A 70,269-nucleotide genomic window follows, 5' to 3' on the forward strand; every position below is an offset into this window, starting at 1 on the left:
TCGGGAAAAACTGTCGTACGCCAGTCATATGACACCGTACGCTAGTTAGCTTTATTACCCAGTGCTTGGCTTTGCATCATCTGGGCTCTGGAACATGACCAGAAGGATCCCAGAGGCCTTCTAAACAGATAAGGAGTAAGCATTAACTATTACAGCTAAGCAGCTCTAAATATACAGAAAGCAGTAGACTGGTTATTAGCATGCTAAGGTGATTGACAGAAATGTAAGCAAGTAAAAGCGATGACCAATGATCCCCACGCCAGTAGTGCACGTACCGCCATGACTGGCGTATGGCTTACTATTACTGGCGTGCGCCATTAATCATCTCGCACGACGATAGTATTTTACCAGTTTAAGGCCAGGACTAGTATTAACTACTAGCCTGGACCTTACTGGTTTCCCTCAGGAGTTGAAAACAGAAAGAACTACAAAGGTGGTATACCTTTGGTTGGGATGAATGGATGACTTGAGCTTTGATTTTGGGAGGTAGAGAGTGACAATATAAGAGATGTATCAGTGGAATGTGTGGCTGAAAGGCCCCTTTGCTTCCTCTTTCAATGGAGGAGAAGAGAGAGAAAAGGGAGAAAAACAAGGCTTTGGCTCTTTATGTGGTTAACCCCTTGCAAATGAATGCAAGGGGGGTATTTATAGGGGAGAGAGAGACTGAGGAAGGAGCTGATCAGTTGGGTTAGGTTAGAAAGGAGCCTCCCATGCATTAAATGCATGAGACTTGGCTTGATGGAAGGTGTAGGAGAGAGGGGGAACGGGCCAGTCGAATGCAATCATCAGGGACTATAGCCCACGTCAGGGTGGCACAAAAGTCTTGTCCATGTGGCTGAATAAAGTTGATTTAACTGGGCTTGACTGGCGTGTGCCACATTTGGACCTGCGTGCGCCAGTGATAATCAGGCCAACGGTCGATGACTGACACGTGAAAGTTTACCAGTGCACGCCAAGACAACACTGGCGTAAACAAGTAGGTTCTGGGGCCATCTGGCTCGAAGGGTTGAAATGGAATTTTGAAAGGGTTTGAATGAGGAATGTCCAAAGCTCAAAGCTCAGGACTTGCCATCGACCTTGGAATGTTCTCGACCTTTAATCATCATTGGGGCAACAAAAGACCGTAAATAGGTTTATCCGGATAGTCCAAAATAGGGTGTCTACAGAAAGAAAATCTATTTTGCTTTGCTTGGTTTGAGAGGGAAAAAAAGGGGAGTAGAAAATAACAAAAATAAAGCTTTCTTTTTTTGGACCATGATTTTCTTACATTTTGTAACAACCCGATATTTTTATTAATAATAATATCATATAATTAGTATTATTGATAATAAAATTAATTATTTCTTTAATAGGATATATATATACAAACATAATTATCCTATTCTAATTATCCTATTTTAATTTCTTTTTAATTGCATGCATGCATAATACGAATTTCCTTCCACCTCTCCCTCTCCTACTCAGACTCTACTTCCTCCCAACCCTATTTTCCGTCCATCTCAAGCCCTAGAGTTTGAATCATTTTTAAACTCAATTTTATCTTCTTTAAAAAAATTTCCTATATATATACCTCATTAATCCGACGGTCATACCAAAAAATTCTCCACGCCCCACCAGTCCAGAAGAGAGAGAGAATAGGAGAAAATCGAAGCTCCAATCTATGAAGTTCTAGAGAGAGAAAGAAAGAAAGAGAAAAGTGGGTTTGCATTCCAAAGCCAATCGAAACCCAATCCGACCATTCCAATATGTTCCTACCACTCCTAGCATCACCAAACGTTGGCCAATTTGATCCCAAGGTTCCCCGATCGAAGAAACCGAAGTCGTCTTCCCCAAAATTCCATGTTTTGTTTTAAAATCAATTCGGCCCGAACCAAGGTATTATAATTCCTTCCAAACACTCCTCTAAGTATATTTATTGTTTTTAAGCTTAACCCTATGCCCCTTATGGTCCCATGCATCGAAAACCGTGAGAAAAACGAAAAAAAACCGAAGCTGTCCCGAACCTTGCGGCCGCAAAAACCAGAGCCAAGGTTGCGGTGAAGGCCCCAGCCGCAAGGTTGACTGGTCCAACCTTACGGTGTGAACTGTTTTGGTTTGAATCGACTTTTCGACATCTCGAACACTGTTTTTGACCCCCGAACTATTTTTTCTAGACTTTTCACATCTCAAAGATCATAACTTGTTAAGATCATATTTTTTTAATTTAATTATCTATTTATTAAATTATTTATTAGTTATCTATTGAAGTTTACAAACGAAAAATCATTGCGACCTTCCAAACAACGTTTTAACACCCAAACTAATTTTTCCTAGACTTCTTGCATCTCAAAGATGATATCTTGTTAAAATAATATATTTTTTATTTAATTTACTATTTATTGTTATTTCTATAACATGTTCAATCAAAAAAATTCTTTACGATCTTATAAACTTTATTATAAATGCCCAAATAATTTTATTTAGACTCTCTACATTCTGAAGATGAAATTTTGTTAGCCGCAACATATTTTAAATTGTAAATTATTTATTATCTATTTACTTCACTTTTGGTCACTTTATTTAATGTCTTTATTTAAATTAATTCCGTGACCCTCCGAACCCAACTTTCGACACTCAACTGGTTGTGTAGGACCTTTAGGACTCTTATTAAGGTCATTATAAATATTCAAGTATTTTTATCTAATAAATGTATCTAATTGGTTTTTAATTAATCTTTTATCTTAGAAATAATTAATGAGAGCCTAAAAAAAAATATTTTTTTAAAATTCTTTTAAAAAGCTCTTACTCTTATTATCATCTTGGCCATACGAGATTAAGGGCAACGGCCCATTCATAAAAGGTTGTGTGATTGTTTGCTTGTAGTCTGTTTTAATTATTATTCGTTCTAATTGTATATTGCACTATTACTTGATTTGAATGCTAGATTGGACCCTAGAGACATGGGGTGGTATGCAAGTAGAATTCACCTAGACGATGCTAGATAATGGATGAATTGGAAAGTTTTATTTTTAGATTGCCTGCAGACGTGATTGTGAGATGTGATGAGTTGGATGTGATGGTTTGAAACTTGCAAAGTAAGCCCAGTGTTGATTGATGAATGATGATTGGCAAAGTAAGCCCAATGATGAATGATGTATTGATACTGGCAAAGTAAGCCCAGTGATGATTGTGAAGTGGTATATAAGATAAGCGAACCTTAGTTATGATTCGGGCATGATAAGCTTTCTTTTGTTGTAATGAGAGGGATACACGCTAGGTACATAACTGAAGTGCAATCCGCGACAACAAAAGAAAGTGAGCTCATGGGACAGGGCATAGCTAGCGGTTGGGGAGGAAAGATCCCGCGGAGGAGATCTTAGATTACACGACAAGTTAATGGATAGTAATAAACTAATTATGTGGAACAAATTCTGTGTTACTTTTTCGCTCTACTATTATCCTGTTGCTTGCTAACTGTAAATTAAGAGGGGTAGTTGGATTGGATTATACTATGGGGTGAACTATTTCACTCAGGTACGGATTGCCTGGCTTCCGTGCCAGATTTTGCAGAAAATCAGGAAGAGACACAGAATCCCGAAAGTGAGCAATTCTATGCAGAGGAGAATCCAGAGGTGGGAGTCGAGCCAGAATATGCTTGGGATCCGTATCAAACCTAGAAGACGGCTCGATTATTTTGTTTAGTTTATTACTACAAAGACTAATTTCAGTATTCCTACTATGGTTTGTAATAGATGAATCTCTAGGATGAATTATCCGTTTTGGATTTTGAATTTAATCTAAAGAATTTTCAAAAATTAATATTTAATACCTTCGATTTTATTTTCAAAAATCGGGGCGTTACACATTTAGATTATGATTTTCATAAATACAATTTGTTGTTACAGTGGAATGGGAATCGTAACGCAAGAAAGACATATTGCCAGTGCCTATGGGCTATAAGGCTCACTCATGCAATGGTTCCATTTTTAGTTCGATCATTGATTTGCTAAAAATAATCAAAATTTATTTCTATACATATCGCAGATATGTATATACATACAGTTGGCTTCCTATAGGGATCCCTTATATAGATTATGTAAGGACTTTTAATATAAGCCGTTGGATCTCATTTAACGGCTGAGAAAAAATAAGCCAACTCGCGGATAAAAACCCCTCACGGGTCGCTGGTCATGGGTCCACACTCCGGTTAAAACCCCTTTTGCTCATTCCTCTTTTCTTTACTCGTTCAAAACACAAACACATAGAAAGATCGAAGAAGAACGCGAAGAACGAAGACGAATGATCTGACTGAGAACAAGAAGAAGATCGAACAAGGTATCTCTCCTTTTGCATTTTACGAGATTTATTCTCTCTCCTTTTGCATGCATAGTGTATGATTTAGCTTTGATTGATCTTTAATATGTTGGTGGTTTTCTATGTGCATGTCATCATTCATTTCTGGGTAGAAGAGGTAACCAGAGCAAAACTCTTGATCCAAACTACATAGCATGGAAGAATAACTGAAATATGACACAAATGTTTCTCTCTTTCAAAAAAAATACGATAAAATTTTCAAAGAAAGTATAATATATTTGGGACTCCTTAATACTGTTTGTAGTATTTATTATTCCAAATAAAAGTAACAAATTTTTTTATTACCCAATTCATTGGAATGTAGTCTTGTAGACACCCCATTCTGGACCATTCAGATAACGCTATTTTACGGTTTTTTATTTCTCCAATGATGATTATGATCAAGAACAGTCTGAGAACGATGGTGTGTTTAAGTTTGAAGCGTTCCGAACTTCACTCAAACCCATTCCGAACCCTTCAAACCAGAACCAAACGTCCCCAGCAAAACCCAAACTGGCTTATGCCAGTACTGTGCTGACGTACGCCAGTTAACTGTCACGTGTCGGTCATCGACCGTTGACTCAGTTATCATTGGCGCACGCAGGTCAAAACATGGCTCACGCCAGTCAAGCCCAGTCAAATCAATTTTATTCAGCCACATGGACGAGACTTTTGTGCCACCCTGACGTGGGCTACAGTCCCCCTGATGATTACACTCGGCAGGGACGTTCCTTCTCTCTCCTACACCTTCCATCAAGCCAAGTCCCATGCATTTAATGCATGGGAGGCTCTCCCCTTAACCAAACCAGCCCTAACCCAACTGGTTAAGGCCCTTTCTCAGTCACTCTCTCCTCTATAAATATCCCCCTTGCATTCATTTGCAAGGGGTTAACCACATTAAAGAGAAAAAGCCTTTTCTTTTCTTCCCTTTCTCTCTCTTCTCCTCCATTGAAAGAGGAAAGAAAGGAGTTTCTCCAGTCACACACTCCACTGATATACCTCCCCACATTGTCATCATCCAATCTCGACCTCCCCAAGCTAAAGCTCAAGTCATCCATCCATCCCAACCAAAGGTATACCACTTTTGTGGTTCTTTCTGTTCTCGTCTCCTGAGGAGAACCAGTAAGGTCCAGGCTAGTAGTCAATACTAGTCCTGACCTTAAACTGGTAAAATATAACAATCGTGTGAGATGAACAATGGCGCACGCCAGTACCATCATGCCGTACGCCGGTCACGGCGGTACGTGCACTACTGGCATGGGGATCATTGATCGTCGCTTTTACTTACTTACATTTCTGTCATCACCTTAGCATGCTAATAACCAGCTATATAGCTTTCTGTATCCTAGAATTGTTTAGATGTAGTGTTCAATATTTGCTTTTATCTACTTTGGGAGGCTCCTGGGATCTCTCTAGTCATGTTCCAGAACCCAGATGATGCAAAGCCAAGCACTGGGTAACAAGGATAACTGGCGTACGGTCATATTTGACTGGCGTACGGCAGTTATGCCAAGATCTAGTGGCTGGCCCTTGCATTTTAGCTTAGTCTTGGCCTCTTTTATGTCCCCACACTGTTTTTGGGGTACTCTGTTGTCCTTCGTGGCTTGAAGCCATTCTTTCTGTCTGTAACTGTATATATTTTACTCTATAAACTGCGTGGTTTGTCCTGGGTGTGCGCTGGTCCCTTTCCAGAGCCCAAAGGGTTGCAAACAAAGACTGTGAGACCAAATAAGTGGAGTACGCCAGTTCTGTGGTGGCGTGCGCAAGTTGCGCTGGTATGCAGCGGCCTGGCCGGTGCATACTGGTGCGATGCCTGCTCACGTCCCTTCAGTGCAGCGTACTCCAACTTGTTTAGGCTGCTCTCAGTGCTTGTTCTCAATCTATGTTCATCATTGAAAAGCAAATCATCATCCATAAACATTTTATCACATAAACTGCAACTTGTTACAGTTTTAATCCCCATTAACTGTTCCCCCTCCCTAACTGGCTAAAAATGATTAATGAGAGAAAAATGCAAACATTTTATAAAAATGCCCGAGTAGAGACCGATCTCCGGATTGGGCGAGAGGGGTGCCATAAAACCCTTCCCCTCTTGTAACATGGCTCCCGAACCTCAGATATCAAAGGTGACGACGAACCAGTCTACGCCTTTTTCAAAATCAAACAAACGTAGCAAACATTTTCGAGTTCGATTCCTTGGGTGTTTCACCGCTAAAACCCGAGTGGCGACTCTGAATCGAAGCGTTTCGCCGCGCTCTTCCAAAGAGGGCTGCACCCGACCTTAAAACGGAATCGAGGATTTTCGGGGCGCATGCCCACAAGTCTCTGTTTAGTTTATAATGCTCTTTCTCTCTATTTTTCTAAAGAAGGAAATTTTGGAAGTATGTACAACACATTCTTGATTTCATTAGCAATCACCATTTCTACTTTCATATAGTAGTACTATGGTAAGCCTCATGCTTTAGGTTAAGGATGTTTTTCCAACACTTCTAATTATGTTACAGTGTGGTTATTCTCAAATAAAACTTATGCAATTTTGATTTGTTTGACAACATATTAAAGCATGTTTTCAATGTTTTTCTTTTTAATATACTCCCTCCGTCCCTAATTAAATGTCCGACCCGCAAACCTAGGCCTTTAAATAGATGCATTCTTTTTGTTCAAAAAATTAGAAAAAAATACCTTCGGAAGGCTCCGAACCATGAGGGCCGCATTTAAGAACCTCATTTAAGGTCTTTATTAGAAGGAGACTGATATACATACACACACATATGTGTGTGTGTACTCCTATATATATATATATATATATTTTGTTTATTAAATTTTGGGTTAGCCCAGAGCAGTTTAGAATTTTGGTTCCACCCTTAACTACAAATCATTGGAAGAACAACTTGGGTAAAAATGAACCACTAATACTTGGGACAAGGTGTACTGATCGATACTTGAAAAGCCAGGACTCCTCAGACTTGAAGTGTGAAAACATGATAGGCTATGATTTTTGAGGAGTATGATACCTGCTAAGTACCTTGTTCCTCAAGAGAAAATGGGTCATTGATGGAAAGCTCAATAGAATAATTTTAAAGGGTATGATGTTGAATCAAGAATTCTACTTCATCATCTTTGGCAACCTTCTCCAATATTTTCTAGTGTCACAACGGTGATATATATTTGGTGGGCAATTCAACATCCATAACATACTGCTAAACATACAAGAAAGTATGTATTTGTGTGTGAGTGTTGTTGTAGCAAAACTCATACTAATATTCCACTTGCATGCAATCGTCACAGACAGGAGCGGATCGAGTGAGGGGCACGCCACTCATTTTCACCGACTTTTTTGGACATATGAAACTCTTGCATTCACCTTAGGTCTCACGAAAATGATCGCAATCGTTGATTTTTTAGAATGATGTTTAAGTATAGTCCGAAAAATATTAGCTGAATTGGATACAACCAAGTGCTTGATCAATTTGTTTAACTTTCAATTCAGAATTTAGGAGCCTATTTGTTCGGTCAATCACCAAAGGCGGGGGGAACCACTATGGACGAGAACCTGTTACGAAAACAAACGATCGAACCAGAACACAAACACACACACAAACACAGAGACAAAGATTTATGTGGTTCCCTATGAATTAGGTACGTCCACGAGGGCAGCCGAATTATATTTAGGAGGAGGAGGATTACAAATCACTTTACTCACATTCTCACAGACTTATACAAACAGAATACAAAACTCTTGCTCTTAGATTTCCTCTCTGATTTTTCCACACCAAATACAAGTGCAGAGGGCTCAATTTATAGGCAAAAGATAGAGCCCTGTTCAAAAGCCATGCTTATGGCATTAATTGCAAACCATGCGTGAGATCTTCCCAGTTTGAGATCTTCCCACGCCTGGGATTTCCAAACCAATTGCATTCAATGCAACCCACGCCAAATCTTTTGCAAATGTGCAGATCTTTCCATTGTCAAGAAAGACTGCTAATCTTTGACAAATGAGAACGAAGCCAAATCTCAACAATCTCCATCTTGGCGACAATTCTCCAAGGTCCGCTGCTGCCTCCAATGCACCCTTAGGCGCTCTGAACTGGAGAGATGTTGATCAAGTCCAAACAATGATTAAACTTGATCCCAGTAACAACCTTCGTCAACATATCAGCTGGGTTGTCTGCAATGGCAATCTTCTCAAGCAATATGTCCCTTTCTTCTAGAATTTCCCGAATGAAGTGAAAACGGACATCTATATGCTTTGTCTTGGCATGGTGCACCTAATTCTTTGCTAAATGAATGGCACTCTGATTGTCGCTGTAGACGTTGACGTGCTCCTGTTTGGCACCCAAATCACCAATCAAACCCTGCAACCAAATGGCTTCTTTTATGGCCTCAGTCACAGCCATATATTCAGCCTCCATAGTAGATAGTGCAACCGTGGACTGTAAAGTTGAACGCCGACTAACTGGTCCTCCGCCATAGTGAAAACATAACCAGTAGTTGACCGCCTCTTATCCAGATCACCAGCGTAATCTGAATTTACATAACCAGCTGCAAGCTGATCACCAATACTCTGATCTCTCCCAAATTTTAGGCCAACATTAATTGTGCCCTGAATGTATCTGAGAATCCATTTCACGGCTTGCCAGTGACCCTTTCCTGGATCATGCATATATCTACTAACCATATTGATAGCATGTGAGATATCAGGTCTGGTACATACCATCGCATACACGAAGGATCCCACAGCGTTAGCATAAGGAACTTGGGCCATCTGCTTTCGTTCCATATCAGTACGAGGTGACATTAAAGCGCTAAGCTTGAAGGGCGGGGCTAACGGTGTACTTACAGGTTTAGCTTTGCCATCTATGCCAAACCGTTGAAGTACAGTCTCCAGATACTGAGTTTGCGATAGGCAAACTGTGCCTTGCTTCTTGTTGCGTTGAATTTCCATCCCAATGACCTTTCTTGCCTCTCCAAGGTCTTTCATTTCAAATTATAAACTCAATTGTGCCTTCAACCGAGAAATCTCCACCTTGCTCTTAGATGCAATTACCATATCATCAATATATAAGAGCAAATAAATAAAGAAACCATCTCGAAGTTTACAAAAGTACACACAATGGTCAAAACTGCTGCGAATATACCTCTGCATAGCAATAAACTGATCAAATCTCTTGTACCATTGTCGTGGCGACTGCTTTAGGCCATATAGTGACTTGTGGAGACGGCAAGCCCAATTTTCCTTTCTGGAGACCTTAAAACCATCTGGTTGTGACATATAGATCTCCTCGTCCAAGTCGCCATGCAAAAATGCAGTCTTGACATCGAGCTGTTGTAACTCAAGGTCGTACTGCGCAACCAAAGATAATAGAATGCGGATCGATGCATGCTTCACCACCGGAGAGAAAACCTCATTATAGTCAATCCCTTTGCACTGAGCATAGCCTTTTGCCACCAATCTGGCCTTATGTCTGACACCACCCTTGACTGAATTGTCTTCCTAGTTGGCGTAGACCCATTTACATCCTATAGCTTCCTTCCCTTTAGAAAGCGGTACCAGCTCCCAAATCTGATTCTTATGAAGAGAACTCATCTCCTCGTCCATGGCCTATTTCCACTGAGAGTTGTCTGATCTTAAAACTGCTTCTTTGTACGTATTCAGAACACCTGTGATAATTGGAAGGGCATATGTGACCATACCATCATATCGGGTAGGTTTTTGAATCTCCCTCCTAGGACGGCTAGTAGCGATTGACTGAGTTGGCGCTACAACCTTGGGAACTGAAACATCATCAGACTCGAAACTCGAATCTGAAACGTCATTATGTTGCTTCTGTGGTGGCGAAATGGTAGGAATTGAAACTACAGGAACCTCTAGCTCCACCTATTCCATCTGCTTTGACTGCTCCACCTGATCTAAACACCCTGGAATGGTGTTACCCTTTCGAGAGTCGGTTGGAAGCATGGCCGACTCATTGAAAGTTACATCTCGACTGGTAATAATCTTCTTAGACTTCGAGAACCAGAGTCTGTAGGCCTTTACACCTGGAGTAAAGCCAACAAATATAGCCTTCTTGGCTCGAGGATCCAACTTAGATTCTGTAACATGAAAATAAGCAGGACAACTAAATACATGCAGCTGATCATAATCAGTCAAAGATTGACCAAAATATACCTCCATGGGAGTCCGTCCACTAAGTGCCTCTGACGGTTGCCTGTTGATCAACTGATAGGCATAGGCAACTGCCTCTCCCCAAAATGCTTTGCTCAAACCGGCATTGGACAACATACACCGCACCTTAGTCACCAAAGTGCGATTCATCCTTTCTGCAACTCCATTTTGCTGTGGAGTCTTCACGGTGGTGAAATATCAGACTATCCCTTCCTCCTGACAGATTTTGAGAAAGGGGTTTAAAGTATACTCACCACCGTTGTCTGACCGAAGTACTTTGATTTTTCTGCCAGTCTGAGTCTCCACCCTCTGCTTCCATCGAAGGAAGGTGTCAAGGACCTCGTCCTTGCGTCGCATGGGATAAACCCATACTCTCCGTGAAAAACCATCAATAAACGTGACAAACCACCGTTTGCCACCAAAGGTATCTGTCTTTGTGGGCCCAAACATCTGAACGAACATAATCCAGAATACCCTTCGTACGATGAATTGTGGTGCCAAATTTGACCTTGGTCTACTTGCCCAGAACACAGTGCTCACAGAATCCAAACTTCCCTGTCTTGGCCCCTTTGAGGAGACCTTTCTTCACCAATCCTTATAAAGCTTTCTCCTCGGCATGACCGAGGCGCATGTGCCAAAGTTGGGAAATGTCATCTATAGCGTCGTCTGAGCTGCTGCTGGAAATGGATGTTCCTCCTGTAACTGTGCTCCCGTTGAGGAAGTATAAGTTTCCCCTCTGAGTGCCTTTCAGGACCACTAATGCACCATGGGTTACTTTTATGGCTCCACCTTCTAAAGTAATCTTGTAACCTTTCACATCCAAGGTTCCAAGAGAAATAAGATTTTTCTTCAAATCCGGGACATACCGGACATCTGTCAAAAGCTTGGTTGTACCGTTGCGTAATTTGAGTCAGATTGTACCTATTCCTTGAGTTTTACAGGCATTGTTGTTGCCCATCAAAACTACGCCACCGTCAATCTCCTGAAATTTTGAGAACTAGTCCCGATAGGGACACATATGGTAGGTACATCTCGAGTCCAGAATCCATTCGTTTGAATTTGTGTCTGATGAAACAATCAAGGCTGACGCCACGTCGTCAACCTCTCATCTAGCAACGTTTGCTCGTTGTTGTTATTGCTCCTTGATTTTGGGGCAATCGTTCTTCTAGTGCCCCATTTCGTGGCAGTAGGCACACTCGTCTTTTGCAATCTGCTTCCTGTCACCGGATTTTTGATTCCTGTCAGCTGATTTGCCTCTTGACTTAGACCTAGATTGTCTCCTCTTGGACTGCCTGTTCCTTGATTTGGTCCTTCCCTTTACTGATAGTGCTGAGGAAGAGGGATCCCGATGAACTTGTTGATCCTTCTTCCGTACCTCGTTATTAATCAAAGTAGAGCAGACGTCATTAAAATGAATTTCATCTTTTCCATATAGTAAGGTAGTAACCCAATGGTCATACGTATCAAGCAAAGAATTTATCAACAAAAGTGCCTTATCCTCATCATCAATTTTAACATCAAGATTTTGCAAATCGGCCAAAAATTTTATTGAAACTATTTAGATGTTCGTTCATTGATGCACCTTGTTGATACTGAAACCGATAAGTCTCTTCTTCAGATAGAGTCTGTTCTCTATGCTCTTCGTCATGTACTTGTTCTCCAATTTCTGCCACAACTCCTTGGCAGAATTGTCCCTTATGACTGAATACTTGATGTCTTTGGACAAACAAAGACAGATCGTGCCACAAGCTTGCCGATTAAGCTTGTCCCAATCGGAGGCGGACATATCCTCGGGACGATCCTCCAAAGTGAATTCCAAATCTTGTTGATTTAGAATATCCAGAACTTCACATTGCCACATGCCGAAGTTAATTGTGCCATCAAACTTATCCACCTCGAATTTGGCATTCGAAGTTGAGCTCCTCCTCATGTAGGAACTGACCGAGGGCTCATCTGAAGTCTTCTTATCTAATGGTTTGTCCATAGGTGTTGAAGAATGTGGGCACATGCCCCTGAGAATTTTATTTAGGTATAAAAATCGGGTGCGCTCTTTTTGGAAAGCGCGGCGAAATGCTACAATTCAGAGTAGCCACTTAGGTTTTGCGGTTTACACCTAAGAAACTGAACTTGAAACGTTTGCTATGTCGTTTGATTTTTGAAAAAGGCATAGGCTGGTCCGTCATCACCTTCGATATCTGAGGTTCGGGAGCCAGGTTACGAGAGGAAAAGGGTTTTATGCCACCCCTCTCGCCCAAACCGGGGATCGGTCTCTACTCGGGTGTTTTATAAAAAAATTTGCATTTTTCTCTCATTAATCACTTTTTAGCCAATTAGGGCAGGGGAACAGTTAAAGGAGATTAAAATTGTAACAAGTTGTAACATGTGAGAAACTTGAGAGCTTTTATGGTGGTTAACCCCTTGCATTTATATGCAAGGGGTATTTATAGGCCAAAAGGGTGAGAGAGGGGGTGTGGTAACCAGCTAAAATGGCTGGTTAAGTTAAAGATGGAGCCTCTCATGCATTAAATACATGAGACTAGTTGATTGAAGGTGTAGGAGAGAGGGGGGAACATCCCCTGCACGGTTACAATCATCAGAAGACTGTTTAGCGTACTGGGGGTGGCTCAAAAGTCTCGTGCACATGATTGAATAAATGTGATTTGACTGGCTTTGACCGACGTACTGTGGGCACAAGCCCAGAAAATTCCATTTTTCGTGCATAAAATCGGGTGCGCCCTTTTGGAAAGCGCGGCGAAACGCTTACAATTGAGAATCGCTACTCGGGTTTTGCGGTATGCACCAAAGGAACCGAACTTGAAATGCTTGCTGCGTTGTTTGATTTTGAAAAGGCGTAGACTGGATCATCGTCACCTTCGATATCTGAGGTTTAGGAGCCAGGTTACGAGAGGGGAAGGGTTTTATGACACCCCCTCTTGCCTAATCCGGAGATCGGTCTCTACTCGGGCATTTTGTAAAACGTTTGCATTTTTCTCTCATTAATCACTTTTTAGCTAGTTAGGGCGGGTGAACAGTTAAAGGGGATTAAAACTGTAACAAGTTTGCATTTATGGCCAAGTATGATGGATGATTGATTGAAGTAATGAGTATAGATTGAGAACAAGCACCTTTGTGCATTTTAGACAAACTGGGGTCACACCGATCCAATAGGAGGCATGCAAGAGGAAGCTGTATGCACTGGCTAGGCCACTGCATACAGAGACGACTTATGTGCGCCACAGGACAACTGGCGTGCGCCTGTAAATCTAAACTCACAGCTCCTATTTCTCAAACCTCTGGGCTCTGGAAGGACCAGTGCATACCTAAGACAAACCACACAGTTAGTATAGTAGCATACATACGGTTACAGACAGCATAAATGAATCTAAGGAAACAAAATAGACGACACACCCCATAAACAGCTTGGAGAAATAAACAGAGGCCAGGATTAGCTAACATGCAAGGGCCAGTCATTGGATCCATTGCAACTATCATACGCCAGTCCAAAGACTCCGTACGCTAGTTACTCTATTTGGTCAATGCTTGACTTTGCATGATCTGGGCTCTGAAACACGACCAGAAAGATCCCAGAGACCTTCTGAAACAGAAATAACAAATGATAACTACATAGCTCTAAAATACAGAAAGCAGTAAACTGGTTCTTATCATGCTGAAAGGTGATAAAGTAAAAAGAAAGAAGAAAGATGGATGATCAATGATCCCCACGCCAGTACTGCACGTATCACCATGACTGGCGTACGACTCATTCTTACTGGCGTGCGCCATTGATGACCATACTCGATCCTTGAAATGTTGCCAGCTTTAGGGTCAGGACTGGTATTGATTACCAGCCTTGACCCTGCTAACACCCCTCAGGGGTCAGAATAGGTTGCAGAATAAAAGGTGGTATACCTTTTACGATGGAGTTTGATGGAAGGTTTGAACTTGAACTTGAAGTTTAACGGATGGATGACGGGTGTGGTGAGTGTATGGAGAAGTGTTCGCTTCCTCTTCCAACTAATGGGAGAAGTAAGAAAGCAAAAGCAAGGAAAAAGAGAGCTTGAATGCTTTTATGAGTCTTAAACTTGTGAACCCCTTGCATATAAATGCAAGGGGGGTATTTATAGGCCAGAAGTGGACTGAGGAGAGGGGTGATCAGTTGGGTTAAGGGGTGGTTAGGTTAAGAAGAGAAGTCCCCATGCATTAAATGCATGGGACTTGGGTTGAAAGGTGGTGTAAGAGAGAGGGGGAGCCGGTTGCACAATTGTAATCATCAGGGGACTGTAGACTACATCAGGGTGGCCACAAAAGTCTCGAGCACGTGGTTAAATAATGACATTTGACTTGACATTTGATTGGCGTACGCCAACATTATACCTACGTGCGCTGGTGGTAACTGAGTTAACGGTCGATGACTGACACGTGGCAGTTGACCGGTGCACGCCAGCACAGTACTGGCATAAGCAAGTATGGTTTTGCTGAGGCCATTTGGTTCTGGCTTGAAGGGTCTGGACAAGGCTCGACAAAGGTTTGAATGAGGTTCAGGACACTCAAAGCTCAAACACACCAATAACCTCGGAATGATCTTGACCGTAATCATCATTGGGGAATCAAAGACCGTAAGTAAACTAATCTGGACAGTCCAGAATAGGGTGTCTACACGTACGCCCGTCCTGTACCTGCGTGCCCCAGTGGAAATTGGATCAACGGTCGATGATTGACACGTGGCAGTTTACCAGCGCACGCCAGAAAAGTACCAGCGTATGCAAGTAGGGTTTTGCTGAGACCATTCTGTTTTGGCTTGAAGGATTCGAAAAGGGGTTCGAAAGGGTTTAAATGAGGTTCGGAATGCTCAAAGCTCAAACACACTAACAATCTTAGGATGGTCTTGACCTTAATCATCATTGGGGAATCAAAGACCGTAAGTAAACTAATCTAGACAATCCAGCATAGGGTGTCTACAAAGAAACAACACTAGGGCTCTCCTCGTCGATGCCGAACATCCAACTAAGTCAAAACTGGAGTTTTACGGCTAAAAATACTCCTAACAAATTTTTTCGGAGCGAAATCTTGACAAACGGAGCACAGGATTGGATCCGGAACGTCGAGATAGTATAAATCGACTACTCACGCGCAAAAAAAACAGAGTTCGAACGGCTCCGAAATCACGAAAAACAAAATTTTGGAATATTCTTTCGTACAAAGGAATATTCTGCTGACTAGATGATTGACTAGACCACTTTTGCTGAGGTGTCGAACACGTGGCTCCCACCTGGCGGTGACGTGAAATATCACGTGGACTGCTGATGTGGCTGATGACTCAGCATTGGTGGTCCGTATGCTGACGTGGTGGATGACTGGGTGACACGTGTCTGATGACATGGAGACCACTGTTTGAGGCATGGATTTCACTGATGGGCATAGATCGAACTCGGGTATACGCGCCTCCTTTGCACGGCGCGTGAGGACACTCCAGTGATCGGTTAACAACGATTCTTGCGGGGTTTTGATTGTCTCAATAAGCCAGATCTGGGTCCTTGATCAAAAAAAATTTCCGATCACTTTTCTGAATTGGGTTCTATCTGGACAGAACTGAGTTTTTTGTCGATTTATGCCTTTCCACGTAACTATTTGTCAAAATATACGTTTTTTCAAACTATTTTAAAAAATAGTTCAAAACGCGCATTCAATGTGCACCACGCATATCGGATGTGCATTATCCGCGCTGGCATATGCGAGCCGGGCCAGCTGGATATCCAGCGTGTATCACACATATCCAATGTGCATGATGCATATCCAATGTGCGTCATGCATATTGAATGTGAGTGATGCATTATATGTATGAATGGATCAACAGTCATTGAAGTATCGAAATGGATTGACGATTTCATTCAGAAAAAAAAAAAGAAAATGGAGAGAGTTCTCATAGAGGTGTCAATGTTGATGAATGGGACATGCATTTTTTTGGCTCCCAAAGAGTGGAGAGTTCTCACAGCAAACGGAGTTATTGAACGACCGATGGAATATAACAGAGATACGTTGTACTTGCACCCCCCTTAGTTGATGATATGGTTATTCGAGAATGCATATACAAAAGGCGTTAACCATGTAATTGTTTTTTTTTTAGATTAATGTGACAACATGGCCAAGTGGCAAGTGTTAATTACAAATAATAACTATTTTGCATATGGCTGTTATGTATTTTTTGGAACAATTAGTATTATTTTTAATGGGCATTGAAAACAAATAATTGTTGGCAACAATGAGACAAGTAAACTATAATGTGACCACAATCATAAATTACAAACATATTCGAAAGTTACAAACTACAAATTACGAATTTAAAAACAAAGATTTGAAATTTAAACAAGTACAAGACAACATAGCTCCATACATATGTAAATATCTTACTACTACCAATTACAAATTCGTTCCTAAACTTGACGCTCCTGCCCTGCTTCCGGAACATTTTCTTCGAATATGTCCTTCTTGTCCACACAATGTGCATGACTGTCTCTGTGATGGTTGGTGCTCAATCCAATCCATCTCGTTCCTGAACCATGTGATTTGGGGTCGCCCTCTCCCCCGGATACGTTCTCGGTCTGGAATGATGGTTGGCCCAATGATTTCAGGGCAATACGCCTTGTCACACGAGGGCCTAAATGGTTGAGAGGCATACATTTGTATAATTGATTTGAGTGACCAAACATCACTGAAGTATTCGAAAGGGGAAGTTTTCATGAACATGCACGTCGCAAGCACATGCGAGCACGGCATCTTCCATTGTTGAAACTTGTTGCAACTGCACGTACGATTGATCATGTCAACTGAATGCCTATGATTTTCTTTATATGGGCTCGTCCGATTCATTGGAGTCTGCACCTCGTATACATACATACCTACGGAGAGAGAGAGAGAGAGAGAGAGAGAGAGAGAGAGAGAGAGAGAGAGAGACTTACAGTGAGAGGGAGGAGAGAATGACGAACGGCGACGGAGATCGGAGAGAACAGTGAACGGCGGTGAACGTAGAGTACGGCGATCTATGATCGCGAGAATGGAGAGAGAGAGAGGAAAGACAGTACAGCGTATGCGAGACGCATACACTTCTGCAATTTGATTTTAAACCCTAACGCATATGGAATGTGCAACACGCATATTGGGTATGCGTGATACACGGAGGATATCCAGCTGGCCCGGCTCGCATATGCCAGCGCGGTTAATGCACATCTGATATGCGTGATGCACATGGAATGTGCGTTTTAAACTATTTTTAAAAATAGTTTGAAAAAAGGTATATTTTGACAAATAGTTATTTGGAAACGAATAAATCGATAAAAAAACTCGGACAGAACTCGTGATGCACGCCGTCTCCGTCGAACGGAGCGTTCTGCTTTTGTGGTGCTCGGTTCGCGACGGGCCTTGGTGCGTTGGAATCGTCTCGGAGAGATGCAGGAGACTCAGTGATCAAACTGAGTTTAAGATCAGAAATCCGTAACTATAATTTTCTAGACAGAAACGGAAAAACAAAGTAGAAACAAAGAGTGTTTGTGTTCTTGGTACCCAGTGCTCAGATACCAATTGTTGCGGAAACAAACGATCGAACCAGAACATAAACACACACACAAACATAGAGACAAAGATTTACATGGTTCCCTATGAATTAGGTATGTCCACGGGGGCAGCCGAATTATATTTAGGAGGAGAAGGATTACAAATCACTCTACTCACATTCTCACAGACTTATACAAACATAATACAAAACTCTTGCTCTCAGATTTCCTCTCTGATTTTCCCACACCAAATACAAGTGCAGAGGGCTCAATTTATAGGCAAAGGATAGAGCCCTGTTCAAAAGCCATGCTTATGACATTAATTGCAAACCATGTGTGAGATCTTCCCACTCCTAGGATTTCCAAACCAATTGCATTCAATGCAACCCACGCCAAATCTTCTGCAAATGTGCAGATCTTTCCATTGTCAAGAAAGACTGCTAATCTTTGACAAATGAGAATGAAGCCAAATCTCAACAGAACCCCCCCGGCCTCGATTCTTTTGCATAGTCCAGGGGCGGCATAGAGGCGCTCTCACCAGGCGCCATTCCCGGACCTAGCAGCAGACGGGCGGACCATGCTTGAATTCAGACCGGACCAGACTATTCTTGATCGATCTTCAGGTAGTAGAGGGGAAAATAAAATGGGTGTGACCAAGGTCTAGCCTCCTTGTCATAACTGGAATATAGCTCTTTGAAGTAGTCAGTAGCTATTAGCTTTAGTTGATCTTGCTCTGTAACCCAGTTGCCATTTACATCCTCCAAGCCCTCAACCTTGTTTCTTCTTCCACGAACAATGGTAGAGGTGTGAAAGAAACTTGTGTTGCTGTCCCCACATTGGAGCCATCTCACATGAGACGCACCACAGAAGCTCTTCTTGTTTGAGAGTTTGATTGTATTGACTATTAATTCCTGAACGTTTTTGAATAGGAAGGGGTTCGCGTGCCATTTGCAATACCAGGTTTTCCAGGTCTGGAGTTGTATCCGAGTCTGCAGCTGTTAGTTTAGAAGGATCAGACGTGTAATAAATAACAGGTAGTATTCGGCTACGGGGGTGGTCGTAGATCAGCTGCTCAACAGTCCAAGGGTGTCCTTCCGAACACCCCCGGAATTCTTCCCCAAGCGTGCTTCCGTTTCATGGTCTTGGAGCTCAATAAGTGGGTTTGCTTTCTCATTGGCCCACCATTCCTAGCTGTTGGATCAGACTGTGCAGAATGAGTCTGCGTGATCTTCCTTGCCTTCTGGTCTTTCATTGCGATTTCCTCGTTCATGATCTCTAATCCTTTGAGTAGATTGGGTAGGGGTAAGACTACGCACATAGCTTCGGTTCCGTCTTGTTTGCCCGCCCAAAGAAAGGAGATATGGTTGCTCTTCCTTCTTCAGCAGGCTTTCCCGCAGGTTCGGTTACAGATAGGATACACAGGTCAAAGGGTAGGTTTGGCTTCAGTGCGGGACTGTAAATTCAGAATCAAAACATGAACTAATAAAGCACTTATTGGTGTCTGATATAACTGATTTTCTACAAAGAAGGCTAAGAATTTATTCTTTACAAAATGAACATCTCCAATCATTTGTGTGACTCGATGTGAACCCGCGCATTGCACTTGTATAATTTTGGTACCCGAAATTTGTACACTTAGACCTTATCAAACAGTTTGTATGTCCGCTTTTCATGCTCATATTGATCGTTTCTACCCCCTTCTTAGTGATTGGTGGTTTGAGTCAGCTTCTCGCTTTCTTCCTCGCCTAAAAACCCAAACTCGTAACCCAGCTTGACGAGCGAATCGTTATCCTGCATCGGAGAATGCGAGATGAGCGCTCCCACTGATTGGAGTCTTCCCGCCAAGACTAATATAATTAGGAAAATAGATGATGACCATATAAGTAGTAATTTTTTTTAAAGCATATAGTCCAGGTGCACAAGTTTGTCCACGTAACTAATTATAAAAAATAAAAAATATAGTATATACTTCAATATTGTTACTTTATCACGATTGTTAAGATTATTTTGGTATGGTTGTGCTTAATTGCAACTCATATTTTACGGCTACTAATAATTGGTGTCTTCACTATGTCAAATTCTTGTATCAGCCAATGGTCATGGACCGCACCAATCGACTTGACTTTGGTCAAGCGGATGATACATACCAAGTCAGTCAATGGTCGGCGGAAAGTATATACAAAAAAAATCAATATTCCAAATCCATCCACGTATATTCCTCGGAAAAGCCGTCCATGTATCGTGGTACAAGTAATTTGATTTCGTGAAATGGAGCACTTTTTTTTAAGATAAAAAAGAAAGAGAAAAGAAGGGGTTGGGAGATAATGTATTCTAATATCATTATCTATGGTGCATATAAAAACGGATCGTTTTTAATTGAATTGATAAATGTAAATTATCGCAAACAGGTGCAAAGCAGTGGGGGAAGGAGGAGGGAGGGAGGGACCCATCTAACTTCAACGGCAAACAACTCCTCCTAGTCCAAGTCCAACAAGTGAGAAAAACGCAATGTGCCAAAGATAATGGAGAGGGTACGGATAGGGAAAACGCGGTATGTCCTTAATCTGATGATTGTGACTGCTGAACCGTTAGATGACACGTGATCCCTTTCTGGACACGTGGGAATACATGGGTCTCGTGGACCCCAAAACCAAAAGGAAGATGAGCTGCTGCCAAGGGAGGCGAGGACAGCTGGATCAAATAAAAATAAATATCAATATCAATGGCGTTTGGAAACAAAAACATTATCAGTAGAGTAATAATTTGGGGACCCCCCTTTCCATACGTCTTTTTATTGCTGTTTTACATTTTTCATGGTCATTCATTGATTCTATTCCCAGTTTCCCACCCCAACAACAAGAAGCTTTTATCCCAGAGAGAGAGAGAGAGAGAGAGAGAGAGAGAGAAGTGATGCCATTGTATTAATCTAATATACAAGGAAGAACCTCTCCCAGTTGATTCTACGACAAGTCCTCAACAGAACATAAAACCAACAAACCTGTTATGACCAAAGGAAACTCCTTCCTCTCTCCTCCCCCACCCGTCTCTCTCGATCCAAAACGTACGTTCAATTCCCGTCTCTCTACAGAGGGTTTGCCAGCCAAATAGTATTAATTAAGTTGGAGCTATGGCTTCCGACGAGAGCCCAACGATACTACAATCCTTCAGCATGCAGGACAACGAACATGAATTTGATGACGAGGGGGAGTATAATTATCGTCCTGGTCATCCTCACAACCTTTCCGAAATGTCCATGTGTACTAATAACTCTACAGTTTATGGTTTTGATGATGATGGCTATAGTATCGGTAGAGGCAACTATTTCCACCTTGACGATGGCTATAGTGATACCATCAGTATGCATATGTCACAGTTATCAATGGAGAGTTTTCACTATGGGGATGCCGGTGGACATGAAGATTTCTCCGATGATGAGAGAGAGTGCAAAGAAATATCTGGCCGGGGAGTATCCTCGGACTCTGATCTGGAGTCGTTGGGGGACTGTCACTCGTCACCGGCAACACCACCACGACCACAATGGAGGAATCAGAGTGCGGATTTGGATCAAGTTCTATTGCAGCAGGAGAAGCATAAAGAGTACTACACAAGCAAGAACAAAGCCAAGATGATGATGATGAACACAATGAGAGGAGATAGATGCAGGCTAGAGAGAGCAACATCTTTTGGGGATCCCAATAAGAAGAAGATTGCAGTGGATGACGAGGCAATGATTGATAGCAGCAGTGAGGGGGGAAATGGAGACCTAGTTGGGAGATCCGTGGTGATAAAGACGAGACCGAGAGGAGGAGGAAGGTCCCTTTGTATGGACTTGGAGGAAGTGAAGGCATGCAGGGACCTTGGTTTTGACTTGGAGCATGACCACTGCACTACCCTCCATTCCTCTTCCTCCTCCTCCGCCAGTGTTGTTATCATGCCCACTACCACTACAACTAGCCTTTCCATCTCCGAAACTTCCACTCTTGACACCAGCAGCAGCACCAGCAGCAGCTCTCCCATCACTAAATGGCGCATCTCCAGCCCTGGTCAGTTGTAGAGTATCTTGCATCAAAACTACTTTAAAAGAGCTTGGATACAAAATCACCCGCCAATTAAATGTTGCTTCCTTCAAAAATTCCCAAATTTGGAACTAGCACATGCACCGTGTCTCCACTCAATTGCTTTATTAGGAAATTGTGGTATTTTATTCCTCCACAACTTCATTTCATCCAAATTTAACTCTAATTAATTTGTAGGTGATGATCCAAGAGATGTGAAGGCTCGACTAAGAGTATGGGCACAGGCAGTGGCACTCGCATCTACATCTTGGCACTGCTGCTAGCTACTGTCTGAACTGCTTTCCTGTACTATATATGAAGAGACATGCTTTGTGCACATACTTCTGCCATTTTTTTTTCCTATTCCAGCCCTTCTTTACTTTTCCTTCTTTTGCATCTTGATCTTGTGGGATTAACAAAGTCTGCTTCTTTCTTTTATTGTACAAGAGATGGTTTTCCAGAATACTAATTTATTTGTCTTTGGGCAAAAAGATATATTGGATTCGTCTTGATGTTTTTAGGGGTACAGTAATCGGATCCTTTTAATTTCCTATATTCCCCCCCTCCCTCCTACTTCAAATCATACATCTTTTCAGATACAAAGCATAAAGAGATACAAAGCATAAAGAGCAGACGCTTTTTAACTTTTAGGCTTCTATACTGACTTGTAGATTGTACATTTTTTTTTGGTAAGTTCAGTAGTAGCTTGTATAGTTGGGATGCAAGAGAATGTAATCCTACCCTTGGCCAATTTCTTGGCATTACAAATCAAATAAACAGGTAGTGAAACTCAAAAGTTAATAGCCGAAAGAAAAAACCCCAAAAGTTAATTATCCTGTAAAGAAACCTACATGGTCATATCATTGAGCAACATATATAGCCACTTCATTATCAATAAGAATAATGCTACAGAAACATTAACCACTGCATTATTTGTCATCACTTTTCGGAGTTGTGTACTAGAAGATTGAGTCTTTCAACAAAAAAAAGGTGAAATTCATAGAGACTCCCTCATCTATACGTTTTGGACACGGAAACCACCTAACAATTAAAACCGCCCATTCAGGCCCCCTCATCTATATGAAATAAAAAATTGGCTCACTCTGTTAACGGAATGAGGAGAAATGATGATTCTACCCCTTAAAAATTGCCTACACTAATCCCCTCATCCTATGAAGCACTGACACCTCTAGAGGTCGAAGTATCGCAGTGTCGGGACACAGGGACACGGCGGAGACATGCCACATGGCGTATCCCATAATTTAATTTAATTTTTTTACGGAGACACGGCTGGGGACATGGGGGGACACTGATAGGGACACGGCAGGGGCCAAGCTATAATTTTTTTAAAAATTTGGGGGCTAAACAGTAATTTTTAAAAAAAAATTGGGGCCAAATTGTAATTTTTTAAAAATTTCAAGGTGTCAAACTAAAATTATTTATTTATTTATATAAATAAATAAATAAATATACACGTGGCGTGCCGCGTGTCCCCCGCCGTGTTCGTGTTCCCATTTTTTTGGAATTCCCGTGTGTCCGTGTCTGTATCCGTGTCCGTGTATCATAGCCCTCATCTATAAAAAAATTGTCCATGCCTATGTTACATAGACTCGGGTACGAGTATCGGGTGTGGCTACAAATCCAAGCATCGGACCTTCCTAAACTTAAATCTTAGGATACGTGGATATGTGTCTCCAACTTGGGTATGGGTACGGGGACACGTCCTGAACTCTTGTTTGTATTATATATTGCATAATTTTCCCAGATTATGTAACGTAAACTATGTTTACAAATGTACTTAAACAAGAAAGGGTTAAGAAAATTATGTTTTTGCTATTTCCCTATTTCATGTCTATATGAAATACTCGAAATATGCTTTTTCTAGCTAATTTGATATTCCTTTTATGTAAGTATCTTAACAATTAGAGGATCCGAGTGTCTAAACGGATATGCGTGTCGGACACATCGACAATGGGTACTTGAGCCAAAATGAAGGATCCATGCAACAGAGGTCCACGCTGACCCCTTCATCTTAACAATCTTTTGACAGAATGGTGCTGATTGGTTAACGGTTGTAGATGAGGGGGTGTTTTTGGGCGTTTTTAAAGATTACGGGGTATTCGTGTCCAAAACGTATAGATGTGGGGGTCTCCGTGTAATTTTACCAAAAAAAAGTACTGGAAGATTGCCACACAGAAAAGCCACTATTACTGTGTCAACAGGAGCACTGCCGGTGTTGGTAGATCCTAGCTTGGTAGGTTATGCTGAAGGACACGACCTTTGAAAGTGAATAAAAGTATAAAACACATTTAAGATTACGTGAAATAGGAACAAGAAAGGTGCGCCTAAAATAATTTTACATATATCTTTTGTCTTATTAAAACCTTCCCTGTACTCCAATTTAGTAATTCCTTTTTAGCAAGGCAAACAACCTCTCAACACCATTGTACGTATAAAAAACCCAAAAAATTTATTGGAATGCAAAACTGCACCCAAACTATTTCATGAAAAAAATAAATCAATAGAAAAGGGTAAAAGAGCGACTACCGTGAATTTGGAGCACTGGAGAAGATCTCACCCCCACCTTCTCCAAACTGGTAACTTTGATAAACTCGTAACAGGAGTTCCCTGCAAGGTACAACAGCCCCAAGCTTGATGCAAGCAAGGAAGGCACCAGAAAGCTTCCGGTGAAGACTGTAAGCCTCATCAGGAGGTGGTGTCAGCCTGTGCCTCAGCATGGTAGCCCCGATATTAGAAATGCTTTGAGTTATATTTGTGGAGTGAAAGTCATACCCATCAGGCTTTGCGAAAGGCAATCCTACAACAAAAGCAGCCTGGACATGAGCCTCTAACATAACATCTGACTCCATTCCAGTTATGAACCCCAGCCTCCGTGACATATCTATCACTGCTTCTCTGTCACTATCTGCGCATGCAACAACCTGATCAAAAGATTCACCCGTCAGCATGAGATAAAAGATGCTTCCATACTGGACAATGTGTACATATGTGTGTCTGTTTTGCAAAGAGCAGAATCAAAGTATAGCGTCAAACAAGTAGGTGTAACTCTTGAGTAATTTAGTGGAATTCTCAAGTGCATGATCCACCCTAGATCTCCGCCATACATCTACAACATAATTTGTCAAACAATAATCAAATGGATTTTTTCTATTCAAAAATGCTTTGAAAAAACCACCAATAACTAATTTTACAGCACTAGACAGCTAATTTGATCCACGTATAGAATGCACATACGAAGTATTTTATAAGGACCCATAAGCAGTAGTCTAATTTGAGATCCAAGAGTGAAGATTATTTTTCTACTGCTAAATCCAGAAGAGATAAGGAGTCAGGAGTGTCATCCATATGCATCAAGTCATTGTTTAAACACAGCCATCTATCATCAAGGCACATAATTATCTTTTGATAACTATCATCCAGGCCCATTCTGTTAGCACAAATTACCTGGTGACCTACATACCTCGTACCGGAACGACTCATGTTTTTGTGACATTGAGCTGAATTCAAGTGGTGGCCAACCGTAATTCTTCTTGCTTCTGCGGAACTTATTTGTAGAAAGACTCATCTTTCAGTACTTCAGCTTATTAGTTAAGCTGATTTTAATTCTACACTTTCTGCAGGATGCTTATTTTTCAGTTTGTCTCACTAAACAAGTTAATCGGAAATCAATAATGACAGCTGCAAGGAAAACTGTTAGAAATATCTTGCTTTGTTTATTTACGTATACAATGTACCCAATCACTTCCTGCCTGAGGATGGCAAGCACATTCATCAGATGGTAGTTTTCTACGTCAATGCTATAGGATATGGATATATAGTATGTACTATGTACTTTTCCGAAATTGCAACATGAACCCCAACAAATCTTCAGACATCAGCGCAAGATCTATATTAGTGATAACCACATGGAACTAAATCACCATAACTTATTAGTTATTACTCTTCGAAGGTAACTCAAAATTTTGGTTATATTTTCACATAGTTTTGTTAAGAACCTGTCATAATTAAGACCGAGTATTGCTAAAAGCAGAAACCAAGAGGGTTTACTCAGAAGTAATGCAAGCAGAATTCACCATTCGCATATAATCGTTGACAAAACTTTTAGGGTAGTCCCGAGCTGCTCCGAAGTCAATGAGATTGATAGTTTTTGTGGTCTCATCATACAAAAAATTGCTCCAGTTAGGATCAGTCTGCATCAGATCAAGCAAGCCAATATAAGACTGGAAAAACAACAATTAACGATGCACATTCTCAGACAGAAAAATGAATAACAAAAAAAATAAGAACCATAATATAAAAAACAAGGTCTGAAGTTCATAATCAAATTCCTTTCTTTGCATGACATCGTAACTTTGTCCCACAATTGGTCAGAAATTTTGTTTTTTGGCAATTTTTTAAAATCTTAGCACATAAACGATTGTAGAATTTCACTTGCTTCGATGTTACCAAAAACATTCTTGAATCACCAAAATAGAGAATTAGGCCAACTTTATTTCTTGGCTCCTTTCTATTCTTTCTTTCATGTATTTACCATGTGAGGCCAATTTGAGCCTCAAGTTAGCCTTTCTTCGTTAACCTCACTGTAGACACCCTAATTTGGCTCAGTAGATGTTCAAGCCCCGCCTTGGGTGAATCCTGATAATGAAACGATTCTTGTGTGCTTTGACTGAGAGTACAAAGGTCTGAGAGTGATGAGCCTAGGATTGCTTAAAATGTCCCTTAGAATGTGTCAATAGGCTTGAGAAGCATCTTCAGTATGTCTGCCTTCACTTAGTGTGTCAATCGCCTCTTTTGCATGTGGTGGTCGCTTGTTATGTGTGCCGATCGCTAGATAAATAGTTGGCCGCCATTTCCTTTGTCTATCACTACTTGGCCTCTGGTCCAGAACCACACCCATACTTATTCGCCCGTTGATCGCCACTTCTTGTGACGATCGTTGTTCATGTTTTCCTGCAGAATGCTTCTAGAAGCCCAATAACTCTCAGCAGAGATCGAATCCACTTCGAACTCTTCTTCATCCGATTGGTTGGTAGTCCTTCATGAAGTTACAACCCTTTTCGGTAGAATTATAACCACTCTCATTTTCGGGTTTAATTATTTCTCTTGATAATTCTTGGGATTATCTCTTGAACCCTATAAATAAAGGCCTTCACCTCCGAATTCAAAACGGTCTTCCATGCTTCTACACTCCAGAAATTCATAGCAATCACCCCACATACTCTCACATTCCAGAAAACAAACCCTAGTTCATAGCCTAGCAAATTCGTGAGTAATAACACCCAAAGTGTCACCCTCAACCTTCAAAACAACCTGCTGTTCACCACCATTCAATTTGTTCTTCGTGCTTTTAGTCCATAAAAGCCACGAAATCATGCACTTGAATCTCACAGAGCATTGAGGGATCTAGGTGGGATGATCCCATAGCCCAATGGCTAGTCACCTTTGTTTTCAGATATTTTATTGACCCCCGACTTTTTTTTGTTTTCTGTAACTTCTACTATTCTGGTGTAACAAGGAACAACGATCACAACACGTTGTGGCAGTCGCTGGTTTATGTACAATGCATGTGGCAGCCGCTAGACCTTAAGTGGCGACCACCAGTGTAGTTGTGTTGACCGAAAGATCTTCTGTCGGCATCCAGATGTTCTGTCGACCAAAACCTCAGTTTTGCTGTTTTCTGCATGTTTCCCTTCCCTTATCACAGTGTGTGGTTTCTTTCCCGTTGTCACCCATAACTGTTAACGGCTTAATTAAAAAGTACATGTGAAGCGTATTAATATGTTTTACGTCAAATGACTAGAGGCCAACCTTCATGGTTGGGCATAGAGGGGTGCCTAACACCTTCCCCTCACCGTACCCTTGGCTCCCGGATTCAGAATCTCGATTTGGTTTCTAGTTCCTAAACCCAAGTGGCAACTCTAAACAAACAAAGTGTGCCGCAATGGGCACTTCCGATAAACAGACTTGCCGCAACAGGTGTCTTAAAGTTTCGCTTATTGACCATCCTGTTGCGAGACCCGAATTGCGCCTTCTCGCGGGGAGGGGTATCCACACACACCCAAAATGTTGTGAATGAAATAAAGGAAAATAATAGTTGAAGAGGACTAGAAGAAAGTGAACGCAAATGAAAAACTGGAAATAAAGGAGAAAGAAACAAGAGAAGGATGGAAAAAAGAAGAAAAAAAGAGATGTGTTGAGATTAGGAAAACTTGATCACATGCAAAAAAGCCCCATGTGATATATGTTTTCCCTTATCATCCTCAGATAATCTTATTTTACCTAAATGGCTATGCCCTCTATTTTTTGGTCATTCCTTTTACCTTTACCGTGGCATTGTAGCCAAATAAAACACATCTGTCATCATTGGGGGTGGTATGCTTTGTACGTGCAGATGATTTACAGGGTGATACTGCAGTATCCATATTACTTCTCAGTATTTTTACCATTCTTTTTGCGAGAACGACATACAAGAAGGGCAATCAAAACAAACAGAAGGAAAAGATAACTACGAGGAAAAAAGGAACCTGCCTGCATGAAACGAAAAACAAAAAGCTCCATCAAAGTGAGCTCCAATAACTTTTTGCCAACATAATTACGGGTCTCTTGTGTTAGGCGTGCAACTTTATCAATTGGAATTCCTGTAACAAGGCAAATACCGTGAGACCAAATTGCAACATTAACCACATACACAAGGAAACATCTTTACACCAAAGATAGCAGGAACTTAGTCGACTGAGCATAAGTACTGTTGATCTTACAAGAGAGCACCATGGGGTTCTAAGCCTTAGGCTACCATGGTGCACCCAGAAGCCTTTAGTATGCAAATCAAAGAGGTAGGACTAGACTCACCAACAGTACCTGGAGACCAGGATGCACCAGTGCTTTCGTGGCTAGAGAGGCCGCAAGTAGAGCCTACTGTAACTATTACCAGGCTGTTAGGTAGGCAAGGTGTAGGCAACCTGCCTACTGTAAATAGAGCCTGGAGCGCGGATCGTAACAGTACAAGGAACGGGAATGGAAACGTGGTACGCCACATGCCTAACTTGTGATACGCTAGGGGTGGGCTTCTATAGATAACAACATTAGAACTTATCCTTCCAAGCAATAAACATCTAGTAAAACTAAATGTTATTTTCCAAAGTTATTCACGCAAAACACAATTTTTGGAACCTAATGACCGAAGTTTTTACGTTTCCTCTCACCAAATTCTATTCTCTCTACAAATTTTCCATTAAAAGTTGATTTTTTCGAAAAACTTTGGGGATCGCTAACATAACCGTTTTGGAATGGAAGTATACCATGTTTCGGAACATCTGTACTGAAACGTAATTTGTTGGGGTAGCAGTATTCCATGGTAACATACTCTAACACCCCTCACTCTACTCATGATTCAACCTATTCTTGTCCATTTTCCTGAGCTATATCTCTCTTACTCGCTTTCTTTGTTCAGCTGCTCCTCTCTCTCCCCATATATCTTCAGGCCTATGGCGCTGTACGAAATTTACACTCTTCAGCAACCCCACCTGTTGAAGCCCTTGGAGACAGGTAGATGTAATACAATACGTGATTGGCATCAGATTAGACTTGGGCAAAGTCCGTCCTGTGGATTCGAAAGGTGCTATACTCTTGACATAAACGTACACAGACGGAAATACAAATGATAATTGCAGCTACTTGAAGCAATATGGCTTTTTTCTTAAAAAAATGGTCACTCACAGTTCTATTTTGCGGCATAGAACAGAACACTTTGTGGGCACAATCTTTCAAGTGAAACTGAGAAAAAGTTAAAATTCCGGAATAAACTGTAGATTCCGTAGGATGTTGAAAGAGAACGGATCGCATATACCATCTAAAGTTTGCCACACGGCATGAATATATGTACTCATTCTATTCAATTGGACAGCAAGAAGCTGTTCACATTCTTTGTATCGCATATAGACAGCTTTCATTACCAGCTAACAGAGCCTTTCATGTTTGACAACTATACCAAAACTACATAGGACAATTACCTGGAACAAGTTCCGTAGTTAAAACTCTTTTACTTGAAATATCATCCCTGACCATTGGAACATAAAATCCTTCCGTGTTGGATAGCAGATCCCGAAATCTCTTCTGATTTGATGCCTCCAGCTCATAGTCACATTCACGAGATAATTCTTCTTTTGCCACCTGTAGAAATCTCCAAACATTAATAGTAGAGAATGTGGGAGCAACATACACAGGGACAGAACCAAGATTTCATAAACACGGGAGCCGAAATATGAACAAGAAAGATGCAGATTATGTTCTGACGCCATCTAATTCGTGCGCATCTAGTCTCCTTCATTGGTCTATGTTGCCCTTTCAGGCAAATATGTAGCAATATAGTCTATGTTGTGATGCTAGACACTCTCTAGGTATAATCTTGCAATCTTTGCATAACAAATGTTCAATACCTCTAACAAAAAAGTAATCTATCTGACTTCTATTGTACCCTCTCTTAAAGGTAATTAGGTATTCCTCTCTCTTCTTGAAAAAAGTGTTCACAACTACAAGATCAAAAGCCACTACAAAATCCAAGACCACCATAGACTTTCTCATACCCTTGCCTATTAACTCCTACATGACCATTGGAATGCTACCTATAAACAGCTTCCCTCCCACCGGTACCCCTTGCACCATGTGAAGTAATAAAATTTAAAAAAAAAAAAACTCAAACTGCAGGGAAGGGGGGGGGGGGGGGGGGGGGGGGGAGGGGTGCTTGCCCCCATTTAGTTCTGTCTTTGCACCATTGCGTAGGAAAGCTTAAGATACTCCACACACACACACACACACACAAAAAAAAAATTTGATATAGGTTCCACCCTAGAGCCCATTGCTAAAGCAATGGTAGGAGCTCAGCCTGTCAAGCATGAGGATGAAAGATACAATAGTAGGTGAAAGATTCCAATTTGTGGACAAGAGAAATAGAATCTAATATTCAACAAATATATTACTTTTAACTATATAATCCTTGAACAAAAATCAACTGCTTCCTAAGATTCTGTCGTATTATACTTCTACAAAATCCACGAATACAAGGGAACAACGAAATAAAGCATAAATATCCTACAATTTGAATATAGACGTGCATCAAACATTTCTGACAAGCTATGAAGTAAAAACAGAGACAATAAAAAAGAGAATTGAGATGATTTGCCAAAAAGAACAAAGGCCAAAAAAGTTCCACCAATACAAAGTAAAATGGTTGATGATAAAAGAGCTGTTACTGAAGCCAAAAGCCAGGCAATATAAAATCCAACTGAGGTGTAAGAACTCAGCCCAAGCATGAAATCAGCCTGCCCAAGTCCTTTCAGAAAACAACAATATGCCTAATTCCACACTAAGCCCAACCATAACACCTTTCACAGATAAGACCAACTTAAGGTCAAAGAACCCACCTTGAGAAGGCTAACCAAAATCTGACCAAGTATAAATACATGCAAAAACAACCACTTAACATATTCTTTTGTACCTTTCCACCAATGCTAATCTTATTGTGTAACCGTGAAGCAATATATTTATCAGCAAGCAGAACCTAACAATTTGCATAATGCGTCACGTACATGATGCATAGCCAAATAGCCAATACATCAGGCAGAGAGCTCTTTCAGTCAAGCTAAGACCTTCTCAAACTTAGCCAAACGCAACTTTAACCCATTAACTTAGCATGGGCTCAGCCCATCCCAAGCAATACAAATTGCAGCAAAAATGCAGAATCATAGCCAACCCTTGCAACAATACCTCATTGAGTCCGATCTCAAGAACATAGCGAAACAATACATTCCCCTTGACATAATAAATAACATGACCGATTGCAGTATAAGCAAAATGCCAAACTCAAAAGACTTTTCTGCCCTGCCTGCTGTTACCTTCATGGCTTTGTCCAGAAAAAGATTTTCGGGAATAAGATTTGTGTAGTCTAATAGCAGTTTTACATTGTCAATATCACTTTCAATGCTATCCGCCACACCAGGATACTGAATTTTCACGGCAACGTGCAAACCATTCTTTGCAACTGCTTGGTGCACCTGACAATCATTTTATGATGAACATCAGATATGGAAAACATGAACAAAAAATACAAATAAAATATTAGTCACTAAAATCAAACATGGAAGACCGCACCACCACGACGAAATTATGCAATGATGAAGCAAAATGAATGTTTTGAAGGAGCAAGAAAACAACGAAATGAATACGTTTCAGGATGGATCTGTCAGTTTCAATCCTTCAGAGACCTCCATTAAAAAGGGGATAGGCACAGATGCCTTAATAATCCCACTAAACTTAATTCGTTTTGGTATACCTATTGATATGAAAGACACAGCAACACAACCATGCCCCTTACATTACCATAACAATCGTATATGGCGTACCAACCCAAAATATCTCAGCAAGAACTCTCATCAAACCAAACTAAATGACAACCAACAGTCTATCGTAAAGTCCTCTGGCCCTGGACATTTTTTCATTTTACAACCAAAAACAGCCTCTCTACTTTCTGATTCCACACATGGCCTTTCCACCCAACCATAACCAATTGGTAAACAATATAAATCTTCAATCCCATGTCTATCCAAACCTTCTTAATAACAGAACGTCATAGAAAATGAAGACTTTCATCCACAAACCTCAAACTCCGCAATGGCGGAGCCTTGTGCATTGGGTTTGCCCTTTGCTCCTTTGGAACAGCTTAGATGTATAAATCCCATATCATAACCAATGAAGCACCAACCTGTGTGACTAGTCCCCTTTGAATGCCACGTGGCATGTTCAATTAATTTTTAAGTTTTTAAGTGGGGACACACAAGGGACACGTTGGTAAGACGCTTGGAGACACCCGCATCTTAAGTGAGATATGAGTAGTAAAATTGCAGGGGCCAATTTCTAACTAAAACTTACTCCGGGGGTCAAACAATAATATTTTAACTTTAAAGGAAAAAATGCAAACAAAATAATTCAAATTGATCAAACTCTCCTTTAAATTATAATATCTGAATAACGAAAGGTAAAATTAAAAACTGTAATACTAGATTAGGTTGTTTCTGGATACAATATTCACATGAAAACAACTAAATTTTCTGTTGTGTCCCCTTGTCCCTATTATACAAAGATTGTTGTGTCTTGAGTCCTATCCGTGTCCATGTTTGTATTTTGTATATGCGTCCGTATCTGTGCCTCTTAGCTTATAACCATTGTACTTTTTATTTCAGCTACATGAAGTTCCTTTCCACTATACAACCTCTTTAAATTTCGTCTTTAAGAAATTCTTTCCACTATAAGAGAATCATCAAGCCCATCTTTCACTTCCAAATTATCCAACTCATCAACTATTTCCAAGATGTAATCATTCCCCTCTCCCACTGACCTCCTTGTTCCCAACCTGTAACTTATCTTTTACCAACTTATGTCCTTTCACAAACATAAAACCCTGGCATCCTTGAACAGTACTATTTTCTCACTGCTCCTAAAAGCATGTCTTAAGTGAACAGAAGGTTTCTCAAATCTAAGGGTATCTCCAATGGTATAACCAAAATTAGATAATCAAAAGTTGCCACCTAATCTTTTGGTTATCCATTTAAGGGGCTGCTAAGATTAACAATGTGAAGTCCCACAATGATCATTTTAAGTCCATAATCAAAAACCCATTTTTAATATAGAGAGACAGAGAGAGTTGGGAATAAATATAAGTGGATCCATTGGCAGTGATCGGATGAGAGAAAGAAAGAAAGGAAAGAGAGAGTGTTGTCCCCATTAAATTTGGTTATCCAAAGAGAAAAGTTGCTAGGTTTTCTTATCCAAAGGCCAAAATTTGATAATTGGTTAAGGGGTTGCTAAGTTTGGTCAAACCATTGTGAGCCATACTTTGGACCAACATTGCTAAGAAATCTTTTAGTTTTGGTTATGCCATTGGAGACATTCTAAAAGGGCTGTGGCGTCACTAAGGAAAAGTCTCTAGTACCATAGGACAATGGTCGGACACAACTGATGTCAGACGGTTTTAGGACACTTGAGCATTGCCTCCTGCATGATGCAGTAGAATTAAGGATCTTTGTGTCATTTTTGGTTCTTTAGTGGTATTAGGGTCTTGGTCTATAAATAAGTGACTTGGTCTTTCATTTGTCAGTTTTTTTTATTATTAAGAATATTGAATACACTGATTGAGACAAAGTTTCTCTCTCTACCCTTTGGGGATATCCCCTTGGGATTTTGCTCCTTTCTTTGAATCTTTGAATCTCTTTGGATATTTGATTGCATCACTACAATACGAATCGTGGTGGTTTTGGGTGGGGAAATAAGATTAGTACTTGGGGTAAGTGCGCAAAGAAGAAGAAAGGAAAAACAAGCAATATTATTCAGCATATAGCATCCTCCATCACCTGGCCAATACTTGCGGCAGCCATTGGTTCATAATCAAAACTAATCAGCTTTGATGACCAGTCAGGACCCAGTTCAGCATCCAAAACTTGATTCAGCTGGCTCCTTGGCATCACATCTGCACCTTGACGGACGATATCTAATGCAGCCAAGATCTACAAAAGGATACAGCTATCACAAGCGCTGGAGCTAATATATGAAATTAAGTTCATCCATTTCAATTAAGGAAAACTTAATAAACTGAAGAAAGTCACCCAAGAAAGAAAAATTGAAGGTCCGCTTATCCTTTCAACTCAGGGTCTGTAATCGTGCTTTTATAGCAACATAAGACTATGACATAAAATTCTGATTAAGATTATAAACCGTAAGCATATGACAATGGGACGGACAAAAAGCATGTTAGTATAGATCAGCATCACCATCTTCCATAAAGCTGCCAACAAATACCATCTCACATTTTTGTCATCAAAAGAAAAAATGAAATTTGATATCTTTTGTGGGGGCTTACAGAGCAACAACTCAAGGTAAGCTGGAACAAGAGAGTCCCAAACAAATTAATGGGCAAATCCTCCAGACTCCATAGATGAGTATGAGGAATAAGCAATCCTCCAGAAATAAAGAAGAATAAACACTAGAAAAATCAAAGGCTCAGTAGCTACAAGCCTACAACCGACAACTATTTTCTCCTTCAATACGGTGGGCCAACATCCAAACCTCCCAAACAAATTACTGGGCAAATCCTCCAGACTCCACGGATGAGTACGAGGAATAAGACAATCCTCCAGAAATAAAGAAGAATAAACACTAGAAAAATCAAAGGCATTGGCTTAAAGATCAGTACCTACAAGCCTACAACCGACAACTATCCTTCAATATGGTGGGCCAACATCCAAACCTTCCAAACAAATTATTGGGCAAATCCAACAGACTCCAATGATGAGTATGAGGAATAAGACAATCCTCCAGAAATAAAGAAGAATAAACACTAGAAAAATCAAAGGCATTGGCTTAAAGATCAGCAGCTAAAGCCTACAACTATTTTCTCCTTCAATATGGTGGGCCAACATCCAAACCTCTTTTTTTTTTTTTTCCTCCATGTTTTGCTCTGCTTAATTTTTACACTTCTTCTTCACCCTTTTCTTTTGAAGTTCAAAATTTTCAACTTATACTATATTAGTTTTTCCATAAAAATGTTGGATTGTCTTTATGTTCTACTTCATTCTCTTTTCCAGTGAAGCATCTACGTACCCAATTATAATGATCCACACCCTTGGTTGAATAATATATTTGAACTTAACTTACTCCAAAAGCGTTCATTTGTAGCATTTCTGGAAGTTAATAAAAGTTTAAACAACTACATCTTAACGGTCTCTATCTCAGTTAATTACTTAATTGAGGTTGATTAGATAGACCTATTTCCTCCAATTGATTCTCTTAGGGGGTCACATACTCGAATAGTTTTTAATCAACAGTAACCATGTGCTACCTACGACCTTCCATCTGGATCAATTAACTCCTACTTACTGGCGCATTAATTTGTCTAAAAATCTCAAACTGCTTTTCTTTCCTATTATCTTTAAAGAATAAAGCTTCTTCCTAATTGGTTCATCTTAAATTCAGATTTTCCTTCTTACACTACTCAACCATATCAACGTTCACATTTCAGCTAAATAATTTGATGACTATGGATACTTTTACAGTACAACATTTACCATGCATTCATAGTGGGATATCATAAATATTTTCCCTTCAACTTAATAGGAATTGGACTCTTCCATAATATCGCAAGGCCTTGCCAAATCTAATGCTCTCTTCCATTTTACCCATCCTGCTCTAGTTCTCAGGGTCACATATCAGAATGGTAGCATGTAGGACACGTTTCATGTTTACATGTACATAGGAGGGTAGGGTTGATCATATTCTAAATGCAGCTCAACCCACCTGTTCAAACAAGAGTTCCTCACCCGCCCAACCCAACCACTCATCATCTCAACCCATGGCTCTCAGGATGGGTCTGCAGAGTTTTCGAACACTCATAGTTTTGGTTAGTTAGTCTTAAGTCTTAACCCCCGCATTAACTTGGTATCAAGAATGCTTGTTTTTAGACATAACTATATACAAACGCACAAATTTACACACGCTTCAAGATTTGAAGTGGCCGTCAAAAAAACTGAAAAAGAAAATACACCAATTTCAAGTCTTCTCTTTTCTCTTTCCACCCACTTTCTCTCTCATAAACCCAAATGAACCATCGGCCACTACCATGAGCCACCTCCACGACCCTCCTTTCTTCTAAATATTGCACCAGCCTCTGTAACATCTATGCCTTCAATTTATTTTGCATACTATTCGAAAACTATTTTGGAGTTCTTTTCGAGCAATAGATGATATGAAGAATAAGGTGAAGGTTGCATGAAAAAAGTGAAAAAATCCTTTTCGGCGAAAGCAAAGTATTGTGTTCGTCTTCTGCAAGAATAATAGCATAATTTTCATTTGGCTTGTGCAGAAAGAGTCGACTTAATTGATTCAACACCAAGATGACCAACAGGGGCTTTGATAAATTCAAAATTATTGTCCCAGATAGGAGAAGATGAATTTGGATGTTCAAATGATGAGTATGTTTGTAATGGTCGGTGGTTTGTCTAGGTGAGAGAGAGAGAGAGAGAGAGAGAGAGATGACTACCTTAATGTGAGCTAATGTGTCTCCAATGATATTGTGGGAGTAACTTTTTTTTTTTTGGCCACATTACCAAGCCATGTCAGTGTGTAGAGATGTGTGAGATTAATGTGCAGGTTTAACACAATATCATTTTCAGGAGGGAGTATACATAGATCAACTGTTGGGTTATCTTGTTTTGGCAGTGAATGCATTTGTTTGTCATTTGTGTAAGGCTTTGTATGTTTGAAGAAGTCTCCTCAGACCTAGTTTGATAGAATTTGTTATGTTGCGCTCACATATGGCTTTTGGTACTCTACATTTGCTCATTCACAACTCTTGTGCTAGCATGATTGTATTGATTGTCTATCTAAATTATACAATAATATAAGGATATTTTTTTGTTCTTGCTAATTTGAAGCTACATTAGGGTCACCTATTCCGTACTATAAATTTGGGTGCCCTCAGTATTTTCCAAGCATCAGGGTTGTCCACTCTCCTCAGCATACTTCTTTATCCCAAAAATTATTTACTCAATCTTCCATCTTAAAGTGGCTTAGTGGCCTTCTAGGCACTCGACCGCTTGATACTCATATGGACTCCAATGTTAAGTTGGATGATGACTTATAACCTTTCTACTGAGTTCGAATGTTATTGACGATTACTAGGGTATTAATTTAACCCATTGTTACTCGTCCCCATATTATTTATACAATTGGTTGCATGTTCCTCGTCAACACATGCTCGAGCTATTTGTTCTACTTTTGCAGCTTGAAGAGTGCACTTGGCCGAGGTTTCATACATTGCCCTCTGGACTCTTAGTCTATGAGTCCATGACCATCTTTAGTGATATCGATTGGGCTGGTAGTCACTACGATAAGCAATCTACATATGTCTATTCTACTTTTGTTGGAAGTAAACTTGTAACTTTTTTTTTTGCTAAGCAAGTAAACTTGTATCATAGTACCAAGTAAACTTGTAACTTGTTACTATGATATCTTTAGGATGCTTCTTTTTTTCCTGATAAGTAAGGGTTTGCATCAAGGGGATGCCCCTATATCAGAGTATGAAGCCACTACAACTACGCTATACATCAAGAGTAGCCAATAACTAATAGGCCTTCAAGGGTATATGGCAATCGAATACAAATCCACAATAGAATCTACAAATTCAATTCTGAACACTTGGACTTATTCCCACTAGCCAGCTGAAACAATAGTCAAAATTTACAGGCCACCCCCTTTACAATGAATGTTGGATGAGCATACTATATGCATAGGAAGCAACATTAACGACGTAGAAGGTCTAATGAAAATACCGGAGGAGGTATAACAGATTCATCTTGAATACTCAGCATCTGCCCTAATTTAAGTGCCGCTCCACGCATTCTGCACAGTGCAAGAGCCAAACGTTCCGCATTTCTTTCGGATAAGAATGGGGAAACAACAGATTGCTTCTCTTGTGAGTCAGGCGTACCAAAGAGAAGCCTCTTGGTAGATTCCTGGAATGTCCCCCATGCAAGACCAGCTCCGAGGCCCGCAAACCTTCAAAATAGTAAGTAATTTAGGCATTTAGCCAAAATGAGTGTCAGAAGAATCAGAAAACACTATCTACACCTTTCAGTTTCTCTAACTAGTGGATCCACAAGCCATCTCTAAGGTATGTTTTAAATGAGAAAGGAAAGTAAAATACTTGCTCGCACTACAAAGATGTGAATGATGCAGCAGTGCTGAAAACTAGTTTGGGAATAGTTCACCAAATACGAATGCAGTCTCTCAAAACTTACATCAATCATAAGCTCCATTTCAGAGTGTTCCAGATTACTTGTATTTGTGAGAAGTAATATCAAATATGTAACGGTTGGGACTAAATTAACTATTTGTCAAGAAAAAGGAAACAATGGCAGGAAATAACCATTAGAAACTATTAAATTGCCAATTGTCTCAAAAATTTAAGTTGTCAGGAAATGGACCAAGTAGTGACCCTGCAACGTATATCTAAGGAGCACATATACATCCATAGGAGACTAACATGACATGGGATGGACGCGAAGGCATGCCTATTCTCTTCAACTAGGACATGTCCGGGACATGTTGAATAAATTAAAAGGATAAGACATAATTCCATATACATATTACCAAGTGTGATAATGTTATGCCAAATCGGTTCTCTCTAATCACTTGGTTGGAGGTTGGATACTTCTAAATTTCTAAGATGGTAGCAGTGTTGGGGCTTGGGTGGCCTCGTGTGTAAAGTCTCTGCCTCAAATATGTTTCTCTATCACCTCTAGGTCAATCACCTTCACATGCTACCAACCGACCTTTGTGGGGGAGTGTTAGAGACTTAACCTGCATCAGTTCTCTAAGTCACTCAAGCTTGGTTAATAACTCCAGCTGTTGCCCCTTATGGGTTGGATGCCTCCAAATTTCTAACACCACCATTCTTCAAATAAATTCGGGGTAAAAGAACAACAAACAACAAAACATTATCCAGAATTCCAGACATAAAAAACAAAGACTGATAATACTAAATCACACTACCCACTTGAAGTGGAAAAAAATAAAGCACAGAGAAGAAGAACAAAAGAGAGACTGAAATGTGATTAGAGTAATTCATGACCTCTGTCCATCCTCTCCCTCTCCCTCCCCTCCTTTCACTTTTGTTCTACAACCTGGCTAAGGCTTATGACGAATGAACTTAACAAAAAGTCTATGTGCTCGTGTCTTATTTCCCGTTCTCAATTTTTTATTTCACACTTTTATCCCAAACATCATTGAATCCCCATTTGCCCAAGTAAAAAACAATATAAATAGCAGATTCAAACATTTTTAGGGCATATGCGTGTCACAGACATCTCGGACACTGATACATGAGGTCAGTAGAAGTGTTTGAGCTTCATATCAAGCTCTCTAACACATCCTCTTACAAACCCTGTCTTGCATGTGCAAATTAAAACATTTGCAAATGCAGAAACAAGCAGAATTCAAACAAGCAAGAAATGTAAACATAGAGACTTGAACCCAAGGCTTCCACCAACTTTAGCTCTCAGACCATGTTTGATCACCAACTGTCCCAAAACCGTAAAGTGCTACAGCACATGGTGTTACATGGAATCTCTGATTCTCCTGTGAAGTTTTAGTGCACGGGTATGACAAGGGCAAAAGGTCAGGGATATATGCCCGATACCTGCACCTGAATTGGACACTTAGATCCTCAAAATTTTGATGTTTACAAATGAACCATCTCACATTTGATGGCAAAGAAAAATTTATAGTTTGTCACATGGGTGGAATATAGAAATCCTTTCTCTTTCTTCTAAAGCTCACTAAATTTCTAGATCATTCCTGAACAGTACTGTCTTATGTCAAAAGACTCAAAACAGAGCACTCGATATAATATACATAACCGGTCATGAATGTCCACGTACCCCTTACCAAAAACATATCACGCACGGAATGCCAAGATTAAGGGTTTAGGAAGGTACATTGCCTAGACATACACGTTATCCAATTCTCATACCCAAGCCTTTATTACATAAATCCAAACCCCTTTAGATCCCGGTTAACCCGGTATATCATGCTATCCAGCACAAACAATGAGGTACAATCCATCGACAATTGATGTAAATCTAGGTGGGGAACTAAATCCAGATGATGAAACTATTTAACAAAATCCAAGAACTGCCTTTTCACACCGTCAATGGCTGCTTCTTTTGAATGAAAGGAGATACCTTACCTCCCAAATGCACCATGACATGATGAGGTTTTAATAGAAGAATTTCCCCAGAAGAGTTAGCTTTACTTATCAAGGGACCAGGACATATTCACTTGCAAGAATATGTTTTAGGCACTGCATCTGTAAGTATAAAGCAAACAATTCTTTAATCTTGTCCAGATGTCTTGAGTGTGAATGGGTGTAAAGAGAAAATAAATGGAGACAAGAATTTCAAAATTGAAGATCTGGTAATTAAAAAATCCTGAAACAAGAAAACTGATATAATAAGATCATGTTAATGGAAGCCAAAAATAAAAAGGACCAAGGTACATTCAACTCTTAATACGCTAGAATAATCTTAGATGAAAAGTGTAACAAACTCCTATACAGAAATTTGAAGCCCAAGTGACACCAGGCCTCATCGTAACGTTGGATATACAAGTTGTACTTGAAAACAAAATAAACCAAAAACTCTGAAACTCCAACAATGTCAAACGTGTTGAGTTTTAACTTTGCTTTCATGATGGCAGGATGCAGTAGCGAAGATAAGGCACTTCCTTGATCACTATTAGAGGAACAAAACTAGTAATTCCATACAACATAAAGGAGAATTAAGTAAACTTCCAGCACTTGTAATGGAAGAGGACATTAAGGAATGATGACCAATACAAGCGGAACTCTGAAAGTAAGACCTAATATCGAATTGTTAGAAAGTTAGTTTGTTTACAAGATAAAACAGGTCCATGCAAGATTGAACTTGGGTGAAGAGTCAAGACTAATGTAGAACAAAGACTTCTATTTGGACCGACAAATTACAGTTCTGAGGACATACATGATGAGGTAATTAAAGAAAAGTAGATCCATGGTAGTTGGAGGAAATTATACATAAACATGCTTTGTATGAAAATTTTACATTTAAAAGAAGAAGATCCAAAACAGAGGCTGGCATTGGACCTAACTTGTATTGACTCAAAATGAGCTTGCAATAGAAGTTTAACAGTATATGGACCTGCTAATGACATGGTTTAACTGTCAATAGTATAGGATGGATGAACATTACTAGGTGACTTCTCCAAACTAGAATATCTGGCATATTTGACGACCTACCAAGCACCAACAGCTTAATCAAGGCTTTGTTTGGAACTTAAGGAAAGGAAAGGGAAAGAAAGGAAAACTAAAAAAATTTCCCTCCTATTGTTTGGTTGGGAGAGAAAGAGATAAGAAAATAACAATTTTAAGTTTTGAGAATAGTAAATTTTCTCTTCCATTTTCTTCCCATTTTATTTTCTTTTCCTTTCTTTTCTTTTCCACAGGTTCCAATCAGAGCAAATAGGAGAAACAAAAAGTAATGGGGTTGTTCGAAAGAGCCATGGAATTAGCTTCTGGTGCAAACATAGTTTACAGCCTACAAGATCTGGGCATGCTAATTCACAAACGTCTTCGTGTCAGGCGCTCAATAGAAAGCACCAGTTCTAAGTGAAGCAAGGATGTATAATATAACCTCACAACACAAAACCAGTCTATAATATGTGTAAAAAGAAAGAAAAAAGATGGGAATCTTTGGACGTATCAACCAAGGTGGGTAGCTAAATGGATATAAGCCTATGTAACCCACTGGTGGCTTGGCACAAGTTGGTTTGGTTCCCAAATAGTATTCCTAGACCATTTCCCCCCCCCCCTAAAAGTCTTGCTATAATGGAAGCACTCATACCACAGATAAAGTGACAGACTTCTTGACTCCTATGCAATGTAAAAGATTAGTCTCCCAAAAAAACTTTCCTTCAGCTGCTCTTTTTCCAAATCTATATGGCTCATAATTTGTTCCTAGGCATTGTTTGATTCTATTGAGGCTTGCTATTAGGCAAAGACTCCATACCACATATGAAGAGATGCACTAGGGAATCGTTGACTCATGATTTGCTCTCTGTGCTGCATTTCTTAAGCCTATGAAGGATTGAGCCCCTCATCGGATAAATAGAAAAAGGCTTCAACAAGGGTGGCTTACCACTTACAAGGCTTAATCTTATAAGTGAATATGGGTCATTCAACGTATAACAGGTCCACGTGATGTGGATTTCGTGGATACTCCCCAGTGGATTGGGACTACGCACATATGGGAAAACCTCAAATCAAACTCCCAGCCAGTGATATCTGAGCCGATGGCTGACGATCTATGGGCAAACTCTCCTGGAAGTATGGGCTAGCATGGAGACTCTCGGAGGAGCGGGAAAATCCATTGCAACTCTAGATGGGGCAGGAAAATTTCTAGTGCATGCAACAGGCGGCTGGCAACAAGGTGGCTCTCGTAGAGTACGGTGGTTGTCGATGGAGTGGGTGCGATGAATAAGCCTAAGTTTCGAAGACGATGTTGGAGAATGGTAATAGTTCAAGAATTAAGGGGAGTAAAATGGATCAAATCAAGGGGGAGCTAGGCCGAATGCATAGTTCACACATGAGGGGGAGATTGTTGGAAACATGTGTGAAGGATTGAGTCCCACATCGGATAAATAGAAAAATGGTTAGACCTTAATATACAATTAGGTGGCTCACCACTTACAAGGTTTAGACTTTTAAGTGGATATGGAACATTCAATGTATATTGGATCTAGGTGATGTGGTGCGGAGTCCGTGGATACTCCCCAATGGATTGGGCCTATGCACACATGGGACAACCTTAGGCGGATCAGACTCCCAACAACTTGGCCCAATGAAATCAACTGTGTCCATTGGCAAGTTTAGTGGCAAACATTCTCACAAATTATTAGAGGTATAGCTAGGGGGGCCATGGCATGGAATGAGCTACAGAATCTTCAAAGTATTGCAGATGCCCAGATCAAGTGATCTTCCATTCTTGTTTCAAAAAGGTTTATTCCTTCCAGTGTTTTTGAGCTGCCCTAGTTATTAATTTTGGCCTAGGTACTTATCTTTCGTACTGTAGCGTATGCTCTCATGACATATGCAATATTTTCTTTCAACAATACACCTCATTCACCCAAACAAAAGAAGAAAAAAGAACATCTTACCCAAGAGCTCTAGAAAAAGGCGTAGAAGGAACTCTCCTCTCCCTTGGCCTCCTCTGTCTCTTAGCAGTGGCAGTCGGTAAAGAAGCCTCTTCTTCTTCTTTGGCTCCATCACTAGCAACAGCAATATTGCCCTCTGAAGTGGGCGAACCTTCATTATCCGGATCCCCACCACTCAGCGGAGGACTGTTGACAGTAGAACCATTACAATTACCATTGTTTGTCGTCCCCAAGCCCCATTCCGTCCTTTTTCTGTCGAAGTCCGATGGCAATGACGGTGGTGGTGGTACTGGTGGTGTCGGATGTGATGAGAGATGGGGGGCAGCTTGATCTCGTTGAACGGATATTTGGGGCTGCCTCTCCTCAGCCGCAAAGTACACGATACTCGTTTCTCGGGAATTAGAATTAGAATTAGAATTAGTAGGAGGAGGAGGAGGGTTGACGAACTCCCGGACCTTGCCACTGGTGAGTCCAGAGAGGTCTGTGACGGTGAGGATTGCTTTGGTAATTAGGGATCCCAAATCCCCATTTTGATTGCGAATTTGAGATTGTTTCACCACCTCCTTGCCGATTAGGGACAGGCCATCAACGACCCTGCCAAGGTCCTTCATCAGCGAATTGCGCATTCTTGTTTGTAACTAGTATGTACTGTAGTTCTTGCGTTGGACTTGAACTTCCAAAGAATGCAAAGGAAAAACTTTAGTAGTAATGGAACTTCTAAAGAAGAGAAAAAACCTCATTCAAAGCCGGAACTCTCACAATCATTGTGTTTTCGAGAAGCCATCATAGAATGGATGGTTAAAGATACGCGCACGTACTGTTTACACCATAATTTAGTATTTAGTATATTATAATCGATTGGGTCAGAATGTTACACGTGTCAACGCATTTTAGACCGATTGATATAATGCAAATGCAATATGAAGCCTGTTAAGGAAAATGGACTGATCAAACGGTTGATATTCGACTGGACACGTGTCAGAATTTTGTATCACATGCGGATCGTGAGTCAGACGGTTAATGCAAGCAGGCAGTTGAAATAATTACAACGTTGGAAACATGTGAGATCATGGAGAAGTAACCGCCTCATGCAGATAGTGGAGCAAGAATAGGGAGCATGGAGCCAACTAATTCAAATCGAAGGAGGGAAGTCCGTATGATTTGAATTTCAAGTCGACAACAGCCTATAAATACAAGAAAGGAAGATATTTAGAGCCCCCAATCAATCGCCCAAAGGCTTCTACTTTTATCTGTACTTTACATTTCTTGCTCTAGGAGTAGCTTGTAATTTAACCGTCTGTTCGATTGTGTTCTCATAGTCGATTTGACTTCTACACCGAGGGATAATAAAGTCCATTTTGTTGTTCTTCTTCCATCTCCATTCACTTCATTAAGTTTGCTTCCAGAGAAGTCCTGAAATACGGCAAGGAACCAAACTCCACCACCACAAACACCCACATTTCCAGCACACTTAGCAATCTCTAGTCGATTAGTCGACTATCAGTAAAATAGACAAACAATTTTGGCGCTAGAAGGAGGGCATCATTACTAATTTGGAAGTAATGGCACCAGCGACAAGGAAACAAGGCGACCGACCTGCAGAGCCTCAGAATGAAGGCCTAGAAAGCCAAACTGACGTGGCGCATCCTGAACAAAGGGTGCCAGAAAATAGCCAAGGAAATGGCTTGAGCGCACCAACAAATATACAGGGCCTTTCCAGGCAGTTGGCACAAGTTTTGTCTAACCCAGAAGACGAAGCGGCACAGGAATTGATTACCCTATTGAGAAGGGTAGTTACGCCCCCATCTGTCATAGATGTGGATGCACATGGTGTAGTACATGAGCAACTGCAAACTGGAGATCTGCCTAGACAGTCACCTCAACAGGTATATACAAATCCAGCATTCGATTCAAATATGAATGTGCACAGTCGACCGTTTGTTGAAGCAACTGCTCTACGGTCCACAATCAAGCCAACTAGTTTTTACCAGAGTGTCCCATCTATATATGAAGTTGGTAACAGTAGTGGAAATGGTCAGAATCATGGTTTAAATTCTAGTCAAAGTCCTCAGGCTGGTTTCACAGGAGTCCATGTCATGAATAATGGTCAACACATATACAATGCCGCACAAACTCTGCCAAATCATGGCAGTTATACTTATCATACTATGCCAGTAGGACCGAATAATGGAAATAGTGGTCAGTACGTTCACAATGTGCCAAACATTGGCAATGGGAACGGTCAGAATGGCCCTCTTGCACAACCTTATGTACCAAATGTCCTTAGAGCCCCAGATCCCATGAATATTAATAGGGCACAAATATTAGAAGTCATCCAAGATGTGTACGGACCAGGGCTACGCAGGGTGGAAAAACCCATGTTTAGAAAGCCTTACCCACATTGGGTTGACAATGTTCCTTTGCCAAGAGGGTATAAATTGCCTGAGCTTTCACTTTTTAGTGGTACAGAAAATCAGTCGACAATTGAACATGTAGGACGGTTTTGTCTACAGTTAGGAGAACTTGGCTCTGATGATGTTTTTAAGTTAAAATTATTCCCACATTCATTAACTAAAACAGCATTCACATGGTTCATAAGCCTGCCTGCAAATTCTATCCATACGTGGCAAGATATGGAAGAACAATTTCATGCTCAATATTTTAGACATGAACCAGAGGTCTCAATTGCCGACTTGGCTAAGTTAAAGCAGAAGCCAAATGAAACGGCAGAACAGTTTTTAACTAGATTTAAGAGATTAAGAAACCAATGTCATTGTAATGTGCCAGAGACCGAGATAGTTCGAATAGCTCAAGATGGTCTCGAGTTTAATTTTAAAAAGCAGTTTAATGGATCTAATTTCAAAGATCTGTTTGAGCTCTCCATGAGGGCATCTCAGTTTGAAGCTATTTTACAAGAAGAAGAGCTTTTGAGGAACACGTCTCTAGGAACATATTACCAAGATGTGGAAGGTGATATTGAGATTGATGTAGCGCAAGTCATTGGAAAGACCCCTATAATTTGTGACACTTTGGTTAAAACAGAAAAACCAATGAATATGCCTTCATCTCAACCCAATAGGCGTGGGGGGCAAGCAAATTATAGACAATATTCGTTTGATTTGGCACAAGCTGACCAAATATTTGATGAATTGTTGAAACAAAAATTTGTTACTTTGAGTCCTGGGCATATTATTCCTTCTGATAAGGATAGAAAAGGAAAAGAATATTGTAAATGGCACAATTCATTTAGGCATAATACTAACAACTGTGTTACATTCCGAAATTGTGTGCAGGACTTGATCCAGAAGGGACTGTTGCAGTATGCTAAAGGCGACAAGGATCCCATGGGAATTGAATCCAATCCTTTTCCCAAGATTGAAGTGAACATGGTGACGGCCGGCCTAGCCAAAAGGCTAGGTTCCAATGTGACGAAACAAAAGCAGGGGGAGGAGGATCACATGCAGACTGAAGAAGAGTCAGCAAAGTCTCATACCTCTAGATTCCCAAACGACTACCTCTGCATTAGGTGTGGGCATGAAGTCCAGTATGGGGAAGCAATTATAGCAGAAAAAGATCAGAGAAGTGCATTCTCCAAGTCCGGACTGAGGTTCAACACAATGGGAGGAAATGACCTTCAAATTTATGTGGGAGCCAAACTGATTTATGAAGGTATAGATCCGGGGCTCTTTAACAGAATAGAGTCAGAGCATTGCTATGGGCCAGATGATGGACCATTTTTATTCAGGGGACATCCAGTCGTGCCTGCAAGGCCTGGGGTGCCTTCTTGCCAAGATCTTGAGGCGGCGGGGTACCAATTTCCTAATCAGAGGAGATACCCTAGTCAAAGGGGTGTTGGTTTCAGAAGAGATACTGGACCACGAGGTAGAGGACCTTATGGACGTGGATGGCACCAACCTAGGATGGTAATGCCACCCAATAATGATCACGAGGAATGGAGCACGCTTAGCCATCCAAAGTTCCCAGCAGAGGGTTGGTACACTAAGGTATCCAGTTCACAGAAAAGAAGGCTTCAAAGGAAGTTTGCAGCCAGGGCTTATGGTGACCCATGGGACCATGTGTTCGAACCAAGAGAGAGATTGGAACCATCAAAGGTTCCAAACATGGTATGGACCCGGGATCAAGGAGAAACTAGTGGCCCAAAGCAGATAATTCAAAAGCATGGGGGGCAAAAGAGTAGTGCTACAGATCCTCCCCAGTCGACTGCCCAACTGAAGGGTAAAAAAGAATTGAAGCAGAGCTTAAAGAAGAAAATGGAGGAATTCCAGAAGCTCATGGAGGCAGATGATGATGATGATCTCTTTGACGAAGGGTCAGAACAGGAAGACCTGATCAAAGATGCGTCACCGTCTCCACAGAGATCTGCAACATTTGGAGAAAGCCTGGCCGCAATCCAATTCGGGTCAGTACCTATAAACTACCAGTGTAATATGATTTTAGTTCTGCCTAAGCAGTTTAAGGCAAAACCAAATCAGCCAATGAATTTGGCAGGCGATGTTGAGGATAATACCCAATCGATTGTAAAAATAATGGACAAAGAGAAGCATCCTCAGTCACAGCCCATTAATGTTGAGACGGATAAACATGGAAACAGTGTTGTAGTTCTTAGAACACCTGATGATGCCTCAATAAGGCATTTAAGACCACTGTATATTAAACTGCATATGAATGGCCAACCTATCTCGAAAGTGTTGGTCGACAATGGGGCAGTAGTTAATATTTTACCTGCTCGAATGCTCAAAGTTTTGAACAAAACCAATGATGACCTGATCCCAACAGAGGTTACAGTTGGCAATTTCGCTGGAGGGTGTTCTCCTGCTAAGGGGGTCATATCCTTACAACTACAGATTGGAAATAGGAAGATGAATGCAACGTTTTTCGTAATCGATTCTTCATCTAATTACAATGCCTTACTAGGCAGAGATTGGACCCAATATGCAGTGAGAACTGACATTATCGTCAGGAATCAGAACTTGAGTCTTCTGGTTTTGGCCAATCCCGTTTCGGTACGATTCAGGGAATCGGAAGGAATCCTCCGTCACTGACTCGGTGGCCGGATCTTCAACTGGGTCGCTGACGATCTGTAGTTTGGATTTCGGTGCCATTTGGGTTCGGAAGCTGTTCTAGGGTTCGAGAGCTGTTTCAACGTTCTGTGAGAAAAAGCACGATTCGTGCCCTAAATTTGAAGTACTCTGCCTTATATAGGTGGTGATTTGCTAAGCGAAATATTTACCAAAGTTAATATTTAACTCAGGTAAATAGGGGGGCATTGTTTACACCATAATTTAGTATTTAGTATATTATAATCGATTGGGTCAGAATGTTACACGTGTCAACGCATTTTAGACCGATTGATATAATGCAAATGCAATATGAAGCCTGTTAAGGAAAATGGACTGATCAAACGGTTGATATTCGACTGGACACGTGTCAGAATTTTGTATCACATGCGGATCGTGAGTCAGACGGTTAATGCAAGCAGGCAGTTGAAATAATTACAACGTTGGAAACATGTGAGATCATGGAGAAGTAACCGCCTCATGCAGATAGTGGAGCAAGAATAGGGAGCATGGAGCCAACTAATTCAAATCGAAGGAGGGAAGTCCGTATGATTTGAATTTCAAGTCGACAACAGCCTATAAATACAAGAAAGGAAGATATTTAGAGCCCCCAATCAATCGCCCAAAGGCTTCTACTTTTATCTGTACTTTACATTTCTTGCTCTAGGAGTAGCTTGTAATTTAACCGTCTGTTCGATTGTGTTCTCATAGTCGATTTGACTTCTACACCGAGGGATAATAAAGTCCATTTTGTTGTTCTTCTTCCATCTCCATTCACTTCATTAAGTTTGCTTCCAGAGAAGTCCTGAAATACGGCAAGGAACCAAACTCCACCACCACAAACACCCACATTTCCAGCACACTTAGCAATCTCTAGTCGATTAGTCGACTATCAGTAAAATAGACAAACACGTACCCAACTTAATCAAAGCCGGTTCTCTTTTTAATGTAATTCTGTACTGTATTCGTGATTTGATTAACAGAACCACTTTCATTCTTTATTTAAAAAATTTTTTTTTGGGGTCCATTTTTGGTGAAAACCTGGTCGCGGAAAACAGTACTCCTGTATGACAATGCGATTTTGTCATCATCATGTAGTAAAAACGGAAAAGATATTTGCACCGAAACCGTACCGACGGCCGCGCGTGGCCGTCTCCGGCCACCGGACGGCCGATCCAAGCCGTTCAAAAATTTAAAAAAAAAAACGAGGGGGCTGCGCGGGAATCAACAGCATCCGAGGTGTGTAAGGTGCTTGATCCGAGCACCATTTTTTCGCGAGAATATACATATATACACTAAAAAAGGGTGCTCGGATCAAGCACCTTACACACCTCGGATGCTGTTGATTTCCGCTAAAGCCCCCTCTTTTTTTTTAAAAATTTTTTTGGACGGCTCGAATCAGCCGTCCGGTGGCCGTCGGTACGATTTCCCTATGGAAACCGTCGGTGCAAATGGTAGTACTCGTAAAAACGGAAAAGATATCTGCACTTTAAAAATGCAAGTGCAAGAACCAACACCAACTTTAAAACACCCCCTATATCTCAAAATTATACTAGTACAGTACAAAAACGCACGTTATAAAGTAAATATTTATGCCTAAATATTTAGTTATGTCGTGCCTAATTAAAGATCTCAATTGAGCAATAGACTATGGACACTTAAGTGGTATCTTATTCATGTACCCGGACTCGAGCCCATGGAGCTGTCTTTGCACCCCTGTTTTAAAGTACATAAAAAAAAAAGGTTAAAAATCTCTATTCATTCTAAATATTGATGCAAAAGTATCTTAAAAATTAGGACTGATCGGATCCGCATCCCATCAAGCTAGCAAATTTGTATGCTGAAAGATTTTAATTTAGTTTTAATTTCATGGCTTTTCTCTGCAAATCAGTGTATGTTTATGTGCGGATCAAAAAAATGTACGTTTATGTGTACATGTTAAAGTCAATACATGCCAAAACAAAAAACAAAAAAACAGAGAGGTAGGATGATGCGAGGATATTGAAATGGGATTTGCCTCTCATGCTCCAATCATAGTTTAGAATACCCCCTACAAAAAAATAGAGAAGAAAAATATGAAGACAAAGAAGACAAATCGAGTAGTACTCCCTTCGTCCCATATTTAGAGTCTAGTATTTCATTTTGACATGTTCATTAATAAGTGTTCATTTTGTAAAGTTAGTGGGTAAAAATTGATGCATTGTCTATTATGTCCTTAAAAGCAGATTCCATTTTTAAAAATTAATGAGTAAAAGTATAATGATAATGGATAAGTAGGGAAAGTGGAGGAAAAAGTTGATGTGAAAGGTATAATGATGATGTATTTTTAATAAGTTAAAGTTACGAAGCAAGACACTTAAAAAGGGACGTAGGGAGTACAACTTAATCTAACGCAGCGAGTTGAAGTTTTAACCCAAATTGTTATAACAAACCCCAAAAAACATAAGACAAAAGAGGTATTACATCAAACTCGTATTGTAGTCAAGTTTTCCCATTGAATGTACCTTGTGTGGGGATAATAGAGCTTGACTTTCAGTATCCATAACTCTTGTTAGTCAACAGTCTTTGAGTCACCTTGCCACCACCATCAATAACCACTACATACTTCATGACCAAGATGTTCATGGATAAATCCCCTCGTAATGGGGATGGTCCTGTGTAGGATACGGTTTGGATTGCCGAACAGTTGGAAGATTGAAATTATGCACAACACCGTGCAATCTGGACCATTGATTGTCAAGCCACACACACCTCCCCAAGTTGTAGACACCCCATTCTGGACTGTCCAGATAACGTTATTTGTCGATCTTTTATTTCCCCGATGATGATTTTGGTCGAGAACAGTCTGAGGATAATGGTGTGTTTGAGCTTTGAGCGTCCCAAACCCCTTTTCAAACTCATTTCAAACCTTTCAAACCAGAGCCAAACAGCCCCAGCAAAACCCAACTGGCACACGCCAGTGTATTGGACGCGTACGCCAGTTAGCTGCCACGTGTCAGTCATCGACCGTTGACCCAGTTATAATCGGCGCACGCAGGTTCATATGTGGCGCACGCCAGTCAATTCCAGTCAAATCAACTTTATTCAGCCACTTGGGCGGGACTTTTGTGCCACCCTGACGTCGGCCACAGTAGCCCTTGATGATTATATCGTCCAGGCCCGTTCCCTCTCTCTCCTACAACCCCCATCAAGGCAAGTCCCATGCATTTAATGCATGAGAGGCTCCCTTCTTCCTCCAACCAGCCAAACAAGGCCCTAGACCAAACTGATCTCAGTCACTCCCCCTCTATATATACTCCCCTCTCACACTCTTGCAAAGGGTTACCAAGTTCACAAAAGGGTTGGCCTCATTAAGAAGAAGAAGCTCTCTCCTTCCTCCTTTCTTGCTCTCCATCTCTTTGTCTTCCATTGAAAGAGAAAGAAAAACAGTCCACTTCCACACACCCTGCTGACATCCAGTCACCATCTAAGCTTCCATCTCCAAGCTTTAAAGTTCAATACCACCTTCAATCCTCAAACAAAAAGGTATACCACCTTTGTGTCCCTTTCTGTTCTTGGCCCCTGAGGGGAACCAGTGAGGCCCAGGCTAGTAAGTAATACTAGTCCTGGCCTCAAACTGGTAAAATTCGACGATCGTATCAGATCGAACATGGCGCACGCCAGTAACACTATGCCGTACGCCAGTTTTGGCAGTACGAGCACAACTGGCGTGGGGATCATGGATCGTCATTCCTTTTGTTCTATCTTTATGTCGATCACCCTTGCATGCTAAATAACCAGTTTATTGCTTTCTGTATGTTTAGAACTGTTGAGATACAAAGGTTATTGCCTATTCTTTTTCTGTTTGGAAGGCCTCTGGGATCCTTCTGGTCATGTTCCAGAGCTCAGATGATGTAAAAGCCAAGCACTGGATTAGGGTCAAACGTGTGTACGGCAGTCAATGACTGGCGTACGGCAGTTAAAGCTAGGATCCAGTGGCTGGCCCTTGCATCTTAGTTTAGTCTTGGCCTCTTTTCTGTCCCCACTCTGTTTAGGGGGTTTCTTATCTATGTTCATGGCTTCAAGCCATCCCAGCTGTCTGTAAATATATATATCCTGCTTATTTAACTGCATAGTTTGTCCTGGGTGTGCGCTGGTCCTTTTCCAGAGCCCAGAGGGTTGCAAACAAGGACTGTGAAACCAGATGAGTGGAGTACGCCGGTCTCCCTGTGGCGTGCGCAAGTCATATCAACATGCAGTGGCTCGGCCAGTGCATGCTGGTAGAACTTGCTCACGCCCCTGCGGGGCAGCGTACTGCATTTTGTCCAGTTTGCGCAGTGCTTGTTCTCAATCTATATTGTAGCATTGCGATCAAGCCATTCATGAGCATTGTTGTCATAAATCACAACTTGTTAAAGTTTTAACCCCCCCATTAACAGCTCCCCCGCACTAACTGGCTAAAGAATGATCAAATGAGAGAAAAATGCAAGCGCTTTTACAAAATGCCCGAGTAGAGACCGATCTCCGGATTGGGCGAGAGGGGTGCCATAAAACCCTTCCCCTCTCGTAACCTAGCTCCCGAACCTCAGATATCGAAGGTGACGACGGACCGGTCCATGCCTTTTTCAAACTCAAACAAACGTGGCAAACGTTTTCGAGTTCGGTTCCTTGGGTATTCTTACCGCTAAAACCCGAGTGGCGACTCTGAATCGAGGCGTTTCGCCGCGCTTTTCCAACAACAAAAGGGGGCCGCACCCGATTTTACGAATAAAATTTTCGGGGGCGCGTGCCCACAGTGGCGACTCCGCTGGGGAACTATTGCGTTGATTGATATTTGGCGATTAATACATAATTGAACAATTCTCAAAAAGCTTGTCAAAACAGTACGCTCCGCGCTACTGAAGAACGGAATGGTAACGTAACAGGATCTCAGCATCCGACCAATCCGAACTGGGGCTTTTACTATTGTTCTCTTGTGTAGTTTTCTACAAGTATCAATTAACAAAAGTGAGCCAAGCTTCAAAAGGCATTTGTTTTCAAAAGCGTTGCATCTCTCTCTCATTTAATCATTCTTCGGCGTTCTCCGTTCGTATCGATGGTTGGTCAGCCCTGTTGAGGTGTTTTGGGTAACCGGCACAGTTTACTGGAGCCCGGGGTCCTCGAACGCCCAACAACCTTGGACGATGATGAGTCGTACTACCGTTCGACCGTTGCTTTGCTCCACGCGTTGCAATGGGAGGTATATCGCGGCTCTAGTCAGAGGAACCCCTTTAAGCCAAAACCGGCCTCTACAGCGCTTACAATGCATTAGAACCTTTCAACATAAGACAGGAACCCGCAGGGTAGGATTATTTGTTTCTAACCCCATATGTGTTACTGTTTTCCCTATCGCATGCTTGTACATACATTCATGATCGTTTTGCGTAGGAGCATGCTAGGGCGGCTTTTAGGATGTCTTTTGTCGAGTCTGTCTTGCGCCCACTCGGCGTTTGCCTTGGACCGATGACGAGTCGTGCATCTCGATGTTGCACGTTACCAGAATTTTCAAATCCTTAATCCATGAGACTTCGGGAAATCGATACTTCCTAAGTCCTTGTCTTAAACCCCATCGAGGTTTCAAACCGAAAACTAGGAACAACGGAGAGAATGGCATGGTGCTTACACCACTCGGGTTAAAAGTGCTAATCACTTACACCAGGCTTCGGCACAGCGCTGCTTACGCCATTTCGGTTATAGTATCATGCCATCTACGCCGAGGTGTTCCAAAATCCAACTTTGAAACCTCGAGAGGGGAGGAAGTCAAAGACTTAGGCCGTCTTGGCATCCCTTAGTAACATTCGATTCAATCAAGGATACACCCTCGAAAAGAATATCCGAGGATTCATGGCAACGTCCAAATGTCATAAGATAGACACTCTTTAGTCATAGAGTCTAGGAGGACACCGACGACAATGACATGTGCATTGCATTCCTTCAAATTCTTTCAAAAGCTTACTGCAGGAACGCCACTGAGTTCTCATTTACTTTGCTGTCAAAAAGCTCTAGGCCATTTCACCGAAGGAAAGAGCCAAACCTACTTGGGAGCGTCTGCCAGGGCTATTTCACCGTCACTTCCAAAGCCATATCACCCTCCTCACTCATCAATCCAAGATGGCAACACAAACAGAGCTGGCTGAGCTGAAAAGGGCTATTCAAGAAATGAACCAGAAAATGGACAAACAAATGACTATGGTTCAGGGACTGGTTGACCTTTTTACCTCTGTCATGTCAAAGCCGGATCTGGGGCTAATCAAAGAACCTCCTCAGGCTCGCCACACTGCTGTTGTCGGAACCAAGCTGTGCTCGAAAGACGTGTTCAAAGACCTGGTTGAGTTTCATGAAGCCAGGACTCACCCGGAGGAGAATGTTGAATCCTTGTTCAAAGCCAACGCCGAAAGGGAGGATATGTGCGACAAAGAAATCAATCCCAAATGCAAAAGAGTGCACCCTGTTGATGGTGCAATGTTGTGCAACTACAAAGCAAGCAAAGGCTCCACCTTGAACCCCCAATCCAATCGCCGAAACCCACCAAGGACCTTCTCTCGTTTCTTTACGCCTTTGTCCTCGGTTTATGAGAAGCTCCTCGAAGCTGGCTTCCTCAAGCCACTCCTTCCAACTCCTTCGCCTCGAACATTCCCGGCATCCTATAACCCAAACGCCTATTGTGCTTTCCATCAAATGCCAGGCCATCTCACCGATGCTTGCTTCTGCCTTCGACATGAAATTCAAAATCTCATTGATAGTGGCACCATTCAAGCTCCACTCCCATCAAAGCCCAGCGTCATGTCCAACTTCATGCTCCAACACGGTTCAAACCCATGTGTTAACCAGATATCCATCAACTCTACTCAAATCAACTCAAGCTCCACTCAAATCAAACCTAGCTCCACCATATTCAACCCAACCCTTTTCATTAGCCCAGAAAATCAAACCAAGCCAATTTTGTCTCTCCCATCCGAACCCGAGGTTAACCTGATGGCCATAGGTGTAATCGAGGTCCTTACTGCCGATACCTGGGTTGATAGTGATGAGCAGTCTACAAAGGAGGAACTCAAGAGGAAGCTTAATCAATCAAAGGAGAAAACGGACTGGCTTGGATCCTTCAATCATGAGAATTTGGGGCTGTTGTTTAAGGAGTTCTCTCAAGTGGGTTTGGACGAAGAAGCTGAAGAAGCCGAAGTGCTATTGCTTGAGCCTGTTGTCCTCTAGCTCCCACCTCTCTGCGAGGAAGTCAAGGGTAACTATAAAAGTTGCATTTTCAAATCGCGTCTCTTTTGCATTGACATTTTCGAGTCTGAGTCTGACGCAGTGTCTGTCAAGTCGTCTAAGTCTAGCTCTGAGTCGGAGCTCGTGCCTCTTGGCCCTCCATGTCGTCGCTTCTATTCTCAATTTGAGTCTTTTTGCTGTACTTGGCAACCCCGAGGGTTATTATGATATGCATTATCCTGCTTTTAAGTACTTTGCTGGCTTTTGAATAAACTGTGTCGACCCCGACGACGAAGGGATAGATTTCGATGGGATCATCCCCAAGGAAATGTGTTCCCTCGCCGAAAGGGAAGACGAAAGGCATGCTTAGCCTCTAAAAAGAAGAAGTAATTTCAAATAAACTTGAAAGATGGGGCAGACCCCCGGATGGTTCAAATTGGTTCAACGCTATCCCCATAAGAGTATTGCGCCCGTTCAGACTTGTTCAAAGAATTCAACAATACCTTGGCATGGTCTCACAAAGACATGCCTGGCGTTGATCATGGGATAAAGAAATATCAAATTCCCGGCTACCGGATGCCAAGCCAGAAAGCAGCAGCTCAGAAGGCTCCAGGCCTCGTACCATACGCAAAACAGTAACAGCAGCGTTCCATCAAGCGCACATTATAAGGGTGCAAAAATAGCCTGGAGCGAGGCATTTCCAATTATAGCAGTCAGGACCCTTTCACTATCAAAGCCGTTCTATCTGGGGCTACAATCAAAGATCATCGACCTCGACGGTAGCACATCAATACCTCGGTCAACATGGATCAACACAAGTGTTGCTTTTTCCTGAGAGAAGCTCGTTGGACTGAAAACCCCAAGGGTGGGCAGTTCCAAGCAAAAGTTAGAGCAGCCTGCTAGACCGAAAACCTATGAAGGCGGTCTAGGCAAAAGTTGGCAAAAAGTCGAAAGCTCACTAGACCGAAAACCTGAAAAGGCGGTACTAGGCAAAAGTTAGAGCATAAAAGGAGAGGTAGAACACACGAGTGAACCTTTGCCTGAACTACGTTTTGACCTGATTCCCAGAAAGGGATACGTAGGCAGTCTCTCTTCGAGGCTCGGTCATACTTTATCAATTGGATCCAAGGTTGACGTTTTGGTGCACATCAAGGGTCAAGAAAGGTTGAGAACAAGACAAGCCGAAGTACTGACTGGTAGGCTGAAGTCTATTGATTCATTGGAGAATCAGAAGGGGGAAGCCATTCGTCTTTCAAGTTTAATGCAAACTGCTATTTCAATTTTAAAGCTGAGCAAAAGCCTTAAAATATTTTGAAGCATCAAAAACAGAACGAAATGCTTATGAGGCCTAACGGCTCACGGTTTATTCTAGGTTCAGCAACGTTTATTTTAAGCGGCTGCAGCAGCTTTGCAATTTCGCGCGCTAGTTTGAGGTTCACACGCACTCGTACAAAAGTGATGCGCGTTGGTCTCAAGCCTGCGCGCGCTTCTTCAATCCCTGTATCAGACAGCGGTAGGCAACTACCACGCCTAAAAGAGATTTTTTAGACCCATGGGGGTACATTTCAAATTCAAAGCACCTCAAATCTCGTTCAAGGGGCCTTTGCCAAGTTTTGTTATGCTGTGCAGGTCATATGGTCCTAACGTGGCTGCACAGGGGTGTCGGTTTCAGTCTGGGCCTATATGAGTCATCATTTGCGTCTTTTGTCCATCTTTGCGACACGTTCCTAGTTCTTCAATCCATTGTCATGTCGGGATGCTTTTCCTAGTTTTACCAATTTGTACAGGTCAATGTACATTTATTGGACCTTATGCAAGTGTCAGTTTCACCTGTCTAAGGGATACTGTGAATTTTGGCACATTAATGCCCAAAATTTTATTGTTTTCCATATGTTTAGGAGTCCGTGACATATCCGGGGCTCTTCTTCCTTTCTCATTTGAGCTAGGCGAGTCTGTACATATGTGTATGTTTGTCGATTCAGTTCACTTGTCAATGCAAATTAGATATTAGCGGTTGGTTTCTGCATTCTTTTAGACATTCTCAAAAGAGAGTCAAATAAACTGAAAAATGCAATTTACATTGCTACTCTACCATTTGTAATCCGCAAGTAGTGGAATCTTGTGAGCAGCGGGGGCATGTCGGCTCAGGGCCAAGCAAAGCTTATCTATGGGGCTCATTCGCCCAAGCATCAAAGGAAAAGGGCACGTCGACCCAATGCCACTCCTAAATGTCAACTGGGGCAGGCCAGTCCGCTCAACGTCTATCTATCTAAGGACACATCTCAGAAGCAAAGGACAGTAAAGTAAAGAGGCTCAATGGTAGTCCTCAGTGGTAGAGCTCAGCCTCGTTCTCATCGTTGTCGTCACTCTTGATCTCCTTGAGTACCTGGGGCTCCTATCCCATCCGCCTCTTCTGAGGAGGCTTTCGCTGATGGACTCTTTCTCTCTCACTCTCTCTTAATCTCTTAGACTACTCTCTCTGAACCTCTGAAAACTCTTTGGCGCGAGCCACCCTTTCTATGGGCCTTTCTTTCAACTGCACACCTCTAGCCGCTGGTTATCTATTGCTCGCGTATCTCTGAGCTGTGGCTAAGGTGAAAATATCGCTTTGTGAAACTCTTGTTTATGTGGCCATCCTAGGCTATCATCCTCTAGAAGCCGCCCTAGTCTGCCCTTGCATTTTCAATTTATGCATTCAATTTAGTACATATCATTGCATACTGTATATCAACTATTGAAAACAGGAAAAGCCAATCAAGTGCCAAAACATGCCCGTCCAATATCGAAAGCAGCAAGTAATCAGGATTTCGGGGGTTCATACCTGGGATCTAGTCACTACTGGAACTGGAGCCGGAGCAGCTGCTCTGGGAAAGTGCAATTGTAAGGGGGGTGCCACATGTTGTTCTCCCTATCCATTTCTCCATGACAAATGTCAAGCATACAGCCCACTCTGCTAGCACTTGGAGCACACTTTGGGAATCAGAATACAATTCAAAGCAGCAATGGCATGTGCAACTCAAATCCAAGTTCATCGACGGCACGTTCATCCTGAAGAATGATCCTCTGGTTCTGTCCAAATCAACGACGATCAGCCATGTCGTCCTTCTCAAATCAAATCAACGACGATCAGCCATGTCGTCCTTCAAATCAAATCAAATCAACGACGATCAGCCATGTCGTCCTTCAAATCAAATCAAATCAACGACGATCAGCCATGTCGTCCTTCAAATCAAATCAAATCAACGACGATTAGCCATGTCGTCCTTCTCAAATCAAATCAACGACGATCAGCCATGTCGTCCTCCTCAAATCAAATCAACGACGATCAGCCATGTCGTCCCTTCTCAAATCAATTCAACGACGATTAGCCATGTCGTCCTTCTCAAATCAAATCAACGACGATCAGCCATGTCGTCCTTCAAATCAAATCAAATCAACGACGATCAGCCATGTCGTCCTTCAAATCAAATCAAATCAACGACGATTAGCCATGTCGTCCTTCAAATCAAATCAAATCAACGACGATCAGCCATGTCGTCCTTCAAATCAAATCAAATCAACGACGATCAGCCATGTCGTCCTTCTCAAATCAAATCAACGACGATCAGCCATGTCGTCCTCCTCAAATCAAATCAACGACGATCAGCCATGTCGTCCCTTCTCATATCAAATCAACGACGATCAGCCATGTCGTCCTACTCAAATCAAATCAACGACGATCAGCCATGTCGTCCTTCTCAATCAGATCAATGACGATCATAATGTTGTCCCACGGTCTATCCGTCTGCAACTAATTGTTCCCCACGAGAGTCCACCTCGGCTTGCCCCGAATGAATACCTCTCCTTCAATCTAGCTTCAAACACTTCTTCCAGCAGCCTTATTGCTCTGTCTCGGATGGTTTTTGATAAGGAGATTGGCTCTGATTCCCAACAGATGGAATTTAACCTACCTGACACGACCTACCCGTGTTTGTTGGAAATTATGTGTGCCAAGGATAGCTTGATCCCCTCAACGACGGTTCGCCCGTCCAATTTCAAATCAACGACGATCTATCCGTCCAATTTCAAATCAACGACGATCTATCCGTCCAATCTCAAATCAACGACGATCCACTCGTCCAAATTCAAATCAACGACGATCCACTCGTCCAAATTCAGATCAACGACGGTCCACCCGTCCAATTTCAAATCAACGACGATCTATCCGTCTAATTTCAAATCAACGATGGTTCAACGAGTCGTCCTTCAGTGATGACCCACCGTCTCAAATCAACGATGGTTCCCGAGTCATCCTCAACGATGACCCACTATCTCGAATCAACGATGGTTCAACGAGTCGTCCTTCAGTGATGACCCACCGTCTCAAATCAATGATGGTTCAACGAGTCGTCCTTCAACGACGATCCACCGTCTCAAATCAACGATGGTTCAACGAGTCGTCCTTCAGTGATGACCCACTGTCTCAAATCAACGATGGTTCAACGAGTCGTCCTTCAGCGATGACCCACCGTCTCTAATCAACAATGGTTCAACGAGTCATCCTTCAGTGACGACCTACCGTCTCAAATCAACGATGGTTCAACGAGTCGTCCTTCAGCGATGACCCACCGTCTCAAATCAACGATGGTTCAACGAGTCGTCCTTCAGCGATGACCCACCGTCTCAAATCAACGATGGTTCAACGGATGACCCACCGTCTCAAATCAACGATGGTTCAACGAGTCGTCCTTCAACGATGACCCACCATCTCAAATCAACGATGGTTCAACGAGTCGTCCTTCAATGATGACCCACCGTCTCAAATCAACGATGGTTCCCGAGTCATACTCAACGATGATCCATCATCCATGTTCAACGATGGTCCGTCCATTCTGAATGACTACCTCTACTTCAGTCCCGCTTAGAGCACATTTTCCAGCAGTCCTATTGCTCTGTCTCGGATGGTCCTTGATAAGGAGATTGGCTTTGATTCCCAACAGATGGAATTTAACCTCCCTGACGCGACCTACCCGTGATTGTTGGAGTTCTTTGTGTGCCGGATAAGGTTTGGTCCCCAACAACGTTCATCGTTCCGCGATTAAACCATTTCCCCAAGCAGAGTCAAATCAACGACGGTCTGCCCGTCCAACTCTCAACTCAACGACGGTTCGCCCGTCCACTTTCAAATCAAACGAGCGACGGTTTGCCCGTCCAACTTCAAATCAACGACGGTCCACCCGTCCAAATTCAAATCAACGACGATCCACTCGTCCAAATCCAAATCAACGACGGTCCATCCGTCCAAATTCAAATCAACGACGATCCACCCGTCCAAATTCAAATCAACGACGATCCACTCGTCCAAATTCAGATCAACGACGGTCCACCCGACGATCTATCCGTCCCACAGTCTTTTTCCCCAACAGAGTCGATGTTGTTGCAAAAAAAGATTGTTCCCCAGGAGAGTCCACATTGTGTGATCTATCCGTCAAAGACAACAAAGCAGCGGTCTGTCCGCCCCAACTTCAAATCAAACAGGTCCTTTAAAGTTCACATATTCTGAATAGCCTCGAAGAGGGTGTCTAGAAAACCTTTGACGTTACTTGTCTCCAGTCAATGGTGCTTCAAGTGCCGTCAAAGGGGGGCTTCTGTAGACACCCCATTCTGGACTGTCCAGATAACGTTATTTGTCGATCTTTTATTTCCCCGATGATGATTTTGGTCGAGAACAGTCTGAGGATAATGGTGTGTTTGAGCTTTGAGCGTCCCAAACCCCTTTTCAAACCCATTTCAAACCTTTCAAACCAGAGCCAAACAGCCCCAGCAAAACCCAACTGGCACACGCCAGTGTATTGGACGCGTACGCCAGTTAGCTGCCACGTGTCAGTCATCGACCGTTGACCCAGTTATAATCGGCGCACGCAGGTTCATATGTGGCGCACGCCAGTCAATTCCAGTCAAATCAACTTTATTCAGCCACTTGGGCGGGACTTTTGTGCCACCCTGACGTCGGCCACAGTAGCCCTTGATGATTATATCGTCCAGGCCCGTTCCCTCTCTCTCCTACAACCCCCATCAAGGCAAGTCCCATGCATTTAATGCATGAGAGGCTCCCTTCCTCCTCCAACCAGCCAAACAAGGCCCTAGACCAAACTGATCTCAGTCACTCCCCCTCTATATATACTCCCCTCTCACACTCTTGCAAAGGGTTACCAAGTTCACAAAAGGGTTGGCCTCATTAAGAAGAAGAAGCTCTCTCCTTCCTCCTTTCTTGCTCTCCATCTCTTTGTCTTCCATTGAAAGAGAAAGAAAAACAGTCCACTTCCACACACCCTGCTGACATCCAGTCACCATCTAAGCTTCCATCTCCAAGCTTTAAAGTTCAATACCACCTTCAATCCTCAAACAAAAAGGTATACCACCTTTGTGTCCCTTTCTGTTCTTGGCCCCTGAGGGGAACCAGTGAGGCCCAGGCTAGTAAGTAATACTAGTCCTGGCCTCAAACTGGTAAAATTCGACGATCGTATCAGATCGAACATGGCGCACGCCAGTAACACTATGCCGTACGCCAGTTTTGGCAGTACGAGCACAACTGGCGTGGGGATCATGGATCGTCATTCTTTTTGTTCTATCTTTATGTCGATCACCCTTGCATGCTAAATAACCAGTTTATTGCTTTCTGTATGTTTAGAACTGTTGAGATACAAAGGTTATTGCCTATTCTTTTTCTGTTTGGAAGGCCTCTGGGATCCTTCTGGTCATGTTCCAGAGCCCAGATGATGTAAAAGCCAAGCACTGGATTAGGGTCAAACGTGCGTACGGCAGTCAATGACTGGCGTACGACAGTTAAAGCTAGGATCCAGTGGCTGGCCCTTGCATTTTAGTTTAATCTTGGCCTCTTTTCTGTCCCCACTCTGTTTAGGGGGTTTCTTGTCTATGTTCATGGCTTCAAGCCATCCCAGCTGTCTGTAAATATATATATCCTGCTTATTTAACTGCATAGTTTGTCCTGGGTGTGCGCTGGTCCTTTTCCAGAGCCCAGAGGGTTGCAAACAAGGACTGTGAAACCAGATGAGTGGAGTACGCCGGTCTCCCTGTGGCGTGCGCAAGTCATATCAACATGCAGTGGCTCGGCCAGTGCATGCTGGTAGAACTTGCTCACGCCCCTGCGGGGCAGCGTACTGCATTTTGTCCAGTTTGCTCAGTGCTTGTTCTCAATCTATATTGTAGCATTGCGATCAAGCCATTCATGAGCATTGTTGTCATAAATCACAACTTGTTAAAGTTTTAACCCCCCCATTAACAGCTCCCCCGCACTAACTGGCTAAAGAATGATCAAATGAGAGAAAAATGCAAGCGCTTTTACAAAATGCCCGAGTAGAGACCGATCTCCGGATTGGGCGAGAGGGGTGCCATAAAACCCTTCCCCTCTCGTAACCTGGCTCCCGAACCTCAGATATCGAAGGTGACGACGGACCGGTCCATGCCTTTTTCAAACTCAAACAAACGTGGCAAACGTTTTCGAGTTCGGTTCCTTGGGTATTCTTACCGCTAAAACCCGAGTGGCGACTCTGAATCGAGGCGTTTCGCCGCGCTTTTCCAACAACAAAAGGGGGCCGCACCCGATTTTACGAATAAAATTTCCGGGGGCGCGTGCCCACACAAGTTCTTCCTCTATAATTTCAAACTTTGCTAAGGAAAGGATGAGCTCAAATTTTGAAGAGAGAGAATCGCAAGAGATCAATAAACCAAGATTAGTTTTTCTTTTTATTTTGGCTAACTTATTTTGGAACGGTACTCTCCATCTTTTTCATACCAATTTTCTTTATGTGAAATTTACAAACTAAAAAGAGAACACCAAAAGCAAGAAAGAAAGAAAAAAAAAACACAAAAGCAAGCATTTGAAGCACCGTACCAAATTACCAATGCAACGAAAAAAGGAAGAGGAAGTCAAGAAGATAAAAGATTCGAGGCTTAGAAGGGGAGGAAAATCAAAAGTCTGGAAGACACCTATGCCCATTGCATAGTAAAAGCACTCTTGTAAAATTTTAAATTATGTGGGGGATTGTTGGTTTAATTTAATATTTTGCTTTAATGTTAATATTAATTTTGTGGGTTTATTTTAAAGAGGTAATATATACAATTAGAGATAAAGGAGTGTAAATATCTTTGAAGAGGTCTCCTTGTTTTACTCCTAATTATTAGTAGCATGTGTTGCATACTAACGGCAGAATAAACCCTGTCCTTGATAATCTCCTAATTCTTTTCCTAAAAATCTACCACTTTTCACTTGCCCAACAAACTATTGTTTACTATAAAACAACCTTCATTGTTTTGATTGTTCGGTAGAAGAAAAGAAATCCTAAATATTCAGAGCTAAGCTCTTCCTATCGTCACATAATTAACTTGAGCACTATCACCATAGGAAAAGGACCAGGGAATTCCCCTCTTATCATTTTTAGTGCTCCTCCTAGTCACCATTCAGCTTCGTTGTTACCTATTGAACGTGATTCATGGGATCTCCAATCACACAGGAAAAGGACCCTGTAGAAATCCTACCTTGGACACATTCAGAGCTAAGCTCTTCCTATCGTCACATAATTAACTTGAGCACTATCACCATAGGAAAAGGACCAGGGAATTCCCCTCTTATCATTTTTAGTGCTCCGCCTAGTCACCATTCAGCTTCGTTGTTACCTATTGAACCCGATTCATGGGATCTCCAATCACATAGATTAGGTGTCCACCGAGGTGACTAACTTATAGGCTTCAGTCCCATTCCCCTCGATGATTCAAAGACTAGCCTTCTCGCTAAGCCTTTAGTAAAGGGGTCTGCTACATTCTTTTCAGACCTCACAAAGTCGATTGCAATCACTCCTTGAGATAACAGCTGTTTTATAGAATTGTGTCTTATCCGTATATGTCTCTTTTTCTCATTGAAGTTTGCATTCTTAGCCTTTGCAATTGCAGCTTGATTATCACAATGTATAGAGACAGCAGGAATAAGACTATCTGTAGACAAAGGCAAATCGATCATTAAGTTCCTTAGCCATTCGGCTTCAGTACAAGTCAAATCCAATGCAATAAATTCAGCTTCCATTGTGGATCTAGATATAATAGTCTGCTTGGAAGATTTCCAAGCTATTGCCCCACCACCTAGTGTAAAAACATAACCACTAGTTGCCTTAGTTTCGTCTGAATCACTGATCCAGTTAGCATCACTGAATCCTTCTAAAACACTAGGAAATCCACAATAATAAATGCCATAATTTATTGTTCCCTTAAGGTATCGAAAAATTCTTTCTAATGCACTCCAGTGTTCTAAGCTAGGATTGCAAGTATAACGACTTAACTTACAAACAACATAAGAAATATCAGGTCTAGTGCAATTAGATAAGTACATCAAAGAACCAATTATTTGGGAATATTTATGTTGAGAAACACTCTCACCCATATTTTTCTTCAAGCAAACATTAGGATCAAAAGGAGTACATACTTCTTTTAAATCAAAATAATTAAACTTTTTTAGCAATTGATCAACATAATGTTCTTGTGTCAAAGTAATTCCATCAACACTTTTTAGTACTTTAATCCCCAAAATAACATTAGCAGGTCCTAAATCCTTCATATCAAAATTGCTAGACAAGAAATTTTTCGTTTCTGTAATGACATCAATATTGGTGCCAAATATGAGAATATCATCAACATACAAGCAAAGAATAACACAAGCGCCATCAAGTTGCTTAATATACACACATTTATCAGCATCATTTATTTTAAAGCCATTGGAAAGAATCACTTTATCAAACTTTTCGTGCCATTGTTTTGGTGCTTGTTTCAATCCATAAAGAGACTTTACAAGTCTACACACTTTCCTTTCTTGTCGAGGAACCACAAACCCTTCGGGTTGATCCATATATATTTCTTCTTCTAATTCTCCATTTAGAAATGCCGTTTTCACATCCATTTGATGAATTTCTAATCTATAAATCGATGCTATAGCAATCAAAACTCGAATAGTCGTAATACGAGTTACAGGAGAATATGTATCAAAGAAATCTATGCCTTCTTTTTGTTTGAAGCCTTTAGCTACTAGTCTAGCCTTAAATTTTTCAATGGTTCCATCAGTTCTAAGTTTCTTTCTAAATATCCATTTACACCCTATTGTTTTGCAACCAGGAGGAAGATCAGTAAGAAACCACATATTATTTGAACCGATAGAATCCATCTCACTATTTATAGCTTCTTACCAAAAAGTAGCATCTACGGAAGTCATAGCTTCACTATAGGTTTGAGGATCATTTTCAATCAAGAAAGTCTGAAAGTCACTACCAAAATCCTTTTCTATTCTACCTCTTTTACTCCTCCTTGGTTCAAAATTGTTTTGAGAATCAACACTACTTCTCGAGGTGGAACAATCACCAATAGACCTTGAAGGCTTATCTTTCATTGGAAAAATATGTTCAAAAAATTCGGCTTCTCTTGATTCCATGATAGTGTTATTAGAAATATCTGAAACTTCAGAATTAATAACTAAAAATCGATAACCAACACTATCAATGGCAAATCCCACAAAAACGCAGTCAATAGTTTTTGGACCCAATTTCCTTTTCTTAGGAGGCGGTAATAAAACTTTAGCCAAACACCCCCACACTTTGAAATATTTTGAGCTAGGCTTTTGATTTTTCCAAAGTTCATAAGGAGTTTTATCACAGTCTTTGTAAGGCACTTTATTCAAAATATGACAAGCCGAATATAAAGCTTCACCCCATAAGTTATTCGGTAAACCAGAACTAGCTAACATTGCGTTAACCATATCTACTAACGTACGATTTTTACTTTCTGCTACTCCATTTGATTGAGGTGAAAAAGAAGGAGTTCGTTGGTGAATTATACCATACATTTCCCAAAAAATTTCCATTTCAGTTGGTGCATACTCGCCTCCTCTATCGAACCTTAATATTTTTATTTTCTTTTCCAACTGATTTTCTACTCGAGCTTTGAAGACTTTAAATTTTTCAAAAAGCTCACTTTTGTGATGGATTAAATACACATGGCAATATTTTGAAAAATCATCAATAAAGGTTATAAAATATCTTTGACCACCACGGGCAAGCACGTGATTACTATCACAAGTGTCACTATGTATAAGCTCTAATAAAGTTGTGTCTCTAACAACTGATTTATACAGTTTTTTAGTAAGTTTAGCTTGTACGCACACTTGGCATTTTTCCTTAACATCAACTACAGATTTTGGAACGAGCTCTAAACTCATCATCCTTTTAATAATTTTCAAATTTACATGCCCAAGTCTGCCATGCCAAGTACCACAATATTCAACATTAGAAACTGAAGAACTTTTAGGCAAAGAACATGCATTTTTATTCGAATCAAAATTCACAACGATAGAAATAGCTGGCCTAGACTGAGACATCTTATAAATTCCACAACACTATTTTTAGGATCATCAGACAGTATGATAGCAACTGCACTTTAGTACGAGATTGGCACAGCTAACTTCATCAATGGGGATGGGGGTGTTAAATTGAGATTACATCAAATCTGTAATCCACACGACGATATAATCCCAACCATGTAAAATCAAGACTATTTGCTGAAAAATGCACAACCAAGAGATTTGAACGAGTAACTGATAATGGACCAAACCAAAAATTGCAATGTTTGGACATGATAAGGTCGTAGGGATTATCCATCCAGCGGTAGCTCTCCACAATTGATGATTCTGCAAGGCTTCCGAGGGATATCAGATCTGCTTGTCTCTTGGGATTCAAGTTTCTCCAGAACATCCATTCCCTCGATGACATGTCCGAAAACAACATGACGATTATCCAACCATGGAGTCTGCAAAATTCAAATGAAGAACATTATTTACAGAGATCCAAGCAAAGGCATTTGCAACTTGTTAGATATTACTATACGGTATGTTTGGGGTTCTGATAAGGGTTGACTGCATTGTACGATATAAGACATGGGCCCAATTATCCAACCTTATCATGTGTTTGGAGAGCACTTTTTGTCTCGTACTTGTGGCTGTCTTACCCAACAGAGGATGTGGTGTTGATGTGGAAGCTAGCCACACCACCCTTATAAAATGCACACTATATAATTTGTAGGTGGTGTAAGATTTTCTGAATATTTCTCAAGAGTGGCATAAGGCTGTTAAAATGCCATCCGTATCCTCAATATTTGCATCTTTCTAGAAAATACCAAGGCCTAATTTGGGAATAATGATACCATTTAGTAGTCACTGCAAACATTGAGTAGACTGGATAGGAAATCTTAACAATCTCCTCTCGCACGATGGCATAGACGGATTAAATTGTATAGTTCTATCCCATACACCACGGCTTCTACCTTATCAGAACAGCAAGTAAATAACCTATTATTTACATGAGGGACGAGGATCTTCTTTTCCAACCACCTATTCCAATGTAGAAAGCCAAAACCCCTTTCATTGTCCTGTGATTTGGAGGCTCTGTTACCAAAACTGCCCCATAAACCTCTATTATTTTACAATTTAAACGTTTCAATTACTGATAAATCTTATAAACAAAGCAGTTAAAACAAAGTGGAAACCACCCAAAAAACTACCCATGTCCCCAACTGCTCATGGTTTCAATAACACCCCAACACTTCAATAACACCCCACACGAATTGCTCATGAAAACCCCTTTCATTTCTCCATTGTCGGTCATTGTCTCTCAAACAAATCTTAACATATGCAACTTGGCAAAACAGGGTATGTATCTTTTATCATTTGTCACGTTTTTATGTATTGTTTCAGGATACGAATTTTGTATCGTAAGATGTGTTAACAAGAGTAAATACAAGTCAAAAAATAGTTATACCCAACATAAGATGCAAAATCTATTACGTCGTGTCATCTTATAAAATACTACGGTAATACAAATTTTCACGTCTCCGATCAAACTCTAATATGTTCAAATTAATTTTGATTTAGGATGTCGTATGTCGTGTATTGCATCTAGGATTGAACGGGTATCACAAAAATATTTATTGACTATACCTCTATACATACTGAATCATAAGACACGTATCCCACCGTATGCTTATTGTAAGATTTTCTTAAGCGTAAGATCCAAGCGATGTGTACCTGTCCTACTTCTAAACGTCTCAAATCGTAGTACACGTATTGTGAATCATAAGATTTTGAAAACATATTCACAATGACGATCTCGATGACTCGAATTGAGAGGAAGAGATGAATTTTTTTTACTTTATCTTTGACACCTGATTTGAATTTATAACCAGTCAATTGGCATTAACTTTTGTTTCCTCTTTTTAATATTCGGTTTCACTTTGTGGATGTACCTTCTTAATGTTCTTTTTTTCCTGTTGTTTTCATTCTAGATTTACTTTGGGCTTGAGTTCATGATGTTCTATTATCATCTTATGCTTTAATGGTCAAGAGAGTTGTATTAGTTCTGTCTCTGACTATTGTTTTTTTTTTTTTTGATCGGCAAAATCTTACGAAAGTATAGATATGTCAATTTATCTTATCATGCAAATTTAAATACCACATTATGTTCAATCCAATATATAACACACATGCATCACGTGTGCCCACACTTATTGTATTCTTTCTGCTAGAAGTCAACAAGACATATATCCAACTAAAAACTATAAAGGAACTCTTCCTTTCAGCCTTGCGAAGACAAGATTAGATAAGTAATCGAGGATAAGTAGTGAATAGGAACGAGAATATGGTTCCTGTCCTAAATTGAGGTGCGGGAATGTACCCTTTCCTTTCCAGAACTCTACGCTCTATATTTTTATGTCATTGAATTTGAATTTCCATTAAATTTTGGCAATGTTCTAAATGGCGCTTGGCGCTAGTAGGGCGGAGACCCACCTCCAAGCGCCAAGCCGCCTAGGCGCCGCCAAGCAATTCGGTTTAGGGTTTAGGGTTTAGGGTTTAGGGTTTAGGGTTTAGGGTTTAGGGTTTAGGGTTTAGGGTTTAGGGTTTAGGGTTTAGGGTTTAGGGTTTAGGGTTTAGGGTTTAGGGTTTAGGGTTTAGGGTTTAGGGTCTAGGGTCT

At 41.2% G+C, this 70,269-nt stretch overlaps 2 protein-coding genes across 2 annotated transcripts; one reads left to right on the forward strand and one right to left on the reverse strand.

Annotated features, from left to right (window-relative positions):
• The first annotated feature begins 20,802 nt into the window (after positions 1 to 20,802).
• Positions 20,803 to 22,604, forward strand: LOC131305809 (uncharacterized). The gene is made up of 2 exons (XM_058332435.1): positions 20,803 to 22,088; positions 22,299 to 22,604. Exons 1-2 carry the CDS (start codon positions 21,173 to 21,175, stop codon positions 22,382 to 22,384), a joined length of 1,002 nt encoding a protein of 333 aa, XP_058188418.1. The 5' UTR covers positions 20,803 to 21,172; the 3' UTR covers positions 22,385 to 22,604.
• A 1,838-nt stretch (positions 22,605 to 24,442) lies between these two features.
• Positions 24,443 to 44,711, reverse strand: LOC131305825 (protein ABC transporter 1, mitochondrial). Its single transcript, XM_058332436.1, has 8 exons — positions 43,914 to 44,711; positions 38,495 to 38,720; positions 34,523 to 34,675; positions 32,012 to 32,170; positions 30,131 to 30,290; positions 28,650 to 28,759; positions 26,195 to 26,311; positions 24,443 to 25,042 (listed from the first exon to the last, which is right to left on the reverse strand). The coding sequence occupies exons 1-8, from the start codon at positions 44,534 to 44,536 to the stop codon at positions 24,644 to 24,646; spliced, it is 1,947 nt and encodes a 648-aa protein (XP_058188419.1). The 5' UTR covers positions 44,537 to 44,711; the 3' UTR covers positions 24,443 to 24,643.
• Positions 44,712 to 70,269: the final 25,558 nt, after the last annotated feature.

Source organism: Rhododendron vialii, chromosome 1a (genome assembly GCF_030253575.1).
Source record: "Rhododendron vialii isolate Sample 1 chromosome 1a, ASM3025357v1".
NCBI classification, from domain to species: domain Eukaryota; kingdom Viridiplantae; phylum Streptophyta; class Magnoliopsida; order Ericales; family Ericaceae; genus Rhododendron; species Rhododendron vialii.

Excerpts from the sequence above, each read along its gene's own strand:
- LOC131305809 (XM_058332435.1), top strand. The coding sequence starts at position 21,173 with ATGGCTTCCGACGAGAGCCCAACGATACTACAATCCTTCAGCATGCAG. Across the intron at positions 22,089-22,298 it reads ATGGCGCATCTCCAGCCCTG|GTGATGATCCAAGAGATGTG; the intron begins GTCAGTTGTAGA and ends ATTAATTTGTAG.
- LOC131305825 (XM_058332436.1), bottom strand. The coding sequence starts at position 44,536 with ATGCGCAATTCGCTGATGAAGGACCTTGGCAGGGTCGTTGATGGCCTG. Across the intron at positions 38,721-43,913 it reads CCTTTTTCTAGAGCTCTTGG|GTTTGCGGGCCTCGGAGCTG; the intron begins GTAAGATGTTCT and ends ACTATTTTGAAG. Across the intron at positions 26,312-28,649 it reads TTGTTTTTCGTTTCATGCAG|ACTGATCCTAACTGGAGCAA; the intron begins GCAGGTTCCTTT and ends GATCTGATGCAG.